General features: G+C 36.7%; 2 protein-coding genes and 1 pseudogene across 4 annotated transcripts; all 3 read left to right on the top strand.

The window, feature by feature from the left end:
* The first annotated feature begins 8,947 nt into the window (after positions 1 to 8,947).
* On the top strand, positions 8,948 to 18,693 carry LOC147841683 (uncharacterized). Of its 2 annotated transcripts, XR_015502383.1 has the most exons (13): positions 8,948 to 10,558; positions 11,683 to 11,866; positions 12,265 to 12,629; positions 12,716 to 12,766; positions 12,877 to 13,027; positions 13,836 to 14,059; positions 14,168 to 14,218; positions 14,329 to 14,707; positions 15,059 to 15,235; positions 15,367 to 15,455; positions 15,587 to 15,615; positions 16,511 to 16,758; positions 18,294 to 18,693. XR_015502383.1 is itself a non-coding variant. In XM_087273353.1 (12 exons), exons 1-12 carry the CDS (start codon positions 9,041 to 9,043, stop codon positions 16,587 to 16,589), a joined length of 3,297 nt encoding a protein of 1,098 aa, XP_087129479.1. In that variant the 5' UTR covers positions 8,948 to 9,040; the 3' UTR covers positions 16,590 to 17,429. The 2 variants fall into 2 exon arrangements, 1 of the variants encoding a protein (XP_087129479.1); XM_087273353.1 differs by lacking the exon at positions 18,294 to 18,693 and having other exon boundaries at positions 16,511 to 17,429.
* An 18,559-nt stretch (positions 18,694 to 37,252) lies between these two features.
* Positions 37,253 to 38,797, top strand: LOC147841684 (52 kDa repressor of the inhibitor of the protein kinase-like; annotated as a pseudogene).
* An 11,764-nt stretch (positions 38,798 to 50,561) lies between these two features.
* On the top strand, positions 50,562 to 59,144 carry LOC147841685 (uncharacterized). 2 transcript variants are annotated; one of them, XR_015502384.1, is made up of 12 exons: positions 50,562 to 52,193; positions 53,319 to 53,502; positions 53,897 to 54,261; positions 54,348 to 54,398; positions 54,509 to 54,659; positions 55,466 to 55,689; positions 55,798 to 55,848; positions 55,959 to 56,337; positions 56,676 to 56,852; positions 56,984 to 57,072; positions 57,204 to 57,299; positions 57,411 to 57,573. XR_015502384.1 is itself a non-coding variant. In XM_087273354.1 (12 exons), the coding sequence occupies exons 1-12, from the start codon at positions 50,676 to 50,678 to the stop codon at positions 58,231 to 58,233; spliced, it is 3,297 nt and encodes a 1,098-aa protein (XP_087129480.1). In that variant the 5' UTR covers positions 50,562 to 50,675; the 3' UTR covers positions 58,234 to 59,144. The 2 variants fall into 2 exon arrangements, 1 of the variants encoding a protein (XP_087129480.1); XM_087273354.1 differs by lacking the exon at positions 57,411 to 57,573 and adding an exon at positions 58,155 to 59,144 and having other exon boundaries at positions 57,204 to 57,232.
* The last annotated feature ends 12,112 nt before the right edge of the window (positions 59,145 to 71,256 follow it).

Genomic DNA, 71,256 nt, shown 5'->3' on the forward strand with positions numbered 1-71,256 from the left:
CCAAAGATCCCTTTTTACTCAGCCTGACATGTTTACTGCTACAAAATGTTTTAAATATTTCAAAAAATAAAACACATTGGGCCCTATCATACACCCGGCTCAGTGTGGCGCAAGACGCGGCGCAATAGTCTTTTGGTAGTTTCAGCTTGGCGCAAGAGTCGTTTTGAGGCGTTGTGCTATGCTGTTTAAATAGCAAATGCATTAGCGCTCATTTGTTCGCCCATAGGCGTTCTGGTTTAAAAAGGAAGGCGTTCTGAGGCGGACCGCTGGCGCGTTGCTATTTTCAGAAACCATAATAGATTTTTCATTAGACCAAAATTAACCCGGTCTAAACTCCGGCGCAGAGTTGCGCCTCGCTTAAGCACTGCTTAATACGCACAAGAGAGCAATAGTCAAATATCTTTACATATGAAAAAATGTAAATATTAAGGATATATATAGGATATAATAAGAATAGATATAGGATATAAATATAAAGGATTAAAATATTACAAAACATATTATTTTCTAGCCTACATAAATATGAAAAATCACTGCTTTTATGTCTTCTCCATCTCGGGAGGCTTTTTCAGTTCATTCATAACAATTTGCTTTTGTATAATGGTATTATTATTAGCAGTATTATTTATTATATCCATATTTATATTTGTTTTATTAAAAACAAGCTTAGATTTGCCCACCTGTCAGGTTTTAGACCATATGGCAGGTGTATTTGGAAATTTAAATTAAAAACTGTAGCCTACATGCAAATAACTGCTCAGCTCATTTGCTCAGTCAGAATTAATCCATTTAAAAAAGAAAAGCCTTCATTTATTGGTATTTTGTTGGTTATTCTTCCTAAAGCCTTCTTCTATTGGTTATTTTCACATTTTATTATGGCATACTGTCAAAACTGGGACAAATGAGCTCATAGGGGGCAAATTCTGGACATTGTCAAGGGGGGTCTGTCTATCAAACCACCCGAACACCCCTGGCTACGGGCCTGAAAACAATGTACAAAAATGGAAAACTTAATCCGAAGTCATGTTTAAAAGCTCACTCACTCACTCACTCACTCACTCACTCACTCACTCACTCACCCACTCACTCACTCACTCACTCACTCACTCACTCACTCACTCACTCACTCACTCTCTCTCTCTCTCTCACTCACTCACTCACTCACTCACTCACTCACTCACTCTCTCACTCACTCACTCACTCACTCTCTCACTCACTCACTCACTCACTCATTCACTCACTCACCCTTGACTTGTTCCAAACCATCTGCTAAACATAAAAGATTATATTTTGAAGAATTTTGGAAACATGTAAACATTTACATCCATAGAAGCAAAAACAAATACTACGAAAGTCAAAGGTTAAAGGTTTCCATTACTCAACAGAACAAGTGCGTTGAAACAAGTCAAGGGTGAGTAAATGTTGGAAGAATCTTCAATTTTGAGTGAACTATCCTTTTATGCCGAGGCATAAATTTGATGTAGATTAATTTTTGGTGATTCGCCTCACTTTATTGCTTTGTGTTTAGTGCAAAATGGCCTTTAGGCCTGTCTTGATTTTCATCTCAAGATGTTTTACCTGTGCTGGTCCCACTGGATCACGAGCTATGTGAAGGGGGGGGGGGGGGGTGTCTGTTTTGCTGGGAAGGTGGTGGAGGAGGTGGAGCTTGGTTACGGGCATTAGCATTACCATGGCCTCTCCGGTTAGTGAGTTTCGCCTCTGTGGCAACTCCGGGGCTGGGTCACCATTTGCAGTAGGCGGCTGACGATAAGGTGGAGGTGGTGGAGGTGCATTTCCAGAAGAAATTGAAGATGATTGTGGTGGGGAAGGCGTGATCGAACACCCAGAAAGGGGGGAGAGCAGGCGGAGACACCGGCGGCTGGTCAGTGGTCTAATCATAAATAATTATTAACACCTGTGTTTTCTAGTGATTGGGCCGGAGAGACACCTTCATAAGGGGAGGAGAAGGAGAAGCCGGGAGAGAGGAGAGCCTGTCGAACTTCAGTCTCGACACGCACACACATACACAAAACATAATAAATAAAAATTGTGCTTACCTGATATCGCCGACCCTGCCTTCTTCTTCCCACGAAACGAACATTATTACAGTGGTGCCGAAACCCGGGAAGAAGAGGAGACTTCGCTGCCAAGATGACCACTCCGTCAGCTACTCCATTCGCGGAAGTGATCCAGGCGCTCGCGGTCCTCCATCGCGAACAACATGAGGCGCTGGTGGAGATCCGGGCGGACCAGGACCAGCGGTTCCGTGCTTTGGTGGAGGCCCAGCGCGAGGACCGCGAGCTCGTCCGGAGACTGCTGGACCAGGGGATCCGGCCCGCGTCGACATCTGCCGCCCACCCTCCCATCTCCCTTCAGAAAATGGGGCCTCAGGACGACCCGGAGGTATTTCTGGACCTCTTTGAGAAAATGGCGGAGGCGTGTGGCTGGCCACGGGCCGAGTGGCCGGTGAGAATCATCCCGCTGCTGTCAGGCGAAGCCCAGATCGCGGCGCAGCAGCTACCGGCCCAGAATCTCCTGGACTATGCTCACCTGAAGCGAGCCATTCTCCAACGGGCCGGCCGCAACCCGGAAGAACAACGCCAGCGGTTCCGGTCCCTGGAGCTGAGTGAGAGCGGCCGGCCCTTCGTGTTGTGCCTCCTGTGCCAGCGCCGAGGAAGCGGGGCTCTGGGGCGGATACCTCTCGCTCGATGCCTCGGTGGGGGGGATATCCGGAAAGGGGTGGGGAAGCACGCCCTCTAGTGGTTTCTCCAGCCACAACAGGTTTCTCTCCGGCTCAATCGGTTGGACCAACTGGCCCCGGGGGTGCAGTGGTGAGGTCTGGGCCGACGTGTTGGCGGTGCGGGGGCGTGGATCATAGCCCCGAGAATTGCTCCGCGATGGAGGTGGGGGCTTTGATCCGCGTACCCGACGCCCCGGCTGTCGCCCCCGGTCGCAATGGGCTATATCAGATACCGGTGAGTATAAAGGGGGATAAATATCAGGCCTTGGTGGATTCAGGGTGTAACCAAACCTCTATCCACCCATGCCTGATGCAAGACACGGCATTGGATAAAAGCCGCACGGTTAGGGTGAGGTGTGTGCACGGTGATGAAATTCACTACCCGCTAGCGGCCGTAAAGATCCAATTTCGGGGTCAAAAACATAGCGTAGAGGTAGCGGTTAACCCGCACCTCAAGCATCCGCTGATTTTGGGAACAAATTGGCCTGATTTTAATAAACTATTAGGGGTTTTGACAGCGGGTGCCTCTTGGAGGAAAGGATCGACGGCTAGGGGGCGGATCGCTCAGCTGGGGGAATCTCCGGTGACGTCATCGCGCTCTGACTCAGAGGGAGGCCTGGGAATTTCCCGCTGTAAGGACTTCCCTCTGGAGCAGTCGCGTGATGACACGCTGAGAAATGCCATCGAGCAGGTAAAAGTGATCGATGGGCATGTCCTCCAGCCTGAGCGACCACTCAACTATCCCTATTTTGCGATCATTAAAGACAGGGTGTATCGAGTGACCCAAGACACTCAATCAAAAGAAGATACCACCCAATTATTGGTTCCTAAAAGCCGTCGGGAAATGCTTTTCCAGGCGGCTCATGCAAACCCTATGGCCGGACATTTAGGTCAAGCGGCCACACTAAATCGCCTCATGGCCCGTTTCTTTTGGCCGGGCATTCACGGAGACGTCAGCAGATGGTGCGCTGCGTGTCCTGAATGTCAGCTGGTAAATCCGCCGGCCACCCCAAAAGCGCCATTGCGCCCGTTACCATTAATGGAGATCCCCTTCGAAAGAATTGGTATGGATCTCATCGGGCCATTAGAGCGATCCGCACGCGGACACCGTTTTGCATTAGTCCTAGTGGATTATGCAACCCGGTATCCGGAAGCTGTAGCTCTCCGCAACATCTCCGCTAAGAGTGTTGCGGAGGCTCTCTTCCGCTTCATCTCCCGGGTGGGGATTCCCAAGGAAATCCTCACCGACCAAGGCACCGCGTTTATGTCACGCACTTTGCGCGAATTATACGAATTATTGGGCATTAAATCGATTCGGACTAGCGTCTATCACCCACAAACAGACGGACTGGTGGAACGGTTTAATCGCACACTTAAAGCAATGATTCGTAAATTCGTTCACGAAGACGCGAAAAATTGGGATAAATGGTTAGAGCCCTTGTTGTTCGCCGTGCGGGAGGTTCCCCAAGCCTCTACTGGGTTTTCCCCATTCGAGCTCCTCTACGGCAGACAGCCCCGAGGGGTGTTGGATGTCGTCAGAGAGGCTTGGGAGGACGAGCCTTCTAACAGCAAAAATGAAATTCAGTACATTCTGGACCTGCGAGCAAAACTCCATGCACTGGGGCGGCTATCCATGGAGAATTTGCTCAAGGCTCAGAATGAACAACGCCGGCGTTATGATAAGGGCACTAAACTACGAACATTTTCACCGGGAGATAAAGTGCTTGTACTGCTGCCTTCTTCTAGCTCTAAATTACTCGCCAAGTGGCAAGGGCCATTTGAGGTCACACGGCGAGTGAACGATCTCGATTATGAGGTGGTACGAACAGACAGGAGTGGGGCACGTCAAATTTATCATATTAATTTATTAAAACTATGGAGGGAGCCGGAGGACGTGGCGTTAGCAACGGTGATTACAGGCGAGGATGACCTGGGACCGGAGTGCGTAGACTGTAATCGGTCGAGTGCTCTGGTCGCCGGGGGTGATCATCTCTCGCTCGCCCAGCTCGCTGACGTCCAGCTCCTACAAAATGAATTTAAAGACGTGTTCTCACCCCTGCCCGGTCGCACTAATATGATTCAGCACCACATCGAGACCGAGCCAGGCGTGGTCGTTAGAACCCGCCCGTACCGTCTGCCTGAACACAAAAAAAAAGTGGTTCAGGAAGAATTGGGGAAAATGCTAGAGATGGGGGTAGTAGAAGAATCACACAGCGACTGGGCGAGCCCGATCGTCTTAGTTCCTAAGACAGACGGCACGGTCCGGTTCTGTGTAGATTATCGTAAATTAAATGCCGTATCAAAATTTGATGCGTATCCAATGCCGCGGATTGACGAGTTGCTCGACCGGTTAGGCGCTGCTCGCTTTTATTCGACATTGGATTTAACGAAAGGGTATTGGCAAATTCCCCTTTCTCCAATATCCCGAGAAAAAACTGCCTTCACAACGCCGTTTGGATTACACCAATTCGTGACACTTCCATTCGGGCTGTTCGGGGCTCCGGCGACGTTTCAGCGCCTGATGGACAAAATACTTGCCCGCCACTCAGCATATGCCGCTGCGTATTTGGATGATATCATTATCTTCAGTAATGACTGGCAGCGGCATATGCAGCACCTGCGGGCAGTATTATCAGCGCTGAGACGGGCAGGACTCACGGCCAACCCGAGGAAGTGTGCAATTGGGCGAGTGGAGGTAAGGTATCTGGGCTTCCACTTGGGTCATGGGCAGGTGCGGCCACAAATTGATAAAACCGCAGCTATTGCAACCTGCCCGAGGCCCAAGACCAAAAAGGAGGTGAGACAGTTTTTGGGGCTGGCGGGATATTATAGACGATTTGTTCCTGAATATTCGGCCCTCGTCAGTCCCTTAACCGATCTCACTAAAAAGGGGGAACCAGATACCGTCCAGTGGACGGAGCAGTGTCAACAGGCCTTCACCAAAGTTAAAGCTGCACTTTGCGGGGGGCCGCTATTACATGCTCCTAATTTTGCTCTCCCCTTTATTTTACAGACGGATGCGTCCGATCGGGGTTTGGGGGCGGTGCTCGCCCAGGAGGTGGAGGGTGAGGAACGGCCGGTGCTGTACATTAGCCGCAAATTATCTAACAGGGAGGCGAAGTACAGCACCATAGAAAAAGAGTGTTTGGCGATCAGGTGGGCCGTCCTCACTCTCCGCTATTATCTCTTGGGCAAGGAGTTCGTCCTCTGTTCGGATCATGCCCCCCTCCAGTGGCTCCACCGCATGAAGGATACCAACGCGCGGATCACCCGTTGGTATCTCGCTTTACAGCCTTTCAAATTCAAAGTGATCCACAGGCCGGGCGCGCAGATGGTTGTAGCGGACTTCCTCTCCCGGGCGGGGGGAGGGGGGGAGCTGCAGGCCGGACGGCTGCCCGGCCTGAGACGGGCGGTGGGGGTATGTGGTGGGGAAGGCGTGATCGAACACCCAGAAAGGGGGGAGAGCAGGCGGAGACACCGGCGGCTGGTCAGTGGTCTAATCATAAATAATTATTAACACCTGTGTTTTCTAGTGATTAGGCCGGAGAGACACCTTCATAAGGGGAGGAGAAGGAGAAGCCGGGAGAGAGGAGAGCCTGTCGAACTTCAGTCTCGACACGCACACACATACACAGAACATTATAAATAAAAATTGTGCTTACCTGATATCGCCGACCCTGCCTTCTTCTTCCCACGAAACGAACATTATTACAATGATGAAGAGGAGCGAGATGAAAGGGGAGGATGTCTAAGAGTCCCCTCATGAGCAGGTGAAGGTGGAGGCCCTTTGCTTACAGGTGGTGGTGGTGGTGGAAAGGGATTGTCACGACTCTGCCCAGAGCCCTGTTGAGCTGAAGAGGGTCCACGATTGCCAGCACGATTGAACGGTGGAGGGGGAGGAGCGGAGTTGGTGGGTTTTAGGGTGGAACTGCTTGGAACTGATGGTTTGGAGACGTCTGGAAGTGAGGGACGATGATTTCATTGCTGTTCGGGAGGTGAGTTGCGACATCCATCATCACGACTGGAGCCGTCCTCTTCAGAATTACTCAGACCTCGAGGTACTGCAGGGCACGAGCCAAGTGGATGCAAAGCTGAACGCTTTGCGATCGATTTTCAAATAAATAAACAAAAGAGAGCAAAAAATGTTCAATGGAAACACCAAGACTCTAGAAATATGCATAAAAATCATGAATCAAATGCATTTTAATTTGACTAAAAGATTTGCATAATTTTTCCCAGAGATGGGTTGTGGCTGGAAGGGCATCCGCTGCGTAAAAACTTGCTGGATAAGTTGGTGGTTCCTTCCGCTGTGGCAACCTTGAATTAATAAAAGGGACTAAGCCAACAAGAAAATTAATAAATGAATGAATTTGCATAATTTATGCATTTAATTTGATTTGAAACTTTAGATAAAGTGGATTCTCAACCCACAGAAATGATTATGTTTATTATTCATATATCATGTTAGCTTCCTGTAATGTAAAGATTTAATTCCCTCAAACCAGGGATCACCAAACTTGTTCCTGGAGGGCCGGTGTCCTGCAGATTTTAGCTTCAACCCTAATCAAACACACCTGAACAAGCTAATCGAGGTCTTACTAGGTATACTTGAAACATCCAGGCAGGTGTGTTGAGGTAAGTTGGAGTTTAACCCAGCAGAAACACCCGCCCTGCAAGAACCGAGATTGGTGACCTCTGCCTTAAACACACGAGATAGAATCTTTGTTTTAAATTTTGCGCATAAATTCGCAACTTTGAAAGAAAATAGTTTTTGAAAAGGAAACTGACCACCGACGGGTCGTAATTTAGGCACTGCTTCACTGAACAACCCTCCCATTGCCTTTGGACCAGAGCCACCTTCAAAACCTTCTCCACCACCACCACCACTATTGTCTCCGCCGCCTCCCCCTCCTCCTCCTCCTCCACCACTTCGACCTCCAGCCTCTGTCAAAAAAATAAATAAATACGTTTTGTTGATCAAATATTAATGCAATAATTCAAATATTATTTATCAAAAATGACTTGTATTTTGGAGTGGAGTCCAGTCGACTTACTTTCAAGAAAAAGTTTTTTGTCTTCTTTAGTTTGGCGCCTTAACAGATGTCTGACAGAAGAGCACCTCTTCCTTTTGCTTCATCTCGGTTCAGTTTTGGAGCTGTCGTGTTTGGCTGAACGAAAACACATTTGTATGTAGTAGAAAAATGTGTTCATTATTATTATTTTTTTAAATTCACTGACTTTCACTGATGTTAATTATAATTCACTGACTCGCTTTTATATATATAAATATATATATATATATATATATATATATATATATATATATATATATATATATATATATATATATATATGTGTGTGTGTGTGTGTGTGTGTGTGTGTGTGTGTGTGTGTGTGTGTGTGTATAAAACTTATAATATAATATAACTTTTTATGTGGTTTAAACGTCTTATTTAGGTAGGAAAACTTTAAAAGCTTTAACATGCCATGAAAAAGAATATTAAAAGAATATTAAATAAATATTGTCTGTAATAAGTATGTGACTGATTCTCTCTTCGGCATCTTTAGTGTCCAACCAGATAAAGTGCTGGAGGGTCCAAATAATGGTCAAATCTTATCTGGGAAAGAGAACTCAATGCATTTATTACATTTCCTATATTTTCGAAAATGAATATGTGCCTGTTATTGTTTCTGTGCCAACAGCGCCCCCAGCTGGATTGAGCATGGTCATATCAAGTGAAATTAAAAACTTAAGACCGCTTTAAAATTTGAAAAAAAAAATAAAAATGAAAAACAATGGCCTCTTTTCATTATTTACAAAGTAGCAATAACAACTAATTATGACACCGTGATTACATTTATATTCCTCTATAATATATTGGATGAAACATCTTTGCGTGCGAGCTAAATTATGAAGCAAAAACAGTAAATGCACGCAATATGGCCGAATGGCAGTAATGCACGCAGTACATAACAATATGGCCGAATATGCACAACAAAAAAACTGACGATATGTCTGTGTATTAGTTTGTTTCCATTTATCATAACATTTTTGACCATTTCATTATAATATAAATAATATGTAATCAAAATATATACAGATTCTACTATTAATAAATATATAGTGCTGTCAAAGTGCGAGGCTATTTGAATGAAAACAAGCGCAGCCCGGTTTACCTCAGCTCCGATGACGCAAAAAATAGAATCTTTGGAACACATGCAGCACATGACGTAGTGCTTCTCTAGCTCTGAATTTTCTACACGCGCATCATTATTTGTTCAGTTGTAGAGCTGTAAAACATGTCTATGGAGCGAAAACGGAGTTCTCACAGCTATCAGGTGTATGGTTTCCGTACACCCCCAATACCCGGCACGAACGAGGCTGCGTTTCATCCCGTTTGTGTCGGTGAGGGATATGAGAAGAGTAGGAGAGAGGACGAGTGTTTGGATAGGAGGCCAAGCAGGAAACGAAAGATGGAGGAGATTTCTGCTGAAGAGCCTCCAAGAAAGAGAATGAAAGAGTTTTTTAAGGGATGTGAGAGAAAGAGGAAAATAGAGGACGGTCTTGATGAGGGACCAGAGAGAAAAAGAAGAAAATATGAGTATTTAGATAGGAGGCCTAACAGGAAAAGAAAGATGGAGGAGATTTCTGCTGAAGAGCCTCCAAGAAAGAGAATGAAAGAGTTTTTTAAGGGGTGTGAGAGAAAGAGGAAAATAGAGGACGGTCTTGATGAGGGACCAGAGAGAAAAAGAAGAAAATATGATTATTTAGATAGGAGGCCAAACAGGAAAAGAAAGATGGAGGAGATTTCTGCTGAAGAGCCTCCAAGAAAGAGAATGAAACAGCTTTTTAAGGGTTCTGAGAGAAAAATGAATGGGGAAGACAGTTTGTCTTTTTCTAGTTTGCCTATTAGGAGGCTAAGCAGAAAAAGAAAGTGGGAAGAGAGTTCTGCTGAAGAGCCTCCGACAAAGATAAGCAGGACAGAGTATTTTATTAAGGGGTTTAAGAGAAAAAGGAAAATGGAGGATATATTTGAAGAGGGACCCGAGAGAAAAAGGAGAAAATATGAATATTTAGAGTGTTTAAATAGGAGGCAACCCAGAAAAAGAAAGAGGGGTGAGATTTTTGGTGAAGAGCCTCTCAGAAAAAGGAAAGAGGATCACTATTTTGATGGGGGGTTAAAAAGTAAAAGAAAAAGGGAAGAGATTTATTTTGAAGAGTCTTCTAGAAAGATAGAGGATGTTGATATGGGGTCAGAGACAAAGAGGAAAAGGGAGGAGGGTTTTGATGAGGGACCAGAAAGAAAAAGGAGAATGTATTTTGATTGGAGGCCGAACAGAACAAGAAAGAGAGAGGAGAGTTTTGTTGAAGAGCCTTTAAGAAAAAGGAGAAAATCAGAGTATTTTGATAGGAGGCCGAACAGAAAAAGGAAGCCGGAAGACAGTTCTGTTATAGTGTCTCTGAGGAAAAGGAGAAAGGATGAGTATTTTGATAGTGGGCCGAACAGTAAAAGAAAGAAGGAAGAAAGTTCTGTTGAGCATCCGGAAATGTGGAGAATGTTGGAGAGCTTTAAAAAGCTGACCACTTTTTACTCCAGTCCAACAATTGAATTAATGGATGTCCAGAGTTCTTCCAGCCATTCTGTTTCGGTTCAAGCACACCACAGTCCAACCAGTGATATTCTGAGGCGGTATGAAGTCAGAAGAATTCTCTGTAGGAGAGGATCTGACACCATCTACGAGGGCAGGCGTATGACCGATAACCTCAAGGTGGCAGTGAAAGTTGCAAGAAAGTTTTGGGAGGTGACATGCATAGTGGTAAGTAAACCAAAGCTTCTTTTCCCCCCACACAGTATGGCTTTTCACACTTGTCATTGATAACCTGGGTCATAATCTAAACCATTTAAAGGGAATCCTAGAATTTCACATACATTATAATACACATAACAAATAGTTTCATTGTGGTTTTGATGCATTTATTATATACTGTATGTACAGTGCTCAGCTTATATAAATACACCCTTCACAATCCTCTTTTAAATTCATATTTTTATAGGAAGCTAGACAATATTATATTTGTGCATGTACATTAAATTAGCCAGTACTGAAGTCAAACCTGGAGCTTATCTAACAAAATAACTTATGATAACAATCCAAAATTAGTACACCCAAATTTATGTGTCATAGAAAAGTATTAAATACAAATAAAAAAAAAAAGAGGAAAAATCAAGAGAAGCAAAAAATATTAAAAATTTTTATTAAAATTGGGTTGTAATTTTTGCAAAGTTTTACAAAATTTTATTGTATTATCTTTCAATTTCTAAATATGTTTGGTAACAAAATTGTTATTTTGATAAATATATGTGTTTAATGAATCTGTTTTGTTTAAATGCACCAAAATACATTGCCTATATTCACTGAGAAATGCATAAAATATTCATTTTCAAAATGGGGTGTACTCAATTATGCTGAGCACTGTAACTCTGAGAAAAAGACTTTAGAAATGTAACTTTGACTATACTGACAGAATTCCTAGATAGAAGTAAACTTGATGTATTTACTGACACAATCATTTTCAGGAAACGCTAACAGTTCACTTATATTTGAATACATTTTTCGTAAATTTGACGACTTGCATGAGAAAGTTCAATTTAATGTTGATTTATTTTTTTCAAAATTATTCAAATTAAAAGGATAGTTCATCCATCATGCATTCACCATCAGGTGGTTCCAAATCTTTTTGAGTTTCTTTTGTTGAAAGAATACTGAATACTTGTAACCATTGACTTCCATAGTACGAGCAATAAATGCTAAATTGTACTTTTACCTTTAGTTAAAAAGGAGTACAGAATGATGATTAAGCAGTGTGAAAGCCATCTTTTTAAACTGAAAATGTAAATAATTTGGATTAAAATGGACTAACATTTTTTTTTCTTTTCCAGCCTGGTCATCCTGTAGCCCTTCCATTAGAAGTCGGTCTATTAGCCCTTGTTAATAAGAGCCTCAGAGGTCCAAAGACCATTCAGCTGCTGGACTGGCAGGATCTGCCTGATTATTACACCATTATCTTGGAGTGTCCATCACCACGGGTTTGCCGTGAAGCCAACTTGAGTCAACAGAGCAACGGTGAGAAGCTTTTTGTTTTTAATTTCTGTTCAAGAGGTGATTTATATTTACATATATTAAAATGTACAGTTGATGGCAGAATTGTTAACTTCCATTTGATTTTTTTTTTCTTTTTTAAATATTTCCCAAATGATGTTTAACAGAGCAAGGAAATTTTCACAGTATGTCTGATAATATTTTTTCTTCTGGAGAAAGTCTTATTTGTTTTATTTCGACTAGGATAAAAGCAGTTTTTAATTTTTGTGATTCGCACCCCACCCATGGGGGTAAACGAACAGAACCCAAAATCATACGAAAAATGTCGACACCTTCATGCATTATATAAAGATGATAAGTTTGATTTAGTCCTTTATCAGATTGTTAATCCATGATGTTGTTTTTTTTTTTGTTCAACACAGGAACAATATCAACAATTGCAGGAAAGTCCAACAGCTCTGGGCTGTATGATACCGATCAAAGTGCAACATCAGTATCCAGTTCCAGTACAGATGATGAGCCAGCGAGAAACATGAGGATGACAGCCAATATAGATTTTGTACTTCTCTGGACCCAGAACAGAGAAGACAAACTGCTACAACCGATTAGCGTTGAGATGGTGTCCGCTCAGTCGGTAAAGCAGCCTGCTGTGCCAGTACATCCAAGACCCGCTGGACCTGCTGGAAATGGACAAAACATTTTGAATGGGTTTGAATTAATAAGAATGGTTGTCCATGGAACATTTGGCACCGTCTATGAAGGGAAACGCAGACGAGATGGCCTTAAGGTATGAATCTTACTATTCATTTCAGGTCCAAGAAATGTCTTTCATCTTGTTTACAATCATATGAAATGTTTTGTTTTGTTGTTCAGGTGGCAGTAAAATTCACCAGAAAACGCAGGAGCATGCAGTACATCAACATTGTAAGCATCTTTTTCAGATATTTACATGTAAATAAAAGAGTTTGTCCAGTATATTCATCCATATTGGGGAAATGAAAATCTAACAATCCTTAAAATGATTTTTCTTCTAGCCTGGACATTTTGCACCCGTTCCATTAGAGGTGGCCAGGTTACTCATGCCTAAAAAGGACCCAACAGTTCCACAGAAGTTTAAGCTGCTGGACTGGCAGGACAAGCCCGATTACTACATTATGGTCCTGAAGCGTGCCTCATCGTGGAAAGGTGTGCCACATCATGCCACATGTTATGATAATGTGCAACTGGTTTGTCTTGTGTCTTGAACTAAGAATCATAAGAAACATATTAAAACAAAAATCTAGTTGAATTTTAGGGCAATGATCAAGTTTTTAATCCAGGTCTTTAGTTCAATCTTTGACTCTCAAAAGCATCTGCTAAATGACTAAATCTAAAGAATCAGAAATGATTGAAGTTCTGACAGAGTGCGGGTGAATAATTCCCATTAAAGTATACCATCAGCACCAGGGAGTTAGTTGAAAGGCCAGAAATATACTTTAAAAATAAACAATTGACCTAAATATTGAGGAGAGGACTTGGGGAATGTGTCTCTTTTGTAATCATGTGTTATTTATTAGCATTAGAAAAATGTCCACAGATTTTAAGGTAAATTTGGACCTTTCTGTGTTTCTTTAATGTTTTGTTGTTTAGCTATAATATTGTGTATCATGGGTTTTGAATATGTGATGATGCAAATAATGAGATCAAAATGTATTTTTAATGTTTTGGACTGTCAGAATTTTATGCATTAACGTAGACATGAATAAGTAAATAATGATAATTGAGATGGTATTTTCCTGTGTAATGAAATTAAAGCTTTTAAATGCTTTTAAAGGTGAAGAAAAATATTTCTTGTGTGGTTAATTACAGTATATTGAAATGAAATGGAGATGGCCGTCTAACTAATGATGTAATGTGATTGACTGTGGGATAAAAGGGTGGAGTGAGATTTGATTATTTCCTTTATAAGATTTTTAATCCAGGGCATTGTTTTTTTTTTTTTTGTTCAATACAGATGCAAAATCAACAACTGCACCGCAAGAAAAGAACCTGCTACAACCGATTACTGTTGAGATGGTGTCTGCCTTGTCATCGATGAAACAGTGTACTCTGCCAATATATCAGGGCCCTGCTAGAAATGGACAGAAAAGGTTGAGCGGGTTTGTATTAAAGAGAATGATTGGCCAGGGAGGATTTGGAAGAGTCTATAAAGGGACCCGCATACACGATGGCAGAAAGGTATCATTGCTTTTTCACACAGCAAAATGTTTTATCTCACTATCCATTTTGATTCCTCTTAGTGCTTTTGATCTTGTTTACAATAAAATAATTTGTTTTGTTGTACAGGTGGCAGTAAAGTTCATCAAGAAGTGGGCGACCATGCAGTACATCAATATTGTAAGCATATTTTTTAAACATTTACATGTAACTAAATTAAAAGATTGTCCAGTGTATCCACATATGGGAAAGGACCTTCATCTAACAATCCTTAATGACCTTTCTTCTAGCCGAGACATTTTGCACCTGTTCCATTAGAGGTTGCCCTGATGCTCATGGTTAATAAGAGCCCCAGGGTTCCAGAGATCATTCGGCTCCTGGACTGGGAGGACTATCCTGGCCACTACATCTTGGTTTTGGAACTTTCCACACCCTGTGAAGATCTGAGCGTCTATGTTAAACGCTCTGGAGGATTCCTCAATGAAACCAAAGCACGGGTTATCATGGGGCAGACGATACGGGCTGCTCAAGTGTGCTGTGCTCGCGGAGTCTTTCACCGTGACATAAAGCTGGAGAACCTGCTGATCAACCCACAAACACTCCGGGTCAAACTGATTGACTTTGGGTGCGGGGACCTCCTGAAGGATTCTGCGTATCATCACTACAGTGGTATGTGTATTATGATGCAAATTTCAGTTTTGCAAAAAAACAGTTTTGAACTTCAATTCTAATGACAAGTGACAGTAAGGGTTAGATCAACCAAAACTGAAAGTTCTGTTAATTACTAGGGCTGTGTGTTTAATCAAAATCGATTCAGAATTTAAAACATTTCGATTAGCTAATCAAGTGATATTGGAGTAATATTGCAGGAATTAATAACAGAAATAATGTTTTTGGGTAAACTAATGCTTTAAAGCATGTTGTAATAACCACAAAACATGCTAATGTATACAGTGAAAACCTGTTGTAGTATTTCAGCATAATCTCTCTTCTCTTCAACATAATCTCTCTTCTCATCAGGGACGAGACAGTATTCCCCTCCTGAGTTTAACATGATGAGACGGTACCATGGGAAACCTGCCACTGTGTGGTCTTTGGGAATCCTGTTATATGTACTGCTGTGTGGACGCCTTCCACGATCCAGGATTTTGCTGCGGATGAATTCAAGCTGTTGGTCCAGTTCTCGCTTGTCACATGGTGAGTTGCCATTCATCACAACAAAAATCAATTATATTTCTGAATCACTCACAAGTTTAAAGCTTACAGCTTCATACAAGGACAACTGTAAGACGTCAAGTTTAAAATTCCTCTTTCTCTCTTTTCTGCAGACTGTTGTGATCTGATTTGCTGCCTCCTGCAACAAGATCCATCTAAGCGGATCAGTTTAGAAGACATCCCGCATCATCCATGGTTTAAGGTATTTTGAAGAAATATTCACATTTCATCTTTTTTATGTGTTTGTTTTATAAGTACATAATTCACTCTAACATCAGAATAAATCCAAGTGTAATGTAGACATTAGACCTAATTTCTGTATTTTCTTTTCAGGTCACCAAATGTAGCAGCTTGCCAAAGAGGTAAAATATCACCACAGTTTCATAGTTCCCTCTACACCCAATTATCTGGTGGGATCGACAAGTTTTGGTTTGTCGTTATTTTAATTATTCATTTTATTTAAGATACACAAAGCAAACTATTTCTCACTATTTAAGGGGGTGACCATTCATTACATCTCGTGTTGACTTCCTTCAGGGAATTAGTCCACACCTGCCAAGATTTGTCTCTGAAGGGTGTAAGGGTGTCTGGATGAGGGAATTACAGGAGTTTTCCTGGAGAAATTACGTGGCGGGTCTGAAAAAACGTGAGACTCCCTGGAAAAGGAGTGTTGGCAGGTATGGGTCAGTCCCCTGTGTGATTTGCACCCGACCCATGGGGTAAACGAAGAGAACCCAAAATCATGCAAACCAACTAATTATGATTATCTATATTTTATATGATTAGTTATGAGTTAATGCAAATGTCAGAAACAAGAGGCTGATTAACATGTAAATTTGAATACTTTGAACCAGGGCTGCCAACTCTCACACATTCAGCATCAGACTCATGCAATTGGCAGTATTTTCATGGCAAAAATGTCCACTTCCTCATGCATCCCCTCACCCTGCCCGCTCTTCAGTTATTACAGGGTGTAGACGTATCCCGTCTGAACGGTTGTTGTTCAGGGATACAGCTGCAGCTGGAAATAAACTAGAATTATTTAAATCACTTCTTAAATGACCCATTAATTGTATTTTATTAACACCTACCCTCACAGTAATGTAATTATTTTTGTACAGTAATCATATTGTTCAACTAATATAAATAATTATCGTTAATGTATATTCACAACTGTAACCTTTCTAGACTTCACCTGTCTGAACTAACACTATGCTTGATTGTTGTAAATGTTCACCCTGTTTGCTCTGTACCCAGAAATGCTGCACAGCAGGGGAAGATCAGGCCACTACATGAGAACGAGAGGGAAACACCGAAGGGAATCAAAGTAGGATAAGTATCGCTGGATAAGTATCATCTTTTTATCTTCAGCGCTGAAAGCTACTGTTCTTGGATGCAACTCATGGGGCCGACAGGTATGGAGTGAATTTTGTGCCAATATTTTACAAACAAATCCAGCATTTTGCGAAGACTCACTCGACTCGCTAACAAAGCAAAACTCAGTGGTGCTTCACGAATACAATCACATTTCACAGAAAAATACAGCTGTATACCTGTCCATTACGAGTTTGAGGCGGTTGCTCTCCTCTGAGACTCTCTACCCGATTTCCTCAGATGCAATCGGGTGGATTCTCCCACTAGTGCATTCAGGCGGATTTTCTTGCAAATGCGGTTGCGCCATTTCTTTCAACGAGACAGTAGATGGCGCTATGGGTCAGTCTACGTTAATCTCCTAGAGGAAGCCTGAAACCCATGCCTAAACTACAGCTGACTAAAATAAAATGATCAGTGAACAGATGAGTTTCTGTCTTACTGTATCTACTTAACATAATATATCGATCATTTAGACGTAATGTAAACGGTTAGTATAAAATCAGCAGTTACGAGGCTGTAACATTATCATTATTTCTATATATTCTACATTATTGCGAAAAATTAACCCGCTATTCAATTAAATGAAATATTATAATGTAGATAGATATGACATATGTTCTTTCGCTTTAAACATAATCACTAATGTAGGACAGTATAACTAATTACTTAATGTGTTTGTGGTTAGATGTAAATGTTTGATTTCCCGATTAAACTCGTCGTGGAGGGCTGATAAAATGTGTTAAAATGTTGCAATAACCTGTTTGGCGTAATATAATCTTAATATAATATTCCCAAGTTTATTAATATATGATTAATATAATTATTTAAATAATAAAAAAATCAACCTAACCTTTAGCTACTAATTATGCATAAAAATATGAAGTAAAAAATAAGAATTAGCTTATTAAATGTTTTATTATAATGAAAAATGTATTAGCTGGCGCTTTTAAGTGTAATAATGTTTCAATAAACTGGTGAAAAGGCAGAAACTCACCTGTTTGCTGTAGTGTTTTAAGTAATATAATATTAATTTCATATTCCCTAGTTTCAACATATCTATTAATTATTATCTTAGAATTATTAAATTTATTTTTAAAAATGCTAAACTAATAATTGTGTATATAAATATAGACTGAAAATTAAATGTTTTATTACTTTAAAATTAATTAGCTGAATCCTAAATAAAAGTTTATTATTATTATTATTATTATTATTATTATTATTATTGATGTGTTTATTTATTTATTATTATTATTATTTTATTATTATTATTGATGTGTTTATTATTAATATTATTATTATTATTATTATTATTAGTATTATTATTATTATTAATGTGTTTATTTATTATTATTAAAATATTATTATTATAGTGTTTATTATATTATTATTATTATTATTATTATTATTATTATTATTATTATAGTGTTTATTATTATATTATTATAGTTTATTAGTATTATTATTATTAGATGTTTTATTTAATTAAAAATGCTGAAGTTTAAGCCCAGGTTTCAGGCTTCCTCTTGGAGACTGACGTAAACTGACCCATAGCGTCATCTGCTGTCCTGAAGGAGGAAAGTGGCGCATCCGCACTCGCGAGAAATCTGTCTGAATGCGCCAGTGAGAAATCCACCTGGATGTGTCCGGAGGGAATCGGGTGAAGAGAATCTCAGAAGAGGGCCACTGTCTTGCATCCGCAACAGACAGGTCGCAGCTGTATGCAATAGATCTGGTGTTTGTTCGAGGGCCGAAATGCAGTAGGGTGGACTGTGTCTGTGAAATGTGATAATGGATATGTGAAGCATGTTTACTATTCTACCTTTACAATACGTTACTGGGTTTTCGCAAGCAAGTTGAGTGATTCTTTGCAAAATACTGGATTTTTTGGCACTAAATTTACTCCATAGTCTTCACTCCATTGACGCGCCTCTTAAAGGGTCATGAAAGCTCCCTACTTTATTATATTACTGATGAGGCGAGACAACGACACAGCTAAAAGCATCACAGCTCCAAGTTCTACATGTACAACACTGAATTTGTTCAATACAAAGCAAATCAAATCAAAATAACTGTTTCTGTCATTTATTGAAAGTGTACATGATAAAGTAATGTCTAATTAAAATATTAAATAGATATAAGAATATAAGGAATTCATGCAATAAATATATATATATATATATATATATATATTAATTATAAATGATTATTATACAGTATATAAAGTTTTTCATACATTATTGTTTTATTCTCATTATATACTGTATGTAATAATAATTCAGTTTGATTTAATTCAAGTTTATGTCAAATAATTGAATCCAAGTTTAGCTGATAATGACAAAAGGTGCACATTATTGCTTTACAATCAAATTTAGAAAAGTTATTAGTTACCAAAACTTTATTAGTTACTAATAACTTTAACCAATTTAGTAGCAAGTAGTAGCTTTAACAGTTAAAGTTAACTATATATAAACACATTTAACCTGCAGTATAAAAATAAATAAATAAATTTTTATAAATATTTATTACTATATGTATTATATAATAAATATATTAAACAAATACACAAACGATATAAGGATCTTTATTAAATGTTATTGGACAGGAGGCAAGGTTAAAAAAAAAGAAAAAAAAGAAAAATATATTTAAATGTCATAACTTAATAATATAATAAATAATTATTACCAAATACAATAATATGATCATTTAATATTATAATAAACAATATGTAACATATAATATGTAATTATAAGTGTAATAAACAATTAACTGTCTATTACAATTGACTACAACATAAAGAAATGTTTAATAAAGGCAATTGGGTGGGAGAGGTGGGCTTTATAATGTCTAGTGTACTTTTATTCAGGCATTCTGAGTGTCTCACAGGTGAGTAGGTGGAACAAACCACCTGTAGAAAACACACTCTTTCATCTCTGACTCTTTATCCGACACTTGCACCAGTGTTTGCACTTTTGCACCAGACACTTTCTCACAGTCACTCCATATCTTTAAAACACATTGTGCATCTATGAAGTGTGCGCCACACTAATGACTAAACTTGACTTCAAATAATTGTTAAAATCTCAACCACAATTCTTTAGAGTTTCATGGCCCTTTAAAGGTTTCGTGCTTTGCTTTTAAACAGGTTAATTAGACAATGTGCTTTTGCAAAAGTGTAGTGTGTCAATGTATTGTTACACCATTTTGTGTCATTTGTGATGTATATTTAACTATTTTATGTGTCTTTATGACACAAAATACATCAAATATTCTGGTGTTACTATTTTTTTATACATATATGTTTGTGTTGTTTAAAAGTAAATGTAAAAAGTAAGCTTATCAAATGATGTTCCACACTGGTACTAGTTAAAATGACACCATATTAGTCCAGTACTGGAGCTGTCAAACCATTAATCACTATTAATAGAATCCAAGATAACGGTTTGTATTTGATAATATATTAGCGTATACTGTACACACACACACACACACACACACACACACACACACACACAGTTGAAGTCAGAATTATTAACTATTAAATAACTATTATTAAAAGAGATGTAATCATGCTCATAAATGTTTCATATTATTGTTAATAATGAGTATTATAAGCTACAATTTGCTATTATTATTATTAATATATAATATTATTAATAGTATTATATGTTTATATTAATATTATTATTATTTAGTTTTACATAAATATTTAAAATATTATTGGGCGGGAGAGGTGGGCTTTATAATGTCTAGTGAAATATCACAACACAGACTAAATGATCAATCTTGTGTTCTAATAATCTATATTGAGTCATTCTTATTATAATATAAAGGTGTTTTAGATGAAGTTGCACACATAGTGGTTAAAACAGCAACTGCATACACAACTAAGCGACCATAATGCTTAGTTCTCATTTGTGTTTTTACATCCTCAATAAATAAATAAATTCATAATGTATAACATTAAAAACAATAAAATTTATGTAAAACAGAAATGATCCTATAACTATTACTTTTTATTAATAATTATTAATATTAAATATAAAAATATAAAATATCAAAATAAAGTAAAACACAAATGAGCGCATCAACAGTTAACCTGCAGTATAATACATAAATATATTATTGTATTTAATATATATTATGATATGTATATTAAATATTTTATTATAAATACATAAAAGACAATGAGATATATAAAGGATTTTTATTAAATGTTATTGGACAGTGAGGTTAGGGTGAGGTGAGGTTAAAAAATAATAAAGAAACCATGAAAAATGTAAGTCATTACTTGTATATAATAAGTAATGATTATATAATAAGTAATGATTATTATCCAAATACATTAATACAATTATTTAATATTATTATGAACAACATGTAATAAACATTATCATAAACAATTTTGAGATGTATTACAGTTGCCTAAAACATAAAGAAATGTTTCATAAAGGCAACTGGGTGGGAGAGGTGGGCTTTTTAATGTCTAGTGTGCTTTTATTCAGGCATTATTTATCACAAATAAAAATAAAGTAAAACACAAATGAGCTTATAAATATTACTGTTTATTATTAATTAATATTATAAAATAATAATAATATAAAATATCAACAATATTAAAAATAAAGTAAAACACAAATGAGCTCATAAACAGTTAACCTGCAGTATAAAACATAAATATAGTATTATATTTAATATATATGATGATAAATATATTCAATTATATTTTGTTATAAACACATAAAAGACAAAAATATATACAAAGGATCTTTATTAAATGTTACTGGACAGGAGGTGAGGTTAAAAACAAAAAAGAAAAAAATATGAAAAATTAAATTTAATTTACTTAATATTATAATAAATTATTATTATTATCCAAATACATTCATATGATCATTTAATATTTTTATGAACAGCATGTAATAAACATTATCATAAACAATTTTGAGATGTATTACAATTGCCTAAAACATAAAGAAATGTTTAATAAAGGCAATTGGGTGGGAGAGGTGGGCTTTGATATGTCTAGTGTGCTTTTATTCAGGCATATTTTATTGAAAATAAAAACACAAATGAGCTTATAAATATTACTATTTATTATTAGTTAATCAAAAATTTAATATTATTAGTGAGGTTTTTTAGGTTAAAAAGTTGTATAAATGTCATTTACTTAATATTATAATCATAGATATTATCCACATACATTAATAAGATCATCTAATATTATAAACAGTATGTATTATATTGTATTCTAATATATTTCAATATTTTATATTATATTTTAATACCATCTGAAGGGGAATGCTCTGGTTACTAAAGTAACGTTCGAGGTTACTAAAGTAACCCTTCATTCCCCGAGGAGGGGAACGGAAGCACTATAAGTGGATTTGATGTTCTAAATCCACGTATGTGAGATTCGGTTCAGAAGCTACTCGTCTGAAAGAGTATTGAACGGGCCAATTAAGAATGAATTGGCAGCGCAAGCCTGCGCAGGTGTACTGCATAGGCTTAATTAACTGAGCATATAAGCACACCTGGCGCCAGCAGACGCTATCCTTTTTAAGCTGAAGAGACTTTTAACAGCTAAGGGACAGTCATTATGGCGACGGAGTATAGTGCTTCTGTTCCCCTCCTCGGGGAACGAAGGGTTACTTTAGTAACCTCGAACGTTCCCCTTCGGGGGGAACTCCAGCACTATAAGTGGATTTGATGTTCTAAATCCACGTATGGGAGCCCATTGAAAGCGCCACAATGACCGCACCTTACCAACACCCATCATGAGAGAGCGGTCAGGCAAGCGTGACGCACCCAGATCATGAGAGGCGCGGTCCTCCAACGTGCCCTTGGCCCTAACTTATCCCACTTCAAAAGAAGTTTTATGGAATAGGTATATTTTTTTGGGAGTCGCTAGCGTCTAGATAATTCTAGGAATATACGACAGTACGTTGGGAAGCGTGCCATCCCAGTAGGGAGGACGCTGCGGAGACCATCCGCACCCAATAGGGGAAACAAATGGAATTACATATGGACTAACCCTGAGAAGGGGGAGTGCGCATAAGAAGGTGGTTAGCAGATAGGGAAAGCACGAGTCCACCCAGGAAGGGGGAACTTAACCGTGGCGGAAAAGCATATGGGAATCACCAGCGGGGATCGGCCATAGCAGGCACCTATACCCAAGACAGGGGCTGACCAGTGGGCAGACCTACAACGTAGTGGGCCAGCAAGTGACTCCTCCGCTGAGTCAGTGCTGGGGGCCTCGGAGGAGTCTGCAGGGCTCACCGAATGGGGAACTTTACTGACAGACAGGAGGGTGCACATCTCTCCGTGTTAGGGAAAAAAAGGCACCGCAAGCGTGTACAACACCTACCTAGTTGTTTCCTCAATCACCAAAGGTCCCTAACACCCTTGAGGAAACCGGCTCCACTCGCAGATTATAAAATCTTGCCAATGTGTTGGGTGTCGCCCAGCCCGCAGCTCTACAAATGTCTGTTAAAGAAGCGCCGCGCGTACACGCCCAAGAGGATGCAACGCTCCGAGTGGAGTGCGCACGCATTCCCGGGGGGCGTGGCTGACCTCTGCTCAAATAAGCACATGAATGGCCTCCACAATCCAGTGGGATAAACTTTGTTTAGACACGGCACTTCCCTGCTGCCGTCTGCCATAACAGACAAAGAGCTGCTCAGAAGATCTAAAGTTCTGAGTACGGTCCACACAAATGCGCAGAGCGCGAACTGGACAAAGTAAGGACAGGGCTGGGTCTGCCTCCTCCGGGGGCAGCACTTGCAGGGTTACTACCTGATCTCTAAAGGAAGTGGTAGGAACTTTGGGCACATAACCTGGGCGGGGTCTCAGTATAACGTGAGAAAATTCCGGCCCGAATTCCAGGCACGAGTCACTGACCGAAAATGCCTCCAGGTCCCCGACCCTCTTAATGGAGGCCAACGCGACCAGCAGAGCTGTCTTCAGGGACAGAAATCTTAAAGATACTGTATCAAGTGGCTCGAAGGGATCAAATCGCAGGCTCGTGAGAACGAGGGCGAGATCCGAAGAGGACGTGAGAGGGGGGCGAGTTGGATAATTCGCCGAGCGCCTCTGAGGAACCGGATGATGAGGTTATGCTTTCCCATGGTGCCGCCAGCCACCGCGTCATGGTGAGCGGAGATGGCGGCAACGTAAACCTTGAGAGTGGAGGGCGACAGCCTACTGTCCAGCTTCTCTTGAAGGAAAGAGAGCACAACACTGATCTGGCAAGATCGGGGGTCTTCTCTGCGAGAGACACACCACTCAGTGAATAGACTCCACTTCAGGGCGTAGGCGCGCCTCGTAGAGGGGGCTCTAGCCTGAGTGATGGTATCAACCACCGCGGGCGGCAGGTTACCTAAGTCTTCCTCGTGTCTATGGACCACACGTGGAGGTTCCAGAGATCGGAACGAGGGTGCCAGACGGTGCCTTGTCCCTGAGAAAGTAGGTCCTCTCTCAAAGGGATCTGCCATGAGAGGGCCGTCGCGAGGAGGGAGAGCTCTGATATCCAAGTCCGGTTGGGCCAGAGGGGCGCAACTAACAGAACCTGTTCCTCGTCCTCTCTGACCTTGCACAGTAACTGCGCGATCAGGCTCACTGGGGGAAACGCATACTTGCCCCGAGGTCAGCTGTGGGCCAGTGCATCCGTGCCGAGAGAGCCCTCGGTCAGGGAGTAAAACAACTGGCATTGAGATTTCTCGGGGTAAGCAAACCGATCGATCTGGGCCTTCCCGAATCGCGCCCATATCAGCTGGACAGACTCGGGGTGGAGTCTCCATTCTCCAGAGTGAATCTGCTGCCGTGAGAGCACATCGGCTGCACGGTTGAGCATACCTGGGATGTGAATGGCGCGCAGCGACTTCAGCCGCGGGTGACTCCAGAGGAGCAGACGGCGGGCGAGCTGAGACATGCGGCGAGAGCGCATACCCCCCATGCGGTTGATATACGCCGCCGCCGCCGTACTGTCCGTCCTGACCAGCACGTGTTGCTGCTCCAGCACCGGAGAAAAACGGCGGAGAGCAAGAAACACTGCCAACAGCTCTATGTGATTGATATGCCAATGCAGCTGGGCACCTACCCATAGGCCCGCAGCTGCATGCCCGCGACACACGGCTCCCCAGCCTGTGCTGGAAGCATCTGTCGAAACAACAACATGACTGGACGCCTGTCCCAGAGGCACACCGGCCTACAGGAACGAGGGGTCGTTCCAGGGGCTGAGGGTGCGGCGACACAGCGCAGTAACAGAGACTCGGTGTGTGCCCGCATGCCATGCGCGTCCCGGAACTCGATCTTGAAGCCAGTGCTGAAGTGGTCTCATATGGAGCAATCCGAGCGGCGTGACAGCCGCAGCGGAAGCCATATGCCCCAGGAGCCTCTGAATATATTTCAGTGGGACCACTAACTTGCTGTCGAGCTCCCTCAGACAATTCAGCAGCAGGCGAGCGCGCTCTCCGGAGAGGCGCGCTACCATGGTGACCAAGTCCAGCTCCATTCCGAGAAAAGAGATCCTCTGCATCGGGGCGAGTTTGCTCTTTTCCCAGTTGACCTGCAACCCCAATCGGCGAAGATGCCGGAGCACCTCGTCTCTGTGCGCAGTCAATTACTCCCGAGAGTGGGCTAAAATGAGCCAATCGTCGAGACAATTGAGTACGCAGATGCCCGCGAGCCGAAGGGGCGCTAGGGCACCCTCCGCCGAGTCTGATCACGCGTATGAGCCACCGCGAGGGGCTGGCCTGCGCTAACCAGGCAGGCAGAGCCCTCACTAATGACGTCATCGCAGCAATCGTTGAGGTACCCGCGGAGGGGCAGCGCGGAGCGGGTGTGCTAATCCGGGGAGCGCGAGGGTCCCACAGAAGAGCTGGAGGAGAGCGATTCGCTGTGGCTCCGCACCCTGACTCCGGAGGGGGGGCTTGGGGGCTGGGAGAAGGGAGTCCGTCCCCCCAGCGCCCGTGAGCCGCTGGCGAAGCATGCAGACCCTGCGAGCTGAGAGGCGGCGCGTCCCAGGCTGGCAGGGCCTGCAGTGCCCGTGAGCCACTGGCGGAGTGCACCGAACCTACGAGCTAGAGAGCTGAGCTCAAACTGGCAGATTTCGGGCTGTCACCTCCGGGGAAGTGGAAAAGTGCCCTTTCATTTCATGGCAGTAAAAGGTGCCGTTGGAAATGGCGCCTCGCCCTCCAGCGGGGAAAGAGCAAGTTCCCTCCTCTCCAGATGACCTGTCCCAGGGACGATTCGACGTGCTCGCGTTCGCCAGAGGCGAGTGCGGGGGCGGTGCAGCTCTCGTAGGTGGGCGCCTTTGGCGAGGAGCAGGTATGGATGGCACGGCGGGCGGAGCGGGCTTACGGGGCCGCCGATTAGACATCACCCATCAGACTGCTCTCTCACTGCCTCGAATTCCTGGGTGAATTCGCAGACTGTGTCGCCGACCAGCTTGGGATATGGGCGAGTCAAGAAAGCGGACTTTGTCAACTTCGCGCATATCAACCAAGTTTTGTTAGAGGTGGGGCTCCTGGACCACTAGTGTGGACATCGTCCTCCCCAAAGCACACGCAGCGGACTTCGTAGTCCGAAGAGCTTAGTCGGCTGCGGTGTGAAGCTCATAAGCCTGGGTTGGACCCACCCTCATGTAGCTCGGCCAGCGCCTGCGGTGAGGCTTTGGATGAGAGACGAGGCAGACCCCGCCAAGAAGAGGCGCTGCGCGGATTAACCGCCATCGCACACTCAACCTGAGGAATCGCCACATACCCCCTGGCCGCTTCACCACCAAGAGTGGTGAGGGTGGAGGGACACGCAGCACGAGCAGAAAAAAGGTGCTCTTTAAGACCGTGTGAGCCTACTGTGCGTCGCCGGAAAGAAGAAGGGAACGCCCCTCTAGTCGGTCAGCAGCCCGGGAAAGCACGGCTAACACGTCCGTTTCAGTATCCGTTTTGACAGCGCTCACCTGCCCGAAGGGGGCGAGCGGGTCCAGATCATCGTCGGACAATGAAAGCCCAACCTCCGATGCCGCGGAGGACATATGATCTCCGGTGTCAGCTACCATCTGATTAGACGGATCACTCCCAGTACCCGAAGCTTGGATGGAGCGCTTGGAGGAGCGAGAGGTCCGCGAGCCCTTGGGCGACTGATTATCTCTCGCTGGAGCCCTCAGATCTGCCCGAGCGCCCGCTGCAGAGCAAGGGGTGACTGGGGTGGCTCGCTCTCTTACGAAAGCTAACCGCGATCTCAACTGCAGTGACGACATGAACTGCCCCCGAGCACCACATTAACATGCTGGACCCCCAAACATGTAATGCAGTGATCGTGCCCATCATCCGGAGCCAGGAAACCCCCGCAACCAGAAACGCACAGTTGGAGCGCCATCTTGAAAAGGACGTGGTGCACGACTGTGTCCGCTCTGGAGGACCGGACCCAAAGGGACGCCAGGCAAGGGAGAAACTCAGCTCGACCGTCTGCCGCTGCGTGGACTCGCTCTGGACCGGGAGACACTCGTTCGCTCGAAGTGGCTGTAGACAGCAGGAGGAACCCTCATGAAGCTCGATCAGAAAAGTCTCTGAAGCGAAAAGGATAGCGTCTGCTGGACACAAAAACACAAATGAGCTTATAAATATTACTATTTTTTTATTAATTATTAATATAAAATAAATGAAAACAAATGAAATTATTACTATTTATTATTAATAACGTATAATGTTAATAATATCAAAAAATAAAGTAAAACAAATGAGCTTATAAACATTACTATTTATTATTCATTAATAATATAAAATAATACTAATACAAAAAGCTATTGGACAGGAGGTGAGGTTAAAAAATAATAATAAAAAAATTAAATGTCAATTCTTAATATTATAATAAATAGTTATTATCCAAATACATTGATATAATTATTTAATATTTTGTATGAACATTATGTAATAAACATTTTAATAAACAATTTTGAGATGTATTACAATTGCCTAAAACATAAAGAAATGTTAAATAAAGGCAATTGGGTGGGAGAGGTGGGCTTTATAATGTCTAGTGTACTTTTATTCAGGCATCATTTATTAAAAATAAAATTAAAGTAATACACAAATGATCTTATAAATATTACTATTTATTATTAATAATAATATTAAATATTGTTTCCCAGTTCTGGGTTGCAGCTGGAAGGGCATCCGCTGTGTAAAACACATGCTGGATAAGGTAATGGAAATAAAATATTAATAAATAAAACAACACAGTAAAACACAAATGATCTAATAAACAGTTAACCTGCAGTATAATACATCATTACATTATTGAGTTAAATATATATTATAATAAATATATAAATGATATTTTATTATTAATACACAAATGACGAAGGGATATGTAAAGGATCTTTATTAAATGTTATTGGACAGGAGGTGAAGTTTTTTGAGGTAATAATTTATATAAATGTAATTTTCTAAACATTATAATCATAATTGTTATCCACATTAAGATGATCATTTAATATTATGAACAATATGTATATTATATTATATTATATTATATTATATTATATTATATTATATTATATTATATTATATTATATTATAAGTATAATAAACCATTTAATGTGTATTAAAATTGACTAAAACATAAAGAAATGTTTAATAAAGGCAATTGGGTGGGAGAGGTGGGCTTTATAATGTCTAGTGTGCTTTTATTCAGACATTCTGAGTGTGCCTCTCACAGGTGAGAGTTTTATGTGTCTTTATGACACGAAGTACATCAAATATTGTGGTGTTACTATATTTTTACATACATATATGTTTGTGTTGTTGAAAAGTAAATGTAAAAAGTAAGCTTATCAAATGATGTTCCACACTGGTACTAGTTAAAATGACACTATATTTGTTCAGTACTAGAGCTGTCAAACTATTAATCACTATTAATAGCATCCGAGATACCAGTTTGTATTTAATAATACATTAGCGTATACAGTACACACACACACACACACACACACACACACACACACAGTTGAAGTCAGAATTATTCGCCCTCCTGTGAATTGTTTTTTCCTTTTTCAAATATTTAGCAAATTATGATTAATAGAACTAGAACATTTTCACAGTATTTCTTATATTTTTTGTTCTGTAGAATTATTGGTAATATTTCAACTGTAATAAAAGCAGTTTTTACATCTTTTTAAAACCATTTTAAGGTCAATGTTATTAGCTCCTTTAAGAAATATATTTTCGATTGTCACCAGAACAAACCATCATTATACAAGGACTTCCCTAATTAACCTAATTAGGCCTTTAAATGTCACTTTAAGCTGGATAGTATCTTAAACAATATCTAGCAATATATTATTTACTGTCATCATGGCAAAGATCAAAGAAATCAGTTATTAGAAATGAGTTATCAAAACTGTTTAGAAATGTGTTAAACAGAAATTAATGACAAAAATACACAGAAGCGCTAATAATTTAGGAGGGCTAATAACTGACTTCAACTAGATACACACACACACACACACACACACACACACACACACACACACACACACACACACACACATTTCACAAAAATAATTTTTTGTTTTGGATACACTAATTGTTTGACAGCACTATTCAGTTCATATATTTCTGCGAAAAACCATAAACAAAAATATAAACAATCTAATGTAAAACCGTAATAAAGAAATAAATAGCAAATAAATACAGTAATATATTATAATTCAATAAATAACTATTATTAAAAGAGATGTAATCATGCTCATAAATGTTTCATATTATTGTTATTGATATGAGTAATATAAGCTACAATACTCTAATTATAATTTAGTTTTACAAATATTTAAAATATTATTGGGCGGGAGAGGTGGGCTTTATAATGTCTAGTGAAATATCACAACACAGACTAAATGATCAATCTTGTGTTCTAATAATCTATATTGAGTCATTCTTATTATAATATAAAGGTGTTTTAGATGAAGTTGCACACATAGTGGTTAAAACAGCAACTGCATACACAACTAAGTGACCATAATGCTTAGTTCTCATTTATGTTTTTACATCCTTAATAAATAATATTTAAATATAATATAAATTCATAATTTATAACATTAAAACATTAAAATTAGGGTAAAACACAAATGATCTTATAAATATTACTATTTATCATTAATAAATAATATAAAACATTAAAAATATAAAAACAAAGTAAAAATGATCTTATAAACTTGACTTTCTATTATTACAGTTTTTCTCAGTGGCTTTGGTGCATTTCTCACAGCACTATTTACATTTGCACAACAGTTAATGCATTTCTCAAAACAATTAATCATTTGTACACATCATAGTAGCAGTTTCTCATTCCTTTCAACAAATTGCAAATGATTTTGGAGATGCATCAATTGCTTTCATACAACTCTCTGCTGATTTATAACATTATCATTTGCTTATGTCATGTCAGTAACTGAACTTGTGAATGCTGAATAGTCATTCCGTATAAAACTAATAGTCCTCATTTCATTACTTGGGTCATTATATACACAAATGTTGAACTAGTTGTCACAATCTGTCAAGCTAATTTTATGAAATGTTTTTAAGTTTTTTTTTTCCAAAGAATGTCTTTTTAATTGAACAATTTCCTGAATGATTTACAGATACATTATATGCTGCAGGGTCAGTTCCAATATGTTCTGTAATATTGTTTACAGTTGTGCACAGCTCTACCCAAAGGAAGTTTCTGTTTGTTGTAAATAAGGGTGTGTTTATTCTTTTGCACAATGCTGTGAATAAATTAGAATTGCAAAGAGCAAATGCAGTAAAACTGTGAAACATACATATTCAGTGTCTTGTACTCAGATACTTCAGTAAATGCAGTGATGTCTAACTTTACTGTAGTTTTCAGATGGCTGTGCAAATAGTATAAAGTGCTGTCTTGAGCATTTTCAGAAAGTGTCACCAACATCTGACTTTTTTGCATTGGAACAAATATACAGAGTAAACTATCATAATGAAAACAGGACAAAGTCATTTGACTATCTTGTTCATAAACAATGGTGTCAGGACTTTTCATCTTAATGATACAGACACTTTTATTGACATCAATATTTGCTTTTGAGAAATGAGCTCTCCATTTTGAGCAAGTGACACGCTTTTGCAGGTTATCAAGGTTTTGCAGTTTGTACTAACTGACTTGTGAAATGCATAAACTGTTGTGCAAATGTAAATAGTGTTGTGAGAAATGCACCAAAGTCACTGAGAAAAACTGTAATTAATAATATAAAGAAATTAGTATTAAAAATAAAGTAAAACACAAGTGAGCTCATAAACAGTTAACCAGCAGTATAATACAAACTTATATAATTGTATTCATAATATATTATAATACATATATTAAATTATAGTTTGTTATAAATGCAAAAAAGACAAAAAGATATATAAAGGATCTTCATTAAATGTTATGGGACAGAAGGTGAGGTTAAAAATAATAAAGAAAAAAACTATGAAAATTTAATTACCCATACATTAATATGATCATTTAATATTATTATGAACTACATGTAATAAACATTATCATAAACTATTTTGAGATGTATTACAGTTGCCTAAAACATAAAGAAATGTTTGATAAAGGCAATTAGGTGGGAGAGGTAGACTTTATAATGTCTAATGTAGTTTCATACAGGCATCGGTTATTAAAAATAAAAGTAAAGTAAAACACAAATGAGCTTATAAATATAACTGTTTATTATTAATTAGGATAAAATATTAATAATATAAAAATCAATAAAACAAAAGAGCTCATAAACAGTTACCTGCAATATAATACATACATATATTATTGTACTTATTATATATTATGATACATCTATTAAATGATATTTTATTATTAATACACAAAAGACAGAAAGATATGTAAAGGATCTTTATTTAATGTTAACATATTTTATTAAAAATATGAAAAATTAAAGTCATTACTTAGGATTATAATAAATAATTATTATCCCTATACATTAATATGATCATTTAATATTAGGGCGACGCAGTGGCGCAGTAGGTAGTGCTGTCGCTTCACAGCAAGAAGGTCGCTGGTTCGAGCCTCGGCTTAGTCAGTTGGCGTTTCTGTGTGGAGTTTGCATGTTCTCCCTGCATTTGCATGGGTTTCCTCCAGGTGCTCCGGTTTCCCCCACAGTCCAAAGACATGCAGTACAGGTAAATTGGGTAGGCTAAAATTGTCGTAGTGTATGAGTGTCAATGAGTGTGTGTGGATCTTTCCCAGAGATGGGTTGAGAGCGGAAGGGCATCCGCTGCGTAAAAAAACGTGCTGGATAAGTTGGCGGTTCATTCCACTGTGGCGACCCAGGATTAATAAAGGGACTAAGCCGAAAAGAAAAAGAATGAATAAATGAATGAATATAATATTATTATGAACAACATGTAATAAACATTATCATAAACAATTTTGAGATGTATTACAATTGCCTAAAACATGAAGAAATGTTTAATAAAGGCAATTGGGTGGGAGAGGTGGGCTTTATAATGTCTAGTGTGCTTTTATTCAGGCATCATTTATTACAAATAAAAATAAAGTAAAACACAAATGAGCTTATAAATATTACTATTTATTATTAATCCTAATATAGATCATATCGATTTAAACTTTTATTTATTTAAAATTTATTATTATTTATTTTTTAAAATTTATAAAGTTATTGAGCGGGAGGTGGCCTTTAGAAGTGTATTAATAATAAAGAATGTAAACAGTAAATGGAACAATAAATATACCCAACACAATAAAGAAGTAGATCATGCATAAATGTTCATAAATATTACTTATTAGGAATGGAAAAATATCCTATTTTAAAAATCAAATATTTTTTATTATAATTATATAAAAGCCAGTTACTAATATACAATAATATACTATACAATAAAATATATAGAACATAACATGTGTAGTGCATGTGTTAACCCAATTTTAGTACAAATTTGAGCATATTTATGTCTAAAAATCTAATTATAAAGACCAAAAATTATAAATTAATACATAAATAAATGTATAAATAAGAAATATAATAATATACACAGCTGAAGTCAGAATTATTAGCCCTCCTGTATATTTTTTCCACTAATTTCCATTTAACAGAGATTAGAATACTAGATTAATTCAAAATAGAAACATTATAGTTTTAATAACTCATTTCTAATATTTCTTTGATTGTTGCCATGATGACAGTACATAACATTTTTCAGAATACTGGTGTTCCACTTAAAGTGACATTTATAGGCTTAACTAGGTTAACTATTGTATAACAGCGGTTTGTTCTGTAGACAATCAAAAAGAAATTGTTTAAAGGGCTAATAATATCAATCTTAAAATAGTTATAAAAACAATTAAAACTGCTTTAATTCTAGCCAAAATAAAACTAATAAAACTTTTTCCAGAAAAAAAAATTACAGGAAAATACTGTGAAAAATTCCTTGCACTGTTAAACATCAATTTAGGAAATATTTGAAAAAGAAAAAAGAGCACAGGAGAGCGAATAATTCTCACTTCAACTGTATATAAAGAAATTTAAATATTCTAAAGAAACACAAGTACATAAATAATAGTTGTTGTTATTATCATTATTAATATGTAATATTAATTGTAATATATAAATATTGTATGTGTTATTATTGCATAAACTAATTTAAAAGTTCTTTAATGAAAATGTATCGGGCGGGAGGTGGGCCTGATCTTTAGTGAAGTTTTATTTACACACTAACTGAAAAATCTACAATATAATAAAGATAAAAATACGATGATAAAATAGGAAACTGTTATAATAAACGCACTAGTAAATATGCTTTCTAAATGCATAAACCATTTAATTTAACATTTTAATCAAAACGATTGAGGCATCACTTTTCATTCATCACTTCACCCCGCTAGTTTTTTGTTGTTGCAGGTTATTTCTTCTATTATTTTAAATGTTGTAATATATTTATGTACTGTATTATGTGTGTGAATATGAACTCATGAATGTAAAAGTTGTTTTGTGAAAGTGTTTGTTTTAAAATATAATAAAAAGGTCAATAAAATTCTGCTGTTTTTGTTTTCTTTGTTGTCCAATAATGAAAGCACATATATACTGATGGAGAGTTTGACATTCATGACTAAATTGTCTGTCCTGCTCTCTGCCTCACACTACATTTACACACATTATATTTACTTTCATTTATCAGACATGTTTCCACCCATTTTTATCCTCAGTTTGGAATATCACATAAAAACTGCTTAATGGATTGACAAAAATGTTGCTTAAACTGCAGGATAAACTTTTTTATCCAGCGAGAAAGAAATGTGCGTTAACTACAATATAAACACATTTACCAAAAAAATTCCAACATGCGGATCAAATGCATGGCCATATTCTCTTGCAAGAAGTCATTCACAGTATGATTTATGTTTTAAGACATGTGATTGGCTGTTTTTACTGATTACCCACCAGTGTCATTAATATTTAATGACATTGAAATGACAAATCCAAGTTGTACCAGTGTAGCTGAGGTCCAGAAAAATATAAATATTTCTGTTTTAAAATTCATGACAATTAAAATGAAAATCATGTTTATGACAGATTTATGGCAAGTTACATTGTCTTGGTAATAAGTTGTCATGACAGACGGATGTATTTGTTTATGTGATGTTTCTATAAAGACAAGTCTAACAATGTCAAAGTTATCATCCTAAATGCAAATGAGCTAATGACAGGGCTTGCAAAATCTGATAGCCTGAAGTCCCGGGGCTATTGTTTTTCAGTCAAGCTACCGAAATCTATCTACACCATGGCTGGCGGGCTATCTAGATATCAATCCAGCTGAGCTCGGTTTAGATGGTTTTTGGTAGCTGGGCTGTAAAACAATAGGCCCGGGACTACAGGCTACCAGAATTTGCAAGCTCTGATAATATTTCATTCTTATTTATGACATGTTTTGATGAATATATATATATATTAAGGGTGTCACGATCCTCCAAATCCTCGGTTCGATTACATTTTCGATTCTAAAGGCACGATTTGATTCGATTTTCGATTATGAATAATTAATTAATTAATGACCAATTAATTATTTGTAGCCTACTGTTTAAACTACCTGACCTGCATGGTCTTTGTTTTACCCGTAAACAAATCATACAGTAAATGAATAAAGGCAAGATACACACATAATTACCACCTGTCAATCACTTTTTCTGCGGGACTCGGGAATAGGCAGTGATCTGTGTCGTTATAATGGCGTCGGTAAAAAAGACGCACAACCAACAGGAACCAGCCAACAGTATCTGAGGTGTGCGCTAAAATGACTAAGTACAAGTGAGTGAAAGATTGAAGCAGTCCTTGAAATTGATCCTCTGACTGCCTGGACCTGCTGTCTCGAGCGCATGGCTGTGAGTGTGTCTGTGTGGTCATGTGATGTGCATTTTCAGAGGTAGAGAAGAAGGAGGGCTGCTCAGAAATGCTACACGCCACTGTGGGTGTCAAATCGTTGTCGTTCTAAAATGCCATTTAAAAACAAAGACAGTGTAAACAGGGCTTGAGTGTAAAGGGGGCGGGCGGAGGATCGTGATGCCGGTGTTGTCTATCGGACGAACCGTACGTAATACGTACATAGCAGAGCTTGCAAAACTGTGTTTTTTTGTCGACAACACGAACGTTGTCAACATAACTCACTGGAAATCCAAAATGCTTACACACCGGCGACTTTATTGAAAGAGAAGAGGGTTTAAGTTCTGTCGACGGGTCTTCTGCTTCTGCAGTTTAACAAGCACTTCAACAAGCCTGTTTTTTTCCCGCTTGGCAAGCCAAGCTGACGTGGCATGGGGGCGTGGCAGCATCGACGATTCTATTTTTTGATTCGATAATCGAAATTGAGCATAAATTTCGATCGATTTCGATTAAAAATCGAAATCGTGACACCCCTAATATATACACACACACACACACCAGCCACTTTATTATATACACCTGTCCAACTGCTCATTAACACAAATTTCTAATCAGCCAATCACATGGCAGCAACTCAATGCATTTAGGCATGTAGACATGGTCAAGACGATCTGCTGCAGTTCAAACCGAGCATCAGAATGGGGAAGGGAGGGGATTTAAATGATTTTGAAATTGCCATGCACGGTTGTTAGTGCCAGATGGGCTGGTCTGAGTATTTCAGAAACTGCTGATCTACTGGGATTTTCACGCACAACCATCTCTAGGCAGTGGCGCCTGCAGCTGTACGGCTGTACGCACTGTGCGTACCTACCATGAGAGGGCACGAATTAATGCTGTTTTATTTATTTATTTATTTTTTAACATAATTTAAACTGATTATTAAACTGTGTACATTCCGATAAAATGAAAAGCAAGCAAAAATATGAGTAAATAAAAGTGTGCGTTTGGATGTTTTAAAGTGTATGTATCCTGTTTGCATGGCAGGGGTTGGGTAAAAAGAAATCTATTGGCTCTAGTTTTGTTGGCGGTTTTTCTGCACACTTAAAATTATAATTCAGATAGCTATTGTTTAAAACAAGATTCGAAATAAGTAAACGTTCCTTAGAACAGCTAAACTTAATTGAGACATTTGCCAAAAGGCTTAAAAATAATGAGACCAATATTGATTACCCACATGGTGTGGAGACCGCAGTCTCAGCACCTGAGCCTCTAGAACTTCAGGCCCAGCACTCATCGGAATGTCCCGCAGCAAGCTGCTCGGCCTCCTCGCATGGAACCGTTACTTATGGACCCGCTACTTGCATGGAACCTCCTGTTTGTTTTGCCAGCCCACAGGTACCTGCTACTTGCTGCCCGGTTACAACAATAAAAGACGTAGCAGATTTTGGCACATTTACAGCAGATGAGCTTAAATCCGCTGCTGACTGCGTTAAACTCGCTGTACTGCAGAGTAGATTCAGACCACCCAGAGACTGGATCGCTCCGTCAAGATCCATTTTTGGGAAACAAAGGAAAATCCCTGATAAGTTTTTTAATGAGACTTTATATCCAACCCTGATATACAGCATATCACAGGATGTTTTGTGTGCTCTGTGTACTTTTCTCCTCTGGCGACATGACTCTCCGGACAAAGCCATTAAGTGACTGGAGTACCGTGAATAAAAATGTCACGAAGCACCTGTCCACTCCAGCACATCGGAGCTCTCAGTTACGTGCAGCAGATTTTTTAAGTGTGTGTACAGGAAAGACACAATCAATTTGTACAGCATTAGATCGTTCCCACCAAGAAACAACAGAACGCAACAAGTATGGTGTAAAAGCAATAATTGATTTAATTGCGGTTTGCGGACAGCAAAATATACCTCTCAGAGGTCATAGAGACGAATGCTGCAATTTCCATGCGTTTCTTAACTTCCGTGCAGATGCTGATGTAACTTTAAAACAGTAGCTTGTTAAAACAGTTGCAGCTTGAACCTTCAAATGCAAATTACTGTGGGCATCAAATACAAAACAAAATTATTGAGTTGTGTGGGAAACAGATTCAGAACACAATTATTGAGAAATGCAAACAAGCTCAGTGGTTCTCTCTGCTGTCGGATGAAACGGCTGACATCAGCAATTCAGAACAAATTTCGTTACTAGTTCGCTATGTGGATTGTGACTCTGGTAACTTTTCCGTACGAGAGGACTTTTTATGCTTCGTTTCCCCTGCTGATACTAACGGCGAAACGCTAACAAAATCACTGCTGGAGAAGCTACAACAAATTAAATTACAACCTTGCAATATGGTGGGACAGGGGTATGATGGTGCTGGGAATGTAAGTGGCAAGGTGCGAGGTGTTCAAGCCCGCATTAAACAGCTGTGTCCGGCTGCCACTTACGTGCATTGCAGAAACCATGCGCTTAATTTGGCAATAGTGCACTCAACACGCATCCCTTTGGTTAGAAATACATTGAATGCTGTACAAGACATCGTGTCGTTCATAACAGCTTCACTAAAATGGCTGCAAATCTTTTTAGGTGAAAGCAGCACAAAACAGCGTTTAAAAAAGTTTTCAGACGTGCGCTGGTCTCAGCGTGATGTGTGCATTAGCACTGTCATCCAAAACTACCAGCACATCTATGTGACAATGGATCAACTGAAGACTGAGAGGGATCCCAGGACCTGCAACACAGCGATGTCTCTAGGCAGAACAATGGAGTCGTTCGATTACATTATCAGCATTATTGTCATTCAGGGATTACTACAATATCTGACGCCTCTTAGCAACAGTTTGCAAAACCCAACTTGTGATCTTCCGAGTGCTGCAAGTAATGCCGGTGCGTTAGTGACGCTGCTTCAAAATAAAAGGGAAGATGCAACGTTCTGAAAAATGTGGGATCAAGGCTGTGAGCTGACTGCCAAACTTCACATCAATCCTTCGTCCCTCGCATAATAACAATTCAGACAATGCGGTCAAACACACCAGCAGCATCACCAGGGGCCTCATGTACGAAGAGTTGCGTACGCACAAAGCTGTAAATGTGCGTCCGCCGAATCCCTCGCATATTCTTTGTACATGCGAATGAACGTGAAATTAAGCGCAACATGCACAAGCACAAAACCCCTCCCTGCCTCCTCCCCCTTATGAATATGCTAATGTATCTACCTAGGCAAAATGAAACGTAAAAGCAATGGCAAAAGCAAGCAAAAAGAGAAACTTTAAACAATGTGAATGGGAGGTGCTCCTTTCGGAGATAGACCGGAGAAAAACTGTTATTTGCAAGTTTGTCCTCCGGAATAAACAACAAAAGAAAAAAAATAGAGTGGGGAGAGTTTAGCTGATGCGGTTCACACAGTTCGGTCTGAACATCGCACTGTTAGGATTTAAAAAAGAGATAGTGAGATGTATAGGTGCAAAATGTTTTAATACTTATGCCAGTCTGAGTGGCGCAGCTAGTAAAACGCATGTCATCATGTTTTGACACGTTCGAGCATGAACTCGGTTCGAATCCAGCGTCTGCTGATTTGCATTGTATACTGAAAGTCGTCCTAACTATGCCAGTGTCCACGGCCTCTGCAGAGCGATCTTTCAGGGCACTGAGACACCTGAAGACTTTTTTTACGCAACACCATGACAGACCAAAGGCTCACTGGACTTGCCCTTATGAATATTACAATGAGGAAGTGCTTAAACAGTTCGATATGAAGGGCGGAGGAGGTTAAACTTCAAATAGGTAAGAAAGGTTTTGTTATATTTTTATTAACCGTTTGTGAGTATTTTTGTCACACAACGTGCTTTGGTTTTGTTGTTGGGTATGGTAGGTGGTAGGTGTGTGGGTGTGGGTTGGGAGGGGTCTGTGTGTACCTTGCAATAAAATCCTGCAGGCGCCCCTGTCTCTAGGGTTTACAGAGAGAGTTCTGAAAAAGAGAAAATATCCAGTGAGTGGCAGTTCTGTGTGAGTCTGATGAGTCTCCATTTTTGCTGCGACATTCGGATAGTCGGTTAGAATTTGGCATCAACATGAAAGCAGGGATCCATCCTGCCTTGTATCAACAGTTCAGGCTGCTGCTGGTGGTGTAATGGTGTGGGAAATATTTTCTTGGCACACTTTGGGTCCATTAGCACCAATTGAGCATTGTGCCAATGCCACAGCCTACCCGAGTATTGTTGCTGACCATGTCCATCCCTTTATGACCACAGAGTACCCATCTTCTGATGGCTACTTCCAGCAGGATAATGCACCATGTCATAAAACGTGAATCATCTCAGACTGGTTTGTTGAACATGACAATGAGTTCACTGTACTCAAATGGCCTCCACAGTCACCACATCTCAATCCAATAAAGCACCATTGGGATGTGGTGGAACGGGAGATTCACATCATAGATGTGCAGCTGACAAATCTGCAGCAACTGCGTGATGTTATCATGCTAATATGGACCAAAATCTCTGAGGAATATTTCCAGTACCTTGTTAAATCTGTGCCATTAGGGATTAAGGCAGTTCTAGAAGCAAAAGTGGGTTCAACACAGTACTAGTAAGGTGTACATAATAAAGTGAACGGTGAGTGTATTTTAGCTACATAAAGCGTGAAACGTAGTCTATGTGGCAACAATATAGGAGCCTTGGTCTCTTTTCTGTGCTGTTTTCGTCAGACACAACATTAAAAGCCTTGTCCCTTTCATGAGATGCGCGCACAGTCAGCAGAGGTGCGCGATATGGCACCAGGCGAAAGAATAAATTCACTGTGTATAAATTAAGCAGGCTTCTAAACTGAAATCTCTTCAATGAACTTGCAGCACTGACTGGAGATCCATCATAGCAGGGGGTGCAGCAGAATTTTAATCTTGTGCATGTACATAGAGAAAAACGACTCACTTGATTTCTATGTAGATGCGGTTGATAGACATGCGTGACTATTCACGTCTTCTGCAGCACCTTGCTGCTCATTACTGTCAGTTACACAGCAATGAACCAATCAGAAGAAATCAGAGGTGGGGCAAGAGTTGCATGAGAGCTTCTGTGTACCAAGTTGAAATGACAATGGCAACATTGCAGAATTATTTCTGATTATTTTCTATTATTTTCTTTGTAAATGGCTGCTAAGTTGTTACACAGCTGTAGTTTTTTCTGTCTAACTTCAGTGATGCACGTTTGGACTGACTATTCATCATGGGAGCATGTGAAACAAACCGTCACTAGAGGTGGGTTAGAGCGAGGCTTCATGAAACACTAAAACAGTCAAATCAAACGTGTCGAGGCTTTGAAATGTTTTGAACCAGTCTCTACAGTGAAACCTGATTGCTTTTAGGTATTGCTCTGAAACAACTTCAACAAAAAAATGTTTACACAAATCAAGAAATTATACCCCACGTTGTATGAATGAGATAAGTCATTTAGTCTCTAGTGGTTATTGTTTCTGATTGGCATGTGGAAATAGTTTGAATCCAGGTTTCAAATCCAGGGTTGAATAACTATAGTCATGTGATATTTGTTTTTATTGCTCTGTTCTTGTAATGTGTTTTGTTTTAACATTGGTCTGACATCCAAATGAACTCCTTGTGAATAAATGTGTTGTTTTGGTCATAAAATTGTTTTTACATTAATAAAATACATCATATATGTATTTTGGAATGTATTTTGTATATGTAATAGAATACATATACCATTACACACCTAGTAAGACATTAAATTAGGGCTGGGCGATGCAGAAAAAAAAAAACGATATAATGTTTAATATCATTCGGTAGCGATAACTATTCTTTTTTTTAATCTATGAAGGTATATTAGGAATTTTTTATTTAACCATTTTATTTTAATTTTACCAACATTACTAAGGCAAATAGTTTTAATAGTCAAAAACTACAAAAATTCATACACTGTTTATCTGATCTCTTATATCTTATAAAATAAACATAAGTGCAAAAGAGACTCAAATTTTATAAATAAATTGTTAAAGTGTTTGCAATAATAAAGTATAAATGCTGAACAATCAAAGCAAACGTTAAGGTTGATCAACATCTGTAAGGTGTCTATATATATATATATATAATCACAGAGTAAATAATAATCACACAGTAAACTCTATTAACAAAACAAATGATGATAGTCTGAGCTTTCTAGTAAAGGATACTAGTTTGTATTTATGAAGATAATGAAAAAGCACTGCAGTGTTTGGATGCTTTGTGTTTGTCTAAGTCTGCCATGCTCACTGAAATGTGTATATTGCATACAAAGTGTGAGCAGATTGGTTAGTTCCACTGACATAAATCGTGGTGCGCATCTGGCATTATGAAATGTTTTCAACTAGATGCACCTGGAAAATGCGTGCACGTCACATGTGCTTGGGTCCCATTAAGCCATGGGTCTTGACTGGAAATAACTCTAAGCTTATTGGCATTCCTTCCAAGGCGCATGCTCAACAGCCACATTTTAATAAAGCTATAGCGTTTAACACCAAAACTTCATCCCGATATCATTTTAGCATTATTAATAATGGTGTTCGGTCAATAAATATCGATACCGTTTTATCGGCCCAGATCTATGTTAAATAAATCAACATAAGACACTGAAGACACATAATCATGAGCAAAATCATCGCAAATGTGTATGTAAACCAACATGTATATATAATTGTGTAATCATAATATAAACCACAATGTATATGTAAACCAACAAAAAACACTGAAATCCACAAATGGACTTATTTGGTTTGAGTTATAGCAGGACGCCTGTATAAACTATATCAACCTTTTTTATTATTATTATTTACTGAATCTAGAGTAAAAAGATGACCTTGACCTTTTATGATTTTTCATTATCTGCCAACACATCTCTGTGTTCTGAGAAGGCTTTGTTGATGACTGTAATAAGGAAATATTGTGTAAATGTGAATTACTGAGAGTTCATTTGACTGCAGAGTTATTTTCATGAGCTGATGCACACAGCAATGCAATTCAACAAACAGCTAGAATCAAAGTTCAGATTAACAAACACTTCCCACAAACAAACAAATCAGCAAACAAACAAAATGATGAGATCACATGATCAATAAAGCAAATGAAACTCACCAGCAAAGGATCTTGAGGCGGAAGACGTGTGTCCATTGCGGAGAGGTGGAGGTGGAGGAGGCGCATGTGCTGAAGACTGACGTCCTGAAGAAGACAGAGGAGGAGCCTTCGCACAACTCGGGGGCTCAAAGAAGGTCTGTGGGCCACCGCGGTAAGGAGGCGAAGGAGGTGGTGTTTTCCGAATATCGGTACGAGATGGAGGAGGAGGAACCTGAGGAGCTGAAAAAACACGTCATTTTAAATGAGGGCCATTTTACATTTATTAAAGCCTTCATTTAAAAGAATAATCACAAATATTAAATCGTGTAATCATAAACTCTAGAAAGATACTGCCAAGAGAATTAAACTGGAATGAAGACTAACAGATCTTTTAGTAAAACCTCAATTTAGGGCTGTGCAATGAAATCGAAATATCGATTGTCGGCTTTAACGATTATAAAAAACATTCATCGAGATAAAACGGTCAATGTGTCATTTTCCAGCCCCTGTTCAAGTAATCTTGCACTAATATATTCCATTTGTTCCTTGAAAAAGCTCAGTTTCACATGAAAACTATTGAAAGCATGTATTGTGTATAGGCATGGGACAATATCTGTTTTCAAGGTATACTGCGGTTTGGAAAAGTAAAGGTTTTAAAACCGCCAAAATTTCTGGAATACCGTTCCCAAGCATGTTTAAAAATTGTTTTTATTTTTTTGTTTTATGACAACAGCTCCAGCAGAAAAGATATCCAAAGATTCCTTTTTACTCAGCCTGACATGTTTACTGCTACAAAATGTTTTAAATATTTCAAAAAATAAAACACATTGGGCCCTATCATACACCCGGCGCAGTGTGGAGCAAGACGCGGCGCAATAGTCTTTTGGTAGTTTCAGCTTGGCGCAAGAGTCGTTTTGAGGCGTTGCGCTACGCTGTTTAAATAGCAAATGCATTAGCGCTCATTTGTGCGCCCATAGGCGTTCTGGTTTAAAAAGGAAGGCGTTCTGAGGCGGACCGCTGGCGCGTTGCTATTTTCAGAAACCATAATAGATTTTTCATTAGACCAAAATTAACCCGGTCTAAACTCCGGCGCAGAGTTGCGCCTCGCTTACGCACTGCTTAATACGCACAAGAGAGCAATAGTCAAATATCTTTACATATGAAAAAATGTAAATATTAAGGATATATATAGGATATAATAAGAATAGATATAGGATATAAATATAAAGGATTAAAATATTACAAAACATATTATTTTCTAGCCTACATAAATATGAAAAATCACTGCTTTTATGTCTTCTTCATCTCGGGAGGCTTTTTCAGTTCATTCATAACAATTTGCTTTTGTATAATGGTATTATTATTAGCAGTATTATTTATTATATCCATATTTATATTTGTTTTATTAAAAACAAGCTTAGATTTGCCCACCTGTCAGGTTTTAGACCATATGGGGCATGGCAGGTGTATTTGGAAATAACTCAGTATTTTGACCACACTTGGTCATTGTTGTTCATTTATTCGTTTGCTGGAAATTAGAACTGAATTTAAAAATAGTTTTGAAACGAATCTTTGCGCTTACCAAACGAAATTAATTATTTATAGGCTAATTGATGTCTGTGCGTAAAGGTTTCCCTATCCAAGAGCGAATGTGAAAGTAGTTCCATTATCTCTCATTCTCACGCAGTAGATGCTCTGTTTAACAGTTTTCTGTTAAAAAACTGTCAACTGTGAACTGTTTGCTTGTGAAATGCTCATTTTTTTCTACTTAGACTTACTTTGCGTCCTGTAAATAGCGAATGCGCTCTTGGCGTGACGCAGCTGGGTCTTAAAGGTAATGGGAGATGAGACTCTAATTGGTTTATTCTCAAAACACACCTATAACTCATTAAGAAAATAAACTCAACCCTTTTAGCCCATGCGCCTTGGCGCAAAGCGCATTTTCCCGTCCGTAAATTAGCAAAAACGCGTTCTGACACGCCCTGAAAGCGTTTGCGCCCTGCATTTTGCGCTCTGCGCATGGACCATCAAAATAGAGCCCATTGTTTTTAAAGGGGGAAATTATTGTAGTTTTTTACCCAGACATTTAAAAAGAATATATTTTAGAGCAGTTATCTCCACACCATGATACAGTGAAACCGTGATATTTTTATGCAAGGTTAACATACCATCAGAATCTTACACTGGCCCATGCCTAAGTGTATATTAAAAAATGCCAAAATGGTGAAATACAAGCAAATGAATGTGACCCTTAGTGAATATTCACACACACCCTCATCTGATACGTAATAAATGAACATAAAGAGTTGAACATTTAACCGCATTTGAAAGTGAAACCATAATTTGGAAATGTGTGGCTCTTAAAGCGATAGAAAAATACAATGGTGCAAGGTGTGTATCTGCTATAGTCAAATCGCAGGATTAGATTATTTATTAAATATTAAAATATAAAGATATTCTTTCTATAATTTATTCATTCATTTTCTTTATCTTTTGACTTGTGGGGGAAACTGAAGCACCCGGAAGAAACCCATGCGAACATGGGGAGAACATGCAAAATCCACAAAGAAATGCCAACTGACCCAGACGAAGCTCGAACCAGTGACATTCTTGCTGTGAAGCGACAGCGGTACCCACTGTGCCACTGTGTCACCCCTCTTTTATAATATTGCCTAAAGATATTTTTTACATTGATGACCATGTTATTTCACGTTTGATCGTTACATTTTTGTATTTGAATACTCTTAGACTTAACTTTTAATTTTGCTCTGTCGTATGATTTTAATTTATTGTATTTTATGCAGATGCACTTAATAGATAAAACACTTGATCATCCCAGTCGATCTAAATGATTGAAATATTCTCAAATAAAGCTATTGCATAATATTTCTCTAGCAATATGTATCCCAGCAAAACAAAATACTACAATGTCAGACTGTTTCAGTATCATGCAGCCCTAATATTAATTAAAAAAAAGACAAGCTAAAAGTCTCTCACTGCTCTTGACTGAAGGACTTTGTAGCTTTATAAGAAACAAATCAAGTTTAATTCTAACAGTGAAGATGCTTAAAGCACTGTTCATTTCATTTGTATATTTTTATTGTTTTGTTTTTATTCCTTTTCATAATTTTTTGAACTTTTTGTTTGTTTTTTACATTGTCTCGTTCTGCTTCAGTATTTGGAATGATTTTTATGTATAGGTCTAAAAGCAACCTTGTTTACAGGAAAACATTTATATAAAATGGTGACGCAGTAGCACAGTAGGTGGTGCTGTCGCCTCACAGCAAGAAGATCGCTGGTTCGAGCCTCTGCTGGGTCAGTTGGCATTTCTATGTGGAATTTGCATGTTCTCCCTGCATTTGCATGGGTTTCCTCCAAACCCAGATTAATACAGGGACTAAGCCGAAAAGAAAATGAATGAATGAATGAATGAATGTATTGCAGGTGCATTCAAATCATGTTGGTCACAGCAAGATGCCGATGTACATTTTACACATGACACTCAACACGATTTTATCTACATCTACAAAATAAAAGTGTATTGTTTTTACTTGGTTTCTAAAGGGTTAGTTCACCCAAAAATGTTAATTCTGTTATTATTTACTCACTGTCATCTCTATATGTTCTATATGATCATAACTGCAAAAAAAAATGTCTTAAATATTTGTGGAGGCCACATTTATAGTGTAAACGACAAAAGTACAAATTTGCTGACTTCAATAACTCAAATATTTTTAAATTCCTGAGTTTTTCCACTCAGAATTATGTTAGTGGTGGTGTTCATGTGCATTTAACCTATGAATACAATCTTTCCGACATGATTTGAATGCAGGAAAAATGTTCATAACCGCCCACTCCTATACAATACTGTGAGGAATGTAATGGAAAGTTTAGTTCCAGCCTTGCTCCAACAAATACTTGTAGTTTTCTAGTTATCCCGTTCGACTTGATTAGCTGGATCAGGCATCTTTAATGTCATGTAAAAGTTGACATCTGACATTATGCACCTCACTCAGGACATTTTGTTAGGGCTTCTCCTACCATAATACACCTAAAACAGGAATTGCTGTAAAACTCGTCAATGACAGGGAAGTGTTTTCTCTCATCTACAGCAAGGAAAGAGACAAAATAATTTAGCGATTTGAAGCACATAATAATACCAGCTATTTAAAGCACAAATTATGTCCTTCAATTCAGATAATCCAGTGGCCATCATCCTTAACCAATCTCCTTCATTGTAAGCTGCTTGCTTTTCTGTCCGTTTCACTGCTCTGTTTGTTAGATGTTTGCTCCCACTTTCTTTTGCAGTCTGAAGTGCGTCACATCCGCTGCTTACTGCACAGGCTGTAAAACATGTTCCCCTCCATGTAATGTTAGGATTGTGAGGGCGCACGCAACATCTAAGTCCAAACTGAAATAAATATAATTTGATTATATGGTTTGGAATTGGTTATTTTATGAGATTATTTCGATTTTTTTCGATTATTTTGCAGGATCGCGAAAAATGACTTTTTGTTGATTTTGTGTTGGATTCTATTTAGGGTCTTAATGACAAGTCTAACTTATTTTAATTATATTTCTCAATGGTGGAGTAAATAAACACTCTTTTTACCCTGTCAAAAACACTTTTTTGCTTCATATCTCTTTCAATGCTAATGAGCTGCTGCTCAACCCCGTCCCTCTCTGGGTCAAGAATGGCTGTGGTAGTTGCACACATCATAATGACAAAATTTAAGATCATGCTAGGTCATCTCCTGCACTATATTATCATCACACATATTATATTACTTATTGACATTGCAGCCTGCAATTATCTATGTAAAATGTATTTAAACAAATATCTATATATAAAAAGGGACACTGCTGGATTTAACAAATTCTCAAAACTTAGGCCACGTTTACACTTACATGTTTTAGTTTTAAAACGCATCAGTTTTGCTAAAGTTACATGTTCCATCCACACTACCCTGAAGTTTTCAAGCCTTCAAGCCAGAAATCAAACCTTACATAAAACCCAGGCCTGTAGTCAGACACCTAAAAGGAGTGGTTCTTTTTTTCTCAAAAAGTGGACCTTTTTGTAGTTATTCGCCTCAAATTATGAGGTTCAAATCCTGCATTTTAGTGACATTTTAAGCAAAATTTGTGCTGGATTAGTTTGTCAGATGGTCCTCATTACCAAACTTTTTCATGCAACAAAAATATTTGCTATATTTTGATCGTTTTGCTGATTTGCAGTGCTTATCATACAATTGTATTTTTTGTTTACCAAAAGGTATTTTTATTTACAAATGTACATTTAAACTGTATTATTACAGTTTCATATATAATGTAATGAATGAGATTAGAATTTTAAAAATATATAAAAAAATTAAATGCTAATTTATTATCATCCATCACAGAAAAGCAAACAAAAAATGGCAATCTGTTAAAACTTGTTTTAAATTAAAAACTGTAGCCTACATGCAAATAACTGCTCAGCTCATTTGCTCAGTCAGAATTAATCCATTTAAAAAAGAAAAGCCTTCATTTATTGGTATTTTATTGGTTATTTTTCCTAAAGCCTTCTTCTATTGGTTATTTTCACATTTTATTATGGCATACTGTCAAAACTGGGACAAATGAGCTCATAGGGGGCAAATTCTGGACATTGTCAAGGGGGGGTCTGTCTATCGAACCACCCGAACACCCCTGGCTACGGGCCTGAAAACAATGTACAAAAGTGGAAAACTTAATCCGAAGTCATGTTTAAAAGCTCACTCACTCACTCACTCACTCACTCACTCACTCACTCACTCACTCACTCACTCACTCACTCACTCACTCTCTCACTCACTCACTCACTCACCCACCCACTCACTCACTCACTCACTCACTCTCTCACTCACTCACTCACTCACCCACTCACTCACTCACTCACTCACTCACTCTCTCACTCACTCACTCACTCACTCACTCACTCACTCTCTCACTCACTCACTCACTCACTCACTCTCTCACTCACTCACTCACTCACCCACTCACTCACTCACTCACTCACTCACTCACTCACTCACTCACTCTCTCACTCACTCACTCACTCACCCACTCACTCACTCACTCACTCACTCTCTCACTCACTCACTCACTCACTCACTCTCTCACTCTCTCACTCACTCACTCACTCACTCACTCACTCTCTCACTCACTCACTCACTCACTCTCTCACTCACTCACTCACTCACTCACTCACCCACTCACTCACTCACTCACTCTCTCACTCACTCACTCACTCACCCACTCACTCACTCACTCTCTCACTCACTCACTCACTCACTCTCTCACTCACTCACTCACTCACTCACCCTTGACTTGTTCCAAACCATCTGCTAAACATAAAAGATTATATTTTGAAGAATTTTGGAAACATGTAAACATTTACATCCATAGAAGCAAAAACAAATACTACGAAAGTCAAAGGTTAAAGGTTTCCATTACTCAACAGAACAAGTGCATTGAAACAAGTCAAGGGTGAGTAAATGTTGGAAGAATTTTCAATTTTGAGTGAACTATCCTTTTATGCCGAGGCATAAATTTGATGTAGATTAATTTTTGGTGATTCGCGTCACTTTATTGCTTTGTGTTTAGTGCAAAATGGCCTTTAGGCCTGTCTTGATTTTCATCTCAAGATGTTTTACCTGTGCTGGTCCCACTGGATCACGAGCTGGTGAAGGGGGGCGTCTGTTTTGCTGGGAAGGTGGTGGAGGAGGTGGAGCTTGGTTACGGCATTAGCATTACCATGGCCTCTCCGGTTAGTGAGTTTTGCCTCTGTGGCAACTCCGGGGCTGGGTCACCATTTGCAGTAGGCGGCTGACGATAAGGTGGAGGTGGTGGAGGTGCATTTCCAGAAGAAATTGAAGATGATGAAGAGGAGCGAGATGAAAGGGGAGGATGTCTAAGAGTCCCCTCATGAGCAGGAACCGAGATTGGTGACCTCTGCCTTAAACACACGAGATAGAATCTTTGTTTTAAATTTTGCGCATAAATTTGCAACTTTGAAAGAAAACAGTTTTTGAAAAGGAAACTGACCACCGACGGGTCGTAATTTAGGCACTGCTTCACTGAACAACCCTCCCATTGCCTTTGGACCAGAGCCACCTTCAAAACCTTCTCCACCACCACCACCACCATTGTCTCCGCCGCCTCCACCTCCTCCTCCTCCTCCACCACTTCGACCTCCAGCCTCTGTCAAAAAAATAAATAAATACGTTTTGTTGATCAAATATTAATGCAATAATTCAAATATTATTTATCAAAATTGACTTGTATTTTGGAGTGGAGTCCAGTCGACTTATTTTCAAGAACAGGTGCACTTCTGTCATTGACCCCGGTCGTCTTCTTTAGTTTGGCGCCTTAACAGATGTCTGACAGAAGAGCACCTCTTCCTTTTGCTCCATCTCGGTTCAGTTTTGGAGCTGTCGTGTTTGGCTGAACGAAAACACATTTGTATGTAGTAGAAAAATGTGTTCAATATTATTATTTTTTTTAATTCACTGACTTTCACTGATGTTAATTATAATTCACTGACTCTCTTATATATATATGTGTGTGTGTGTGTGTGTGTGTGTGTGTGTGTGTGTGTGTGTGTGTGTGTGTGTGTGTGTGTATAAAACTTATAATATAATATATAACTTTTTATGTGGTATAAACGTCTTATTTAGGTAGGAAAACTTTAAAAGCTTTAACATGGCATGAAAAAGAATATTAAAAGAATATTAAATAAATATTGTCTGTAATAAGTATGTGACTGATTCTCTCTTCGACATCTTTAGTATCCAACCAGATAAAGTGCTGGAGGGTCCAAATAATGGTCAAATCTTATCTGGGAAAGAGAACTCAATGCATTTATTACATTTCCTATGTTTTCGAAAATGAATATGTGCCTGTTATTGTTTCTGGGCCAACAGCGCCCCCAGCTGGATTGAGCATGGTCATATCAAGTGAAATTAAAAACTCAAGACCGCTTTAAAATTTGAAAAAAATAAAATAAAATAAAAAATGAAAAACAATGGCCTCTTTTCATTATTTACAAAGTAGCAATAACAACTAATTATGACACCGTGATTACATTTATATCCCTCTATAATATATTGGATGAAACATCTTTGCGTGCGAGCTAAATTATGAAGCAAAAACAGTAAATGCATGCAATATGGCCGAATGGCAGTAATGCACGCAGTAAATAACAATATGGCCGAATATGCACAACAAAAAAACTGACGATGTCTGTGTATTAGTTTGTTTCTATTTATCATAACATTTTTGACCATTTCATTATAATATAAATAATATGTAATCAAAATATATACAGATTCTACTATTAATAAATATATAGTGCTGTCAAAGTGCGAGGCTATTTGAATGAAAACAAGCGCAGCCCGGTTTACCTCAGCTCCGATGACGCAAGAAATAGAATGTCTGGAACACATGCAGTACATGACGTAGTGCTTCTCTAGCTCTGAATTTTCTACACGCGCATCATTATTTTTTCATTTGTAGAGCTGTAAAACATGTCTATGGAGCGAAAACGGAGTTCTCACAGCTATCAGGTGTATGGTTTCCGTACACCCCCAATACCCGGCACGAACGAGGCTGCGTTTCATCCCGTTTGTGTCGGTGAGGGATATGAGAAGAGTAGGAGAGAGGACGAGTGTTTGGATAGGAGGCCAAGCAGGAAACGAAAGATGGAGGAGATTTCTGCTGAAGAGCCTCCAAGAAAGAGAATGAAAGAGTTTTTTAAGGGATGTGAGAGAAAGAGGAAAATAGAGGACGGTCTTGATGAGGGACCAGAGAGAAAAAGAAGAAAATATGAGTATTTAGATAGGAGGCCTAACAGGAAAAGAAAGATGGAGGAGATTTCTGCTGAAGAGCCTCCAAGAAAGAGAATGAAAGAGTTTTTTAAGGGGTGTGAGAGAAAGAGGAAAATAGAGGACGGTCTTGATGAGGGACCAGAGAGAAAAAGAAGAAAATATGATTATTTAGATAGGAGGCCAAACAGGAAAAGAAAGATGGAGGAGATTTCTGCTGAAGAGCCTCCAAGAAAGAGAATGAAACAGCTTTTTAAGGGTTCTGAGAGAAAAATGAATGGGGAAGACAGTTTGTCTTTTTCTAGTTTGCCTATTAGGAGGCTAAGCAGAAAAAGAAAGTGGGAAGAGAGTTCTGCTGAAGAGCCTCCGACAAAGATAAGCAGGACAGAGTATTTTATTAAGGGGTTTAAGAGAAAAGGGAAAATGGAGGATATATTTGAAGAGGGACCCGAGAGAAAAAGGAGAAAATATGAATATTTAGAGTGTTTAAATAGGAGGCAACCCAGAAAAAGAAAGAGGGGTGAGATTTTTGGTGAAGAGCCTCTCAGAAAAAGGAAAGAGGATCACTATTTTGATGGGGGGTTAAAAAGTAAAAGAAAAAGGGAAGAGATTTATTTTGAAGAGTCTTCTAGAAAGATAGAGGATGTTGATATGGGGTCAGAGACAAAGAGGAAAAGGGAGGAGGGTTTTGATGAGGGACCAGAAAGAAAAAGGAGAATGTATTTTGATTGGAGGCCGAACAGAACAAGAAAGAGAGAGGAGAGTTTTGTTGAAGAGCCTTTAAGAAAAAGGAGAAAATCAGAGTATTTTGATAGGAGGCTGAACAGAAAAAGGAAGCCGGAAGACAGTTCTGTTATAGTGTCTCTGAGGAAAAGGAGAAAGGATGAGTATTTTGATAGTGGGCCGAACAGTAAAAGAAAGAAGGAAGAAAGTTCTGTTGAGCATCCGGAAATGTGGAGAATGTTGGAGAGCTTTAAAAAGCTGACCACTTTTTACTCCAGTCCAACAATTGAATTAATGGATGTCCAGAGTTCTTCCAGCCATTCTGTTTCGGTTCAAGCACACCACAGTCCAACCAGTGATATTCTGAGGCGGTATGAAGTCAGAAGAATTCTCTGTAGGAGAGGATCTGACACCATCTACGAGGGCAGGCGTATGACCGATAACCTCAAGGTGGCAGTGAAAGTTGTAAGAAAGTTTTGGGAGGTGACATGCATAGTGGTAAGTAAACCAAAGCTTCTTTTCCCCCCACACAGTATGGCTTTTCACACTTGTCATTGATAACCTGGGTCATAATCTAAACCATTTAAAGGGAATCCTAGAATTTCACATACATTATAATACACATAACAAATAGTTTCATTGTGGTTTTGATGCATTTATTATATACTGTATGTACAGTGCTCAGCTTATATAAATACACCCTTCACAATCCTCTTTTAAATTCATATTTTTATAGGAAGCTAGACAATATTATATTTGTGCATGTACATTAAATTAGCCAGTACTGAAGTCAAACCTGGAGCTTATCTAACAAAATAACTTATGATAACGGTCCAAAATTAGTACACCCAAATTTATGTGTCATAGAAAAGTATTAAATACAAATTTAAAAAAAAAGAGGAAAAATCAAGAGAAGCAAAAAATATTTAAAAATTTTATTAAAATTGGGTTGTAATTTTTGCAAAGTTTTACAAAATTTTATTGTATTATCTTTCAATTTCTTAATATGTTTGGTAACAAAATTGTTATTTTGATAAATATATGTGTTTAATGAATCTGTTTTGTTTAAATGCACCAAAATACATTGCCTATATTCACTGAGAAATGCATAAAATATTCATTTTCAAAATGGGGTGTACTCAATTATGCTGAGCACTGTAACTCTGAGAAAAAGACTTTAGAAATGTAACTTTGACTATACTGACAGAATTCCTAGATAGAAGTAAACTTGATATATTTACTGACACAATCATTTTTAGGAAACGCTAACAGTTCACTTATATTTGAATACATTTTTCGTAAATTTGACGACTTGCATGAGAAAGTTCAATTTAATGTTGATTTATTTTTTTCAAAATTATTCAAATTAAAAGGATAGTTCATCCATCATGCATTCACCATCAGGTGGTTCCAAATCTTTTTGAGTTTCTTTTGTTGAAAGAATACTGAATACTTGTAACCATTGACTTCCATAGTACGAGCAATAAATGCTAAATTGTACTTTTACCTTTAGTTAAAAAGGAGTACAGAATGATGATTAAGCAGTGTGAAAGCCATCTTTTTAAACTGAAAATGTAAATATTTTGGATTAAAATGGACTAACATTTTTTTTTTCTTTTCTAGCCTGGTCATCCTGTAGCCCTTCCATTAGAAGTCGGTCTATTAGCCCTTGTTAATAAGAGCCTCAGAGGTCCAAAGACCATTCAGCTGCTGGACTGGCAGGATCTGCCTGATTATTACACCATTATCTTGGAGTGTCCATCACCACGGGTTTGCCGTGAAGCCAACTTGAGTCAACAGAGCAACGGTGAGAAGCTTTTTGTTTTTAATTTCTGTTCAAGAGGTGATTTTTATTTACATATATTAAAATGTACAGTTGATGGCAGAATTATTAACTTCCATTTGATTTTTTTTCTTTTTTAAATATTTCCCAAATGATGTTTAACAGAGCAAGGACATTTTCACAGTATGTCTGATAATTTTTTTTCTTCTGGAGAAAGTCTTATTTGTTTTATTTTGACTTGGATAAAAGCAGTTTTTAATTTTTGTGATTCGCACCCCACCCATGGGGGTAAACGAACAGAACCCAAAATCATACGAAAAATGTCGACACCTTCATGCATTATATAAAGATGATAAGTTTGATTTAGTCCTTTATCAGATTGTTAATCCATGATGTTGTTTTTTTTTGTTCAACACAGGAACAATATCAACAATTGCAGGAAAGTCCAACAGCTCTGGGCTGTATGATACCGATCAAAGTGCAACATCAGTATCCAGTTCCAGTACAGATGATGAGCCAGCGAGAAACATGAGGATGACAGGCAATATAGATTTTGTACTTCTCTGGACCCAGAACAGAGAAGACAAACTGCTACAACCGATTAGCGTTGAGATGGTGTCCGCTCAGTCGGTAAAGCAGCCTGCTGTGCCAGTACATCCAAGACCCGCTGGACCTGCTGGAAATGGACAAAACATTTTGAATAGGTTTGAATTAATAAGAATGGTTGTCCATGGAACATTTGGCACCGTCTATGAAGGGAAACGCAGACGAGATGGCCTTAAGGTATGAATCTTACTATTCATTTCAGGTCCAAGAAATGTCTTTCATCTTGTTTACAATTATATGAAATGTTTTGTTTTGTTGTTCAGGTGGCAGTAAAATTCACCAGAAAACGCAGGAGCATGCAGTACATCAACATTGTAAGCATCTTTTTCAGATATTTACATGTAAATAAAAGAGTTTGTCCAGTATATCCATCCATATTGGGGAAATGAAAATCTAACAATCCTTAAAATGATTTTTCTTCTAGCCTGGACATTTTGCACCCGTTCCATTAGAGGTGGCCAGGTTACTCATGCCTAAAAAGGACCCAACAGTTCCACAGAAGTTTAAGCTGCTGGACTGGCAGGACAAGCCCGATTACTACATTATGGTCCTGAAGCGTGCCTCCTCGTGGAAAGGTGTGCCACATCATGCCACATGTTATGATAATGTGCAACTGGTTTGTCTTGTGTCTTGAACTAAGAATCATAAGAAACATATTAAAACAAAAATCTAGTTGAATTTTAGGGCAATGATCAAGTTTCTAATCCAGGTCTTTAGTTCAATCTTTGACTCTCAAAAGCATCTGCTAAATGACTAAATCTAAAGAATCAGAAATGATTGAAGTTCTGACAGAGTGCGGGTGAATAATTCCCATTAAAGTATACCATCAGCACCAGGGAGTTAGTTGAAAGGCCAGAAATATACTTTAAAAATAAACAATTGACCTAAATATTGAGGAGAGGACTTGGGGAATGTGTCTCTTTTGTAATCATGTGTTATTTATTAGCATTAGAAAAATGTCCACAGATTTTAAGGTAAATTTGGACCTTTCTGTGTTTCTTTAATGTCTTGTTGTTTAGCTATAATATTGTGTATCATGGATTTTGAATATGTAATGATGCAAATAATGAGATCAAAATGTATTTTTAATGTTTTGGACTGTCAGAATTTTATGCATTAACGTAGACATGAATAAGTAAATAATGATAATTGAGATGGTATTTTCCTGTGTAATGAAATTAATGCTTTTAAATGCTTTTCAAGGTGAAGGAAAATATTTCTTGTGTGGTTAATTACAGTATATTGAAATGAAATGGAGATGGACGTCTAACTAATGATGTAATGTGATTGACTGTGGGATAAATGGGTGGAGTGAGATTTGATTATTTCCTTTATAAGATTTTTAATCCAGGGCATTGTTTTTTTTTTTTTTTCAATACAGATGCAAAATCAACAACTGCACCGCAAGAAAAGAACCTGCTACAACCGATTACTGTTGAGATGGTGTCTGCCTTGTCATCGATGAAACAGTGTACTCTGCCAATATATCAGGGCCCTGCTAGAAATGGACAGAAAAGGTTGAGGGGGTTTGTATTAAAGAGAATGATTGGCCAGGGAGGATTTGGAAGAGTCTATAAAGGGACCCGCATACACGATGGCAGAAAGGTATCATTGCTTTTTCACAGAGCAAAATGTTTTATCTCACTATCCATTTTGATTCCTCTTAGTGCTTCTGATCTTGTTTACAATTAAATAATTTGTTTTGTTGTTCAGGTGGCAGTAAAGTTCATCAAGAAGTGGGCAACCATGCAGTACATCAATATTGTAAGCATATTTTTCAAACATTTACATGTAACTAAATTAAAAGACTGTCCAGTGTATCCACATATGGGAAAGGACCTTCATCTAACAATCCTTAATGACCTTTCTTCTAGCCGAGACATTTTGCACCTGTTCCATTAGAGGTTGCCCTGATGCTCATGGTTAATAAGAGCCCCAGGGTTCCAGAGATCATTCGGCTCCTGGACTGGGAGGACTATCCTGGCCACTACATCTTGGTTTTGGAACTTTCCACACCCTGTGAAGATCTGAGCGTCTATGTTAAACGCTCTGGAGGATTCCTCAATGAAACCAAAGCACGGGTTATCATGGGGCAGACGATACGGGCCGCTCAAGTGTGCTGTGCTCGCGGAGTCTTTCACCGTGACATAAAGCTGGAGAACCTGCTGATCAACCCACAAACACTCCGGGTCAAACTGATTGACTTTGGGTGCGGGGACCTCCTGAAGGATTCTGCGTATCATCACTACAGTGGTATGTGTATTATGATGCAAATTTCAAACAGTTTTGAACTTCAATTCTAATGACAAGTGACAGTAAGGGTTAGATCAACCAAAACTGAAAGTTCTGTTAATTACTAGGGCTGTGTGTTTAATCAGAATCGATTCGGAATTTAAAACATTTCGATTAGCTAATCAAGTGATATTGGAGTAATATTGCAGGAATTAATAACAGAAATAATTTTTTGGGTAAACTAATGCTTTAAAGCATGTTGTAATAACCACAAAACATGCTAATGTATACAGTGAAAACCTGTGGTAGTATTTCAGCATAATCTCTCTTCTCTTCAACATAATCTCTCTTCTCTTCAGGGACGAGACAGTATTCCCCTCCTGAGTTTAACATGATGAGACGGTACCATGGGAAACCTGCCACTGTGTGGTCATTGGGAATCCTGTTATATGTACTGCTGTGTGGACGCCTTCCACGATCCAGGATTTTGCTGCGGATGAATTCAAGCTGTTGGTCCAGTTCTCGCTTGTCACATGGTGATTTGCCATTCATCACAACAAAAATCAATTATATTTCTGAATCACTCACAAGTTTAAAGCTTACAGCTTCATACAAGGACAACTGTAAGACGTCAAGTTTAAAATTCCTCTTTCTCTCTTTTCTGCAGACTGTTGTGATCTGATTTGCTGCCTCCTGCAACAAGATCCATCTAAGCGGATCAGTTTAGAAGACATCCCGCATCATCCATGGTTTAAGGTATTTTGAAGAAATATTCACATTTCATCTTTTTTATGTGTTTGTTTTATAAGTACATAATTCACTCTAACATCAGAATAAATCCAAGTGTAATGTAGACATTAGACCTAATTTCTGTATTTTCTTTTCAGGTCACCAAATGTAGCAGCTTGCCAAAGAGGTAAAATATCACCACAGTTTCATAGTTCCCTCTACACCCAATTATCTGGTGGGATCGACAAGTTTTGGTTTGTCGTTATTTTAATTATTCATTTTATTTAAGATACAGATCAAAGCAAACTATTTCTCACTGTTTAAGGGGCTGACCATTCATTACATCTCGTGTTGACTTTCTTCAGGGTGTATCAAGCATCAAAATAAGGGAATTAGTCCACACCTGCCAAGATTTGTCTCTGAAGGGTGTAAGGGTATCTGGATGAGGGAATTACAGGAGTTTTCCTGGAGAAATTACATGGCAGGTCTGAAAAAACGTGAGACTCCCTGGAAAAGGAGTGTTGGCAGGTATGGGTCAGTCCCCTGTGTGATTTGCACCCGACCCATGGGGTAAACGAAGAGAACCCAAAATCATGCAAACCAACTAATTATGATTATCTATATTTTATATGATTAGTTATGAGTTAATGCAAATGTCAGAAACAAGAGGCTGATTAACATGTAAATTTGAATACTTTGAACCAGGGCTGCCAACTCTCACACATTCAGCATCAGACTCATGCAATTGGTAGTATTTTTATGGCAAAAAATGTCCACTTCCTCATGCATCCCCTCACCCTGCCCGCTCTTCAGTTATTACAGAGTGTAGACGTATCCCGTCTGAACGGTTGTTGTTCAGGGATACAGCTGCAGCTGGAAATAAACTAGAATTATTTAAATCACTTCTTAAATTACCCATTAATTGTATTTTATTAACACCTACCCTCACAGTAATGTAATTATTTTTGTACAGTAATCATATTGTTCAACTAATATAAATAATTATCGTTAATGTATATTCACAACTGTATCCTTTCTAGACTTCACCTGTCTGAACTAACACTATGCTTGATTGTTGTAAATGTTCACCCTGTTTGCTCTGTACCCAGAAATGCTGCACAGCAGGGGAAGATCAGGCCACTACATGAGAACGAGAGGGAAACACCGAAGGGAATCAAAGTAGGATAAGTATCGCTGGATAAGTATCATCTTTTTATCTTCAGCGCTGAAAGCTACTGTTCTTGGATGCAACTCATGGGGCCGACAGGTATGGAGTGAATTTTGTGCCAATATTTTACAAACAAATCCAGCATTTTGCGAAGACTCACTCGACTCGCTGACAAAGCAAAACTCAGTGGTGCTTCACGAATACAATCACATTTCACAGAAAAATACAGCTGTATACCCGTCCATTACGAGTTTGAGGCGGTTGCTCTCCTCTGAGACTCTCTACCCGATTTCCTCAGACGCAATCGGGTGGATTCTCCCACTAGTGCATTCAGGCGGATTTTCTTGCAAATGCGGTTGCGCCATTTCTTTCAACGAGACAGTAGATGGCGCTATGGGTCAGTCTACGTTACTCTCCTAGAGGAAGCCTGAAACCCATGCCTAAACTACAGCTGACTAAAATAAAATGATCGGTGAACAGATGAGTTTCTGTCTTACTGTATCTACTTAACATAATATATCGATCATTTAGACGTTAATGTAAACGGTTAGTATAAAATCAGCAGTTACGAGGCTGTAATATTATCATTATTTCTATATATTCTACATTATTGCGAAAAATTAACCCCGCTATTCAATTAAATGAAATATTATAATGTAGATAGATATGACATATGTTCTTTCGCTTTAAACATAATCACTAATGTAGGACAGTATAACTAATTACTTAATGTGTTTGTGGTTAGATGTAAATGTTTGATTTCCCGATTAAACTCGTCGTGGAGGGCTGATAAAATGTGTTAAAATGTTGCAATAACCTGTTTGGCGTAATATAATCTTAATATAATATTCCCAAGTTTATTAATATATGATTAATATAATTATTTAAATAATAAAAAAATCAACCTAACCTTTAGCTACTAATTATGCATAAAAATATGAAGTAAAAAATAAGAATTAGCTTATTAAATGTTTTATTACAATGTAAAATGTATTAGCTGGCGCTTTTAAGTGTAATAATGTTTCAATAAACTGGTGAAAAGGCAGAAACTCACCTGTTTGCTGTAGTGTTTTACGTAATATAATATTAATTTCATATTCCCTAGTTTCAACATATCTATTAATTATTATCTTAGAATTATTAAATTTATTTTTAAAAATGCTAATAATTGTGTATATAAATATAGACTGAAAATTAAATGTTTTATCACTTTAAAATTAATTAGCTGAATCCTAAATAAAAGTTTATTATTATTATTATTATTATTGATGTGTTTATTTGTTATTATTATTATTATTATTATTATTATTATTGATGTGTTTATTTATTATTATTATTATTTTTATTATTATTTTATTATTATTATTGATGTGTTTATTATTAATATTATTATTATTATTATTATTAATGTGTTTATTTATTATTATTATTAAAATATTATTATTATAGTGTTTATTATATTATTATTATTATTATTGTGTTTATTATTATATTATTATAGTTTATTAGTATTATTATTATTATTAGATGTTTTATTTAATTAAAAATGCTGAAGTTTAAGCCCAGGTTTCAGGCTTCCTCTTGGAGACTGACGTAAACTGACCCATAGCGTCATCCGCTGTCCTGAAGGAGGAAAGTGGCGCATCCACACTCGCGAGAAATCTGTCTGAATGCGCCAGTGAGGAATCCACCTGGATGTGTCTGGAGGGAATCGGGTGAAGAGAATCTCAGAAGAGGGCCACTGTCTCGCATCCGCAACAGACAGGTCGCAGCTGTATGCACTAGATCTGGTGTTTGTTCGAGGGCCGAAATGCAGTAGGGTGGACTGTGTCTGTGAAATGTGATAATGGATATGTGAAGCATGTTTACTATTCTACCTTTACAATACGTTTTTCACAAGCAAGTTGAGTGATTCTTTGCAAAATACTGGATTTTTTGGCACTAAATTTACTCCATAGTCTTTGCTCCATTGACGCGCCTCTTAAAGGGTCATGAAAGCTCCCTACTTTATTATATTACTGATGAGGCGAGACAACGACACAGCTAAAAGCATCACAGCTCCAAGTTCTACATGTACAACACTGAATTTGTTCAATACAAAGCAAATTAAATCAAAATAACTGTTTCTGTCATTTATTGAAAGTGTACATGATAAAGTAATGTCTAATTAAAATAATAAATAGATATAAGAATATAAGGAATTCATGCAATAATGATATATATTAATTATAAATGATTATTATAATATACAGTATATAAAGGTTTTCATATATTATTGTTTTATTCTCATTATATACTGTATGTAATAATAATTCAGTTTGATTTAATTCAAGTTTATGTCAAATAATTGAGTTCAAGTTTAGCTGATAATGACAAAAGGTGCACATTATTGCTTTACAATCAAATTTAGAAAAGTTAATGGTTACCAAACTTTATTAGTTACTAATAACTTTAACCAATTTAGTAGCAAGCGTTTAACAGTTAAAGTTAACTATGTATAAACACATTTAACCTGCAGTATAAAAATAAATGAATTTATTTTTATATATATTTACTACTATATGTATTATATAGTAAATATATTAAACAAATACACAAACGATATAAGGATTTTTATTAAATGTTATTGGACAGGAGGCAAGGTTAAAAAAAAGAAAAAAAAAAGAAAAATATATTTAAATGTCATAACTTAATATTATAATAAATAGTTATTACCAAATACAATAATATGATCATTTAATATTATAATAAACAATATGTAACATATAATATGTAATTATAAGTATAATAAACAATTTATTGTCTATTACAATTGCCTAAAACATAAAGAAATGTTTAATAAAGGCAATTGGGTGGGAGAGGTGGGCTTTATAATGTCTAGTGTACTTTTATTCAGACATTCTGAGTGTCTCACAGGTGAGTAGGCGTAACAAACCACCTGTAGAAAACACACTCTTTCATCTCTGACTCTTTATCCGACACTTGCACCAGTGTTTGCACTTTTGCACCAGACACTTTCTTACAGTCACTCCATATCTTTAAAAAACATTGTGCATCTATGAAGTGTGCGTCACACTAATAAGTGAACTTCTCACTTCTCACTAAAATCTCAACCACAATTCTTTAGAGTTTCATGGCCCTTTAAAGGTTTCTTGCTTTGCTTTTAAACAGGTTAATCAGACAATGTACTTTTGCAAAAGTGTAGTGTGTCAATGTATTGTTACAGCATTTTGTGTCATTTGTGATGTATATTTAACTATTTTATGTGTCTTTATGACACAAAATACATCAAATATTGTGGTGTTACTATATTTTTGTATACATATATGTTTGTGTTGTTTAAAAGTAAATGTAAAAAGTAAGCTTATCAAATGATGTTCCACACTGGTACTAGTTAAAATGACACTATATTTGTTCAGTACTAGAGCTGTCAAACTATTAATCACTATTAATAGAATCCAAGATAACAGTTTGTATTTGATAATATATTAGCGTATACAGTACACACACACACACACACACACACACACACACACACACACACACACACACACACACACACACACACACACACACACACACACACACACACACACACACACACACACACACACACACACACACACACACACACACACACACAGTGAATATAAAAATATAAGTAATATATAGAAATATAAGTCAAATATTATTTACTGTCATCATGACAAAATAAAAGAAATTAGTTATTAGAAATGAGTTATCAAAACTATTATGTTTATAAATGTGTTTAAAAAATCTGCTCTCCGTTAAACAAAAATTAATGACAAAAATACACAGAAGTGCAATAATTCAGGAGGTCTAATAACTGACTTCAACTAGATACACAGAAATACACAATACACACACACATATTTCACAAATATGAACTTTTTGGATACACTAATGGTTTGACAGCACTATTCAGTTCATATATTTCTGTGTAAAACCATAAACAAAAATTTAATTGATTTAATATAAAACCATTATAAAGACATAAATAGCAAATAAATACAGTAATATATTATAATTAGATAAATAACTATTATTAAAAGAGATGTAATCATGCTCATAAATGTTTCATATTATGGTTAATAATGAGTATTATAAGCTACAATATGCTTTATTATTATTAATATATAATATTATTAACAGTATTATATGTTTATATTAATATTATTATAATTTAGTTTTACAAATATTTAAAATATTATTGGGCGGGAGAGGTGGGCTTTATAATGTCTAGTGAAATATCACAGGACAGACTAAATGATCAATCTTGTGTTCTAATAATCTATATTGAGTCATTCTTATTATAATATAAAGGTGTTTTAGATGAAGTTGCACACATAGTGGTTTAAACAGGAACTGCATACACAACTAAGTGACCATAATGCTTAGTTCTCATTTGTATTTTTACATCCTTAATAAATAAATAAATTTATAATATATAACATTAAAAACAATAAAATTAACGTAAAACAGAAATGATCCTATAACTATTACTTTTTATTAATAATTAATAATATAAAATATTAAAAAATTAAGTATCAAAATAAAGTAAAACAAAAATGAGCTTATAAACAGTTAACCTGCAATATAATACATACATATATTATTGTATTTAATATATATTATAATATGTATATTAAATATTTTATTATAAATACATAAAAGACAATGAGATATATAAAGGATCTTTATTAAATGTTATTGGACGGTGAGGTTAGGGTGAGGTGAGGTTAAAAAATAATAAAGAAAACATGAAAAATTAAAGTCATTACTTATTTTATATATATATATATATATATATATATATATATATATATATATATATATATATATATATATATATATATATATATATATATATATATATATATATATATTACTTGTATATAATAAGTAATGATTATATAATAAGTAATGATTATTATCCAAATACATTAATACGATTATTTAATATTATTATGAACAACATGTAATAAACATTATCATAAACTATTTTGAGATGTATTACAGTTGCCTAAAACATAAAGAAATGTTTAATAAAGGCAATTGGGTGGAAGAGGTGGGCTTTATAATGTCTAGTGTAGTTTCAAACAGGCATGAGTTATTAAAAATAAAAATAAAGTAAAACCCAAATTAGCTTATAAACAGTTAACCTGCAGTATAATACACAAATATAGTAGTATATTTAATATATATGATGATAAATATATTAAATTCTATTTGTTATAAACACATAAGACAAAAATATATATAAAGGATCTTTATTAAATGTTATTGGACAGGAGGTGAAGTTAAAAACAATAAAGAAAAAATATGAAAAATTAAATGTAATTTACTTAATATTATTATAAATGATTATTATCCAAATACATTAATATGGTCATTTAATATTATTATGAACAACATGTAATAAACTTTATCATAAACAATTTTTAAATGTATTACAATTGCCTAAAACATAAAGAAATGTTTAATAAAGGCAATTGGGTGGGAGAGGTGGGTTTTATAATGTCTAGTGTACTTTTATTCAGGCATCATTTATTAAAAATAAAAACACAAATGAGCTTATAAATATTACTATTTATTATTAGTTAATATTATAACAATTTGTTTCCCAGTACTGAGTTGCAGCTGGAAGGGCATCAGCTGTGTAAAACATATGCTGGATAAGTTATCGGTTCATTCCACTGTGGTGACCCCTGATAAATAAAAGGACTAATCTAAAGGAAAATAATGAATGAAAATAAAATATTATTAATAACAAAAAAAATACAGCAAAACAAAAATGAGCTCAGAAACCGTTAACCTGCTGTATAATACATACATATATTATTGAATTTAATATATATTGTAATAAATATATAAATTACATTTTGTTATAAATTCATAAAAGAAAAAGAGAAATATAAAGGATCTTTATTAAATGTTAATGGACTGGAGGTGAGTTTTTTTTTTAGGTTAAAAAGTTATATAAATGTCATTTACTTAATATTATAATCATAGATATTATCCACATACATTAATGAGATCATTTAATATTATAAACAATATGTATTATATTATATTCTAATAAATTTTAATATTTTATTTGTTATAATACCATCCGAAGGGGAAGCTCTGGTTACTAAAGTAACCCTCGTTCCCCAAGGAGGGGAACAGAAATGCTATATTGCATCGCCATAATGATTGTTCCTTAGCTGTAGGTATCAGTCTCTTCAGCTTAAAAAGGATGCCTCATCTTGCTTTAACTGTGCTATAATAATAATCAAAAAGCTATTGGACAGGAGGTGAGGTTAAAAAATAATAATAATAGAGAAAAATTAAATGTCAATGCTTAATATTATAATAAATTAATATTATCCAAATACATTAATATGATCATTTAATATTATTATGAACAACATGTATTAAAGAGCCCATATTATGGGTTTTTGAAAATTCCCCTCCATGTAGTGTGTAACACAGCTCTAAGTGAAGTGAAGTATCCAGCTAAGGCTTAAATCTGTAAGAATACAGTGTTTAAAACTGTTGATTCATCTATAAAAGAGTCGAATCATAGTGCTTCAAACGAGTCGCCTTGATACCGACTCATTAGGTGTTTCGCCATGACGTACGAACGAAACAAAGTTTTTCACGTGCACGCGCAAACCCGGGAGATTTCAAACCTGAGGCCCCGCCCTCTGACGCAGTAACCCAGACACACACACACACACACCCACAAACACACGCACACCCACAAACACACGCACACAAACATGCCGGTCGATTGAAGTCACACTGCAGATGGATATTATATTGAGTCTCTACCCAAAGATGAAACATCAGCATTATAACCAAGCAGTTGGAAACTTCTGGAAGCTACATGCTACAAAGAATACTTCATCTGAGTTTGTTAAAGGAAGGATCAGTAAAGAGTAACTGATGGACGTCAGGATGGGTTTCTTCCTACATTTCTCAAGTGTAAGTATGTGCGGTTAAAGTTGTTGCCTCGTTTACTCTAGCTTGCAAATGTATTTAGTTGTGATTTGTTACTTGTAACCGCGTGTACTGTATCAGGTTAACTGGATATATTATCTTATCGCGTGCAAAGTCACGTTAAAAACGCGACGCGTGCTGTTTGTTTATGGAGCTCCGTGCTAGAGTTCTGCTCCCGCGATTTATTCGGAAATGTATTCCCGCGCCGCAGAAATCTGGCGCGGGGAGAGAGAGAGAGAGAGAGAGAGAGAGAGAGAGAGAGAGAGCGAGAGAGAGAGCGAACGAACGAACGAGCTTTGTGTACTTTGTGCTGTGTGTGTGTTTTTATACTGACAGCTTGGCTGTCTGGACTGTATACTGGGTGATATTTGGTTGTGTTCTCCGCTCTAGCGGGACCGGGCGCGGCGGGCAGAAAACGGAGCGGGTTCTCAGGCTAAAACCTGGCGGGTGCGGGCTGAAGCGGGAGCGTTGTCATCCGGAGGTGTGTGTGTGTTTTTGTGTGTGTGTGGTATGGCGAGTACACGACTGTCTCCTTCGTTCGGTTATCCGTGGCACTATCCACTCGCCATAGTGTGGCAGCTAAAGTCCACGCCTACACTATCGAGCGTGTATGAACTGTGATTACTTTTTAAATTGCTGATTAGCTATTGGCCATTTCCCTCTCTGACTGAAGGCAGTCGACCAATCGCGACAGACTGTCATCGGTCCAATCAGCGCAGATTAGCTTCGCGCTAAGGAGGGGTTTGGGAACAAATGAATCACTGGACGATTCATACAGGAGTCGCTGGGATAATTAGGTAAAAATAAATGCAGATTATAAGACCATGAAAGTGTTTTTTGACCTTGCATGCATATTAGACTGTTGTTGGAGACCCTTACAACCAAGATATGACCTTATTTCATGTATAATATGGGCTCTTTAAACATTATCATAAACTATTTTGAGATTTATTACAACTACCTAAAACATAAAGACAAATTTAATAAAGGCAATTGGGTGGGAGAGGTGGGCCTTATAATGTCTAGTGTACTTTTACTCGGGCATCATTTATTAAAAATAAAAGTAAAACACAAATGAGCTTATAAATATTACTATTTATTATTAATATTAATATAAACTATTAAAAATGTATAAAATAAATTAAAACAAATGAACTTATTACTATTTATTATTAATAACGTATAATGTTAATAATATAAAAAAATAAAGTTAAACAAATGAGCTTATAAACATTACTATTTATTATTAATTAATAATATAAAATAATACTAATACAAAAAGCTATTGTACAGGAGGTGAGGTTATAAAATAATAATAAAAAAAGAAAATTAAATGTCAATTCTTAATATTATAATAAATGGTTATTATCCTAATACATTGATATAATTATTTAATTTTTTTTATGAACAACATGTAATAAACATTTTAATAAACAATTTTGAGATGTATTACAATTGCCTAAAACATAAAGAAATGTTAAATAAAGGCAATTGGGTGGGAGAGGTGGGCTTTATAATGTCTAGTGTAATTTTATTTAGGCTTCATTTATTAAAAAGAAAATTAAAGTAATGCACAAATGAGCTTATAAATATTACTATTTATTATTAATAATAATATTAAATATTGTTTCCCTGTTCTGGGTTGCAGCTGGAAGGGCATCCGCTGTGTAAAACACATGCTGGATAAGGTAGCGGTTCATTCCACTGTGGCGACCCTTTGATAAATAAAGGGACAAAGCCAAAGGAATATGAATAAATGGAAATAAAGTATTAATAAATAAAACAACACAGTAAAACACAAATGATCTTATAAACAGTTAACCTGCAGTATAATACATCATTACATTATTGAGTTTAGTATATATTATAATAAATATATAAATGATATTTTATTATTAATACACAAATGACGAAGGAAAATATATAAAGGATCTTTATTAAATGTTATTGGACAGGAGGTGAAGTTTTTTGAGGTAATAATTTATATAAATGTAATTTTCTAAACATTGTAATCATAATTGTTATCCACATTAAGATGATCATTTAATATTATGAACAATATGTATTATATCATATTATATTATAAGTATAATAAACCATTTAATGTGTATTAAAATTGACTAAAACATAAAGAAATGTTTAATAAAGGCAATTGGGTGGGAGAGGTGGGCTTAATAATGTCTAGTGTACTTTTATTCAGACATTCTGAGTGTGCCTCTCACAGGTGAGAGTTTTATGTGTCTTTATGACACGAAGTACATCAAATATTGTGGTGTTACTATATTTTTACATACATATATGTTTGTGTTGTTTAAAAGTAAATGTAAAAAGTAAGCTTATCAAATGATGTTCCACAATGGTACTAGTTAAAATGACACTATATTTGTTCAGTACTAGAGCTGTCAAACCATTAATCACTATTAATAGCATCCGAGATACCAGTTTGTATTTGATAATACATTAGCGTATACAGTACACACACACACACACACACACACACACACACACACAGTTGAAGTCAGAATTATTCGCCCTCCTGTGAATTGTTTTTTCCTTTTTCAAATATTTAACAAATTATGATTAATAGAACTAGAAAATTTTCACAGTATTTCTTATATTTTTTGTTCTGTAGAATTATTGGTAATATTTCAATTGTAATAAAAGCAGTTTTTACATCTTTTTAAAACTATTTTAAGGTCAATGTTATTAGCTCCTTTAAGAAATATTTTTTCGATTGTCTACAGAACAAACAATCTTTATACAAGGACTTCCCTAATTAACCTAATTAGGCCTTTAAATGTCACTTTAAGCTGGATAGTATCTTGAACAATATCTAGTAAAATATGATTTTCTGTCATCATTACAAAGATAAAAGAAATCAGTTATTAGAAATGAGTTATCAAAACTATTATGTTTATAAATGTGTTTAAAAAATCTGCTCTCCGTTAAACAGAAATTAATGACAAAAACATACAGAAGCGCTAATAATACTGCAGGGCTCATAACTGACTTCAACTAGATACACAGAAATACACAGTACACACACATATTTCACAAAAATTTTATTTTGTTTTGGATACACTAATGGTTTGACAGCACTATTCAGTTCATATATTTCAGTGAAAAACCATAAACAAAAATATAATCGATTTAATATAAAACTGTTATAAAGAAATAAATAGCAAATAAATACAATAATATATTATAATTCGATAAATAACTATTATTATAAAAGATGTAATCATGCTCATAAATGTTTCATATTATTGTTATTGATATGAGTAATATAAGCTACAATACTCTAATTATAACTTAGTTTTACAAATATTTAAAATATTATTGGGCGAGAGAGGTGGGCTTTATAATGTCTAGTGAAATATCACAACACAGACTAAATGATCAATCTTGTGTTCTAATAATCTATATTGAGTCATTCTTATTATAATATAAAGGTGTTTTAGATGAAGTTGCACACATAGTGGTTTAAACAGCAACTGCATACACAACTAAGTGACCATAATGCTTAGTTCCTATTTATGTTTTTACATCCTTAATAAATAAATCAATTCGTAATATAAAAACAATAAAATTAATGTAAAACACAAATGATCCTATAACTATTACTATTTATTATTAATTAATAATATAAAATATAAAAAATATGAAATATCTAAATAAAGTAAAACACAAATGAGTTTATAAATATGACTTTTTATTGTTAATTAATAATATAAAATATTAATGATATTAAATATAAGGTAAAACACAAATAATCTCATTAAAAAAATGATAATAATAATAATAATAATATAGTATTGTGGTTAATATATATTATGATATATTAAATAATTTATTATAAATACATTAAAGACAATGAGATATATAAAGAATCTTTATTAAATGTTATTTGACAGGAGGTGAGGTTAAAAAAATAATAAATAACACATGAAAAATTCAAGTCATATATATATTTATATGTATATATAAAATACATAATTATTATCCAAATACATTAATATGATCATTTAATATTATTATGAACAACATGTAAAAACATTATCATAAACAATTTTGAGATGTATTACAATTGCCTAAAACATAAAGAAATGTTTAATAAAGGCAATTGGGTGGGAGAGGTGGGCTTTATAATGTCTAGTGTAGTTTCAAACAGGCATCAGTTATTAAAAATAAAAATAAAGTAAAACACAAATGAGCTAATGAATATTAATATTTATAATTAATTAATAATATAAATATTAATAATATAAAATATCAACAATATAAAAATAAAGTAAAAGACAAATGAGCTCATAAACAGTTAACCTGCAGTATAATACATACATATAGTATTGTATTTATTATATATTATGATAAATATATTCTATTATATTTTTTTATAAACACATAAAAGACAAATACAAATATAAAGGATCTTTATTAAATGTTATTGGACAGGAGGTGAGGTTAAAAAACAATAAAGAAAAATATGAAAAATTAAATGTAATTTACTTAATATTATAATAAATGATTATTATCCAAATACATTAATATGATCATTTAATATTATTACGAACAACATGTAATAAACAATTTTGAGATGTATTACAATTGCCTAAAACATAAAGAAATGTTTAATTAAGGCAATTGGGTGGGAGAGGTGGGCTTTATAATGTCTAGTGTACTTTTATTCAGGCATCATTTATTAAGAATAAAAACACAAATGAGCTTATAAATATTACTATTTATTATTAGTTAATACTAACAATTTGTTTCCCAGTACTGGGTTGCAGCTGGAAAGGTATCAGCTGTGTAAAACACATGCTGGATAAGTTAGCGGTTCATTACACTGTGGCGACACCTGATAAATAAAGAGACTAAGCCAAAGGAAAATTAATGAATGAAAATAAAATATTAATAATTTAAAAAATACAGTGAAACAAAAATGAGGTCATAAACAGTTAACCTGCTGTATAATACATATACAGCTGAAGTCAGAATTATTAGCCCCCCAGAATTATTAGAGCGCTTATTTATTTTTTCCTCAATTTCTGTTTAACAGAGAGAACATTTTTTCAACACATTTCCAAACATAATAGTTTTAAGAACTCATTTCTAATAACTGATTTATTTTATCTTTACCATGATGACAGTAAATAATATTTTACTAGATATTTTTCAAGACACTTCTATACAGCTTAAAGGCTCAATTGGGTTAATTAGGGTAACTAGGCAGGTTAGGGTAATTAGGCAAGTTATTGTGTACCAGTGGTTTGATTTGTAGATTATCGAGAAAAAAATATAGCTTAAAGGGGCTAATAATTTTGTCCCTAAAATGGTGTTTAAAAAATTAATAACTACTTTTATTCTAGCCGAAATAAAACAAATAAGACTTTCACCAGAAGAAAAAATATTATCAGACATACTGTGAAAATTTCCTTGCTCTGTTAAACATCATTTAGAAAATATAAAAAAAATTTGAAGGGGGCTAATAATTCTGACTTTAAGTGTATTTAATATTAAATTTAATATATATTGTAATAAATATAAGAATTATATTTTGATATAAATACATAAAAGACAAAGAGATATATAAAGGATCTTTATTAAATGTTATTGGACAGGAGGTGAGTTTTTTAGGTTATGTTAAGTTATATAAATGTCATTTACTTAATATTATAATCATAGATATTATCCACATACATTAATAAGATCATTTAATATTATGAACAACATCTATTATATTATATTATATTATATTATATTATATTATATTATATTATATTATATTATAAGTATAATAACCAATTTTGAGATGTATTACAATTGCCTAAAACATAAAGAAATGTTTAATAAAGGCAATTGGGTGGGAGAGGTGGGCTTTAAAATGTTTTTTTCAGACATTCTGATTGTGCCTCACACAGGTGAGTAGGCGTAACAAACCACTAGTATAAAACATACTCTTTCAGATAAAAATACAGTAAAACACAAATGAGCTCAATAACAGTTAACCTGCAGTATAATACATAAATATAATATTA

The sequence above is a fragment of the Danio rerio genome, chromosome 11, assembly GCF_052040795.2.
Source record: "Danio rerio strain M-AB ecotype USA chromosome 11, GRCz13ab, whole genome shotgun sequence".
In the NCBI taxonomy this organism is placed as follows: domain Eukaryota; kingdom Metazoa; phylum Chordata; class Actinopteri; order Cypriniformes; family Danionidae; genus Danio; species Danio rerio.

Coding starts and splice junctions, on each gene's coding strand:
- LOC147841685 (XM_087273354.1), top strand. CDS start 50,676: ATGTCTATGGAGCGAAAACGGAGTTCTCACAGCTATCAGGTGTATGGT. Junction 53,503..53,896: donor CTTGAGTCAACAGAGCAACG/GTGAGAAGCTTT, acceptor TGTTCAACACAG/GAACAATATCAACAATTGCA. Junction 56,338..56,675: donor TGCGTATCATCACTACAGTG/GTATGTGTATTA, acceptor TCTTCTCTTCAG/GGACGAGACAGTATTCCCCT.
- LOC147841683 (XM_087273353.1), top strand. CDS start 9,041: ATGTCTATGGAGCGAAAACGGAGTTCTCACAGCTATCAGGTGTATGGT. Junction 10,559..11,682: donor GGGAGGTGACATGCATAGTG/GTAAGTAAACCA, acceptor TTTCTTTTCCAG/CCTGGTCATCCTGTAGCCCT. Junction 15,236..15,366: donor CAGTTCTCGCTTGTCACATG/GTGAGTTGCCAT, acceptor TCTTTTCTGCAG/ACTGTTGTGATCTGATTTGC.